This window comes from Lygodium microphyllum, chromosome 13 (genome assembly GCF_053477565.2).
Source record: "Lygodium microphyllum isolate KBCC chromosome 13, Lygodium_microphyllum_v1.1.10, whole genome shotgun sequence".
NCBI lineage: Eukaryota > Viridiplantae > Streptophyta > Polypodiopsida > Schizaeales > Lygodiaceae > Lygodium > Lygodium microphyllum.
Window position 1 is genome coordinate 110,069,328 of NC_141147.1, and position 72,089 is coordinate 110,141,416.

General features: G+C 38.2%; 1 protein-coding gene and 3 pseudogenes across 1 annotated transcript; 3 read left to right on the forward strand and 1 right to left on the reverse strand.

The window, feature by feature from the left end:
• Positions 1-7,819: 7,819 nt before the first annotated feature.
• On the forward strand, positions 7,820-9,045 carry LOC148027035 (uridine 5'-monophosphate synthase pseudogene; annotated as a pseudogene).
• A 5,227-nt stretch (positions 9,046-14,272) lies between these two features.
• Positions 14,273-14,996, forward strand: LOC148027036 (V-type proton ATPase subunit B 2 pseudogene; annotated as a pseudogene).
• A 23,746-nt stretch (positions 14,997-38,742) lies between these two features.
• LOC148027037 (cyanovirin-N homolog) lies at positions 38,743-39,773 on the reverse strand. Its single transcript, XM_087690562.1, has 2 exons — positions 39,609-39,773; positions 38,743-39,288 (listed from the first exon to the last, which is right to left on the reverse strand). Exons 1-2 carry the CDS (start codon positions 39,696-39,698, stop codon positions 38,980-38,982), a joined length of 399 nt encoding a protein of 132 aa, XP_087546688.1. The 5' UTR covers positions 39,699-39,773; the 3' UTR covers positions 38,743-38,979.
• Positions 39,774-63,209: 23,436 nt separating this feature from the next.
• Positions 63,210-63,941, forward strand: LOC148027038 (V-type proton ATPase subunit B 2 pseudogene; annotated as a pseudogene).
• Positions 63,942-72,089: the final 8,148 nt, after the last annotated feature.

Genomic DNA, 72,089 nt, shown 5'->3' on the forward strand with positions numbered 1-72,089 from the left:
TTGTCTGTCTCCTCTGGCATTGATGGTATAGATGGGCCTTGCGAGTGGTCGATTGGCTCCTGCAATCCATCCATCGCACATCCACGAACTCTTCTAATTGGCCGGAAAGGGTGCACTCCCCCTTGGGTCGAGACATCACCCCCCTGGATACAAAATTTGCCAACAAGACCCAATCTTATTGTGTATGGTCTTCAATTAGCTTGAGAGTACAATGCATGAAAAATGCTAACTTCAAATTACCGTTTGCTGAAAATCCGCAATCACCTGATCAATGATCTCAGATTGAAACTCGCCAAATCGTCGTACGTGTTCTATAGACAATCGGCGTTTTCGTCTAATTGCCAACTTGCATTGAGAGCAAGGACATGGGACACGCTGATTAAGATACGTCTCGCGGTCTTGAACAATAAGACCTTCTTCGTTTGCCATGTTATCTACATTACAGCAAATGAAGCTTAAATGGATAGCTTTATGGAGATGTACGTCAAGTTGCAAGTTGACCATAAACCTTGCATTGTATATAGTAGTTGAGAGATTTTCCGATGTTATATCTCGGCCTTGTATCATGCTCAACGATTTGTTTGTCCCGCTAGATAATTATTTGTTATATCTCGGCTTTGAGTATAAGTAATCCATTTTAAAATTAATGCGCACCATCTATGAAATTTTATAACTATAGTAATAAAATTTATTTCAATCAATTCTATTCATAGTCATAAGACCTGAGAGAAATTATCCAATACTCAATTTAAGGGTTTCTTCTTCTATAACAATAATTTTGGGTTCATTTTGATGAAGTACGTGGCCCATGGCAAAGCACATTGCATACCATTATCAATAAGTCTATTATCTTAAATTTCCTTCCCCTCCCTCTCCCTCTCTTTCTCTCCCTCTCCCTCTCTTTCTCTCTTTCTCTCACCCTCTCCCTCTCCCTCTCGTTCTCTTTCTCTCCCTCTCTCATTTCCTTCCCCTCCCTCTCCCTCTCCCTCTCTTTCTCTTTTTCTCCCTCTCCCTCTCCCTCTCTCTTTCTCTCTCATTTCCTAAACAAGCAAAAAATAAAGTGATTTAAACATCCTCCAAGCAAAAGGGAGAGGGAGAGATACAATGCACTCTCCCTCTCTTTCTCTTTCTATCCCTCTCTCATTTCCTTCCCCTTCCTCTCCCTCTCGCTCTCTCTCTCTCATTTCCTCTCCTAAACAAGCAAAAAATAAAGTGATTCAAACATTAAACAAGCAAAAGGGAGAGGGAGAGAGAGAATGCACTCTCCCTCCTTCTCCCTCTCTTTCTCTTTCTCTCTCTCTCTTATTTCCTCCCCCTCCCTCTCCCTCTCCCTCTATTTCTCTTTCTCTTTCTCTTTCTCTTTCTTTCCCTCTCCCTCTCCCTCTCCCTCTCCCTCTCCCTCTCCCTCTCTTTCTCTCTTACTCTCTCGTTTCCTCTCTTCAACAAGCAAAAAAGAAAGTAATTTAAACATTAAACAAGCAAAAGGGAGAGAGAGAGAGAGAATGCACTCTCCCTCTCCCTCTCCCTCTCCCTCTCCCTCTCTTTCTCCCTCTCTTTCTCTCCCTCTGTCTCCCTCTCCATCTCCTTCTCTTTCATTTCCTCTCCTAAACAAGCAAAAGAGAACGATTTAAACCTTCAACAAGCAAAAGAAAGAGAGAGGGTGACTCACCAATGAGATATGGCGAGCGTGGGCGGCTTCTCTTTGCAACGAGGGCTCCTCCTCTCCTTCGCGAACAACGGCGGTGGCGGCGGCGGCGGTGGTAGCAAGTCTCTTCCTCTTCTTCTCTCACAAAGCCTTCGCTCTCTCCCTCGCTCTCGCTCTCAAAAGGCAAAGAAAAGAAAATGAAAATGGCGCTTTGGTTTCGGCCGCGCTTTTTTTCCCTGTGGCATCGCTATTTGCGACGCCAGTTGCGACGCCAATAGCGACGCCGATATCCGCTGTCGCTAATCAGCGTCGCTAATTGCCCAATTCCTTGTAGTGTTTGTTAACAAAAATGTATCCTCCTTAAAGGGGGCCAAATCATTGAGCCAAATAAACAATCAATGTCAGAAATCAGTCCTTGCCCCAATGTTTAGTATTTCGAGATATGGTTATTGATATTCATGTTTTCCATGGGTGGAATACCCTTTAAGGAGGATCTTTCACAAATGGTGAAATACACTTTTTTTTGCAAGGGATTTGTTCATGATTGGTTGGGTTTAGAGAGGACTAGTCTACTATCTTCCTGGGTTAGCACACTTCTCCCCTAAAGCAAGAGGGAGCATGCCCTTACACTGTCATAAGGCTATGCACTTAGTAAGAAGGCTATGCAAAGCATAAACAAGCTTAATGACAAAAAATAAAACTAACTAAACAATGATGGAGATCACATAAGAATTACCCCAAAACAAGCTACCAAGAACACTTGCAAGGAGCTAGAGCCAAGAAGCACTACAAGAGAAAGGCCCTATAGATGCACACTATACACGCGAAAAAGCGGGCGCATGTATCAATGCGTCTATTTACGCTAGTATACAGAACGCGTCTATATATCCGTGTTTATAAACACGCCTATAGATGCGAAAATAAACGCACATATTTTTCATTTCTCATAAAGTCCCTAAATATGACCAAACCTCTTAACAGCTAGTATTTGTTTGAATACATTACCAGCTTTACTTCTTTCTGAGTATTACAAATATACATCCAATCATTCAAAGCTAACTATATATGTGTGATTTTATGCCCTATATACATCCAATCATGCCCTATACAAATGTGATTGGATAGGGCATGATTGGATGTATATACAACATAATTACACCTGGATCATAAGGACATGATATACATGTATAGGATCATAAGGACATGATATACATGTATATACGACATGATATACATGTATAGGCATACATGTATAGGACATGATATACATTACCAACTTTACTTCTTTCTGAGTATTACAAATATACATTCAATCATTCAAAGCTAATTATATATATGTGATTTCATGCCCTATATACATCCAATCATGCCCTATACAAATGTGATTGGATAGGGCATAATGATTGGATGTATATATGACATAATTATCAAAGAATTGATTGATACATGCACATGTTGCATCTATTGTGCACTTAACCTAGCCATGGCGAAAACTTATAGATCAAAGGTTGACTTGTGCATGTGCAATATATATATATATATATATATATAGAGAGAGAGAGAGAGAGAGAGAGAGAGAGAGAGAACTGATCAATACACTCACATGTCTCATTTGTTGTGCACTTAACCTAGCCATGCGTAAACTTATAGATCAAAGCTTAATCACTGATTCAAGGGAGTACCCTCACTTTTCTTGATTCTCATTATTCTCGAGGAATATACATCACAATCAATACAATCAAAGAAAAAGCAAGACATGCATGCCAATTCATAGCATGAGTAGATTGATGTAAATTAGTTGGCTTGTGCATGTGCAAGCTATTCCAATCATGTCAAGGTGCACTTATAGCTCACATAGAATTTTAGATAAGGTGGACCACATGTAGTCAATGTGCACATATCCTGTTTTCATCATCTTTAGCCACTGTGTCCACTTGTTGGTGACTAAAATAGATCACTGTAATGATACTTTGCAATACCAACAAGCCAACTACAAATCTCTTATCTATGAAATATATAAGTAAATTAACTTGGTTAATTTGAGGTCAAGTTTTCCTTCCATGGACAGTGTGGTTGGCTATCTACTTCAAGGTTATGGGAACTTGCAGAAGTCAATGGAGCATCCTAAAAATGACGATACTCTAATTACTATATCAAGTCACTTTATATACATATCTTTGATTGATTTATGGATAATATGCATTTCTCTATCTCTTTCATATACACCTTCATTGCATTATATCTCTCTAGCTAAAAACCATTCGTGCTTTATCCACCTATTGATACTTGTATGCATTTGCAAGTGGGATGGTCTAGTAAGTCACCACATATGTGCCAATTGACTTGCCAATGTGTTATCTCTTATCCTCAAGCTTTGTTATATATGTCACCACATAGGTCAATTGATTTGCTAGTATACCATCTCTTATCTTAAGATTTTCTATATATTTCACGAGTATTCTCAATCAAAAACATCATATCAAGCACATCTTGCATTAATCAAGCAGATTGGCCAACCCAACATAAATGAAATTATATGAATAGCAATGTAGATCAAGATCTTAGCTTAAATCAATGACACATTTTCGCACAATATATACTGTTAGAGTTTAACTACAATATATAATGCCTGCAAATAAGAAAGAGGCTTGATTTGTTGGACCACTATGCACATACAATCTATATATGTCATATTCCCTAAATGCATGTATTGATATTTACAATATGGAGACAAATATTTTGATATTGAAAGACTAGGAAAGTCATGTCATGTTGATCAAAAAACAACCAAAAGCTATAATCTAATCAATTTATATGTTACTGCGCGTCTGTCAATGCGTATAAATATAAGTATTATCTGCGCATATACACGCGCAATTACACACACTTACGGATACGCTACGCAAAAATTAAAAAAATAAAATAAAAGTTGTGGCTTTCTTTTCAAACCTATGCTTTTCTGCGTTTTTTGCGTGTTTTCTGTAGTTCGAGCTCGACATCACTGCTCATGTCTATCTATCACTTCATGAAGACAATGATGGAAGGAAATAAGAGTAAAAAGAGGACAGGAGGAAAGAAGAGCCAAAGAGTAAAGAATAAGAGCCAAACAACAAGGAAAAGAAGAAGATTCAAGCAACTTACCAAGGGAAGGGAGAAGGAGGACAAGGAGATTGCAACCTAGCCACCACCCATCGGAACAAGCAAAGAAGGTGAGTTCTTCTTCTCTCTCTCAATCTTGTTTGCTTTCTCTGTTTGTTTGTCTCTCTCTCTCTCTTTACATGCTATAGACTGTCATCTATGGAGGTTTTTTTGCACGTTTTTTAACCAAGTTTGAAAAAAATGGTCCGACTATGCGCGTTTGTCAGTGCGTCCAGATGACAGTGTAGATGCAGGTATAGACACACACAGAGACGTAGATATAGACGCAGCATGTAATATGTTTTATTAGCATAGGTTAATATGCTTTTTCTTGTATAGATGTGGAATCCTGGATCTTCCAACACTGATTCTGAGTTGGAACGCATGAACAACACCTTAGCGGAGTTTTCTAGAGGTGTTAATAGCTTTTTTGGAGGTTTTCCAAACAAGGAGCAATTCATGGGGGAGATGACCAATTATGTTGGTTGCCCTCCGACTGCAGAGGAGGTTTTCAGTGTGATGTCTGGGACACCTATCACATCTTTGCCTAGCACTGCCGCACAAACACCAAACCTTGGCACACCTCTACTAATAGGTACTCTATGCACTATGCATACACACAGATTAGCTGATGCACAAGGATCAGCTGAAGTACATAGATCGGCCGAAGCACGTGCATCTGTAGAAGCACATGCATCGAGTGAGGTAGAGGGTAGTGCCCGTCGAGGGAGGAGGGAGAGTCGTGCGGGAGGATGAGGAGGTCGAGGGCTTTGTGGGGATTGCCTAGGTGGTGGCTCTCGATCACCCTCATCGGAAAATGAGAGAGGTGAGCCTCCAGAAATGTACTACTCTGTCACTGATGTTGGTGGTATCTTGCATGACTTTGAGGGGAGGGAAGTGATAGCCTACTTCAAGAGTGTCGTGCATGCCATATACAAAGATTGCATGATTCCCTTCAAGCACCAAGAAAATGGTTTGTGGCAAGAGGTGCTGTGGGAGTACATAGAAGGTACTCTAATCCCGAGAATTCACGATTCCCAGATGATTGGGGATGGTCAAAGGTGAGAGACGCACTTCATAACAAGAGGTCTCACCTTATAACACGCGCCCTGGATATGGCCAACCACCCAATTGCCACCACAGGGAGTGGAAAGAGGCCAAGAAGAGAGTAGCAAAGAAAAAGACAATTCACCAGCATACAGAGGCGTGAGGTATCCAGATGGCAACCATGGGATCGTTGCATTATGGATCGGGTGGCAGGGAGTCATGGGAGGCTGAGTTTGTAAGTATTATTTGATTTCTTTTTTAAAATTAAATTTTGTAATTTCTTTCACTTCATTATGTAGTGTGTTCCAATACGTTGTATGTTCAAATGGTTTTGTAGTATCATATCGTTGGTAGGATACCTACTCCTAGAGAGGTAGGCTAACATCGAGGTCATAACCGGGCATCCACTTGGCAGTATTTCTACGAGGAGGGACTCATCACGGAGGAGCAATATAATCATGCCATGAGGATTCCACCACTAGAAGAGGTATGTTTTATTTTTTACATGAAAAGTATAGGTAACTCTAATTTATTGTTTGTAATGATATTAATATACCTTAATCCTTTGTGTAGGTGAACCCTGATGCAGTTGAGGATAGCAAAGGGGGGGACTAGCAGTAGTGGTGGCGGCAACGGCAGTGGCACAGGCAGCGGTGGTGGTAGCGGTGATGATGCCTCTTTTGAGGAGATGTAGAGGAGCCCCATGCATGCATGCCTCCCCTTGGGTTGTAATTTTCATTTTTGATATGTATTACTTTTAGTGTGCTTGCGACCATGACCATGCTTGAGGTCACAAGCACTAGAACTCATCATCTAAAAACGTTCATCTATATATATGAAATTTCGTGTTCTACATACATTGTTTTGTTTTCAGTACAAAAATCTTCGAAATAATCTTTCTCTGTTTTTCCTAAGCATATAATTTGATGTTGATGGGGAAAAAAAAACTAAAGAGCATGTGGCTTTGCAGTGTCTAATAGTGCGTCTAAATTGCAAGATAAATGCACGTCTATTCTCGTCAAAAGCTTGCAGAGTAAACACTTTTTTAGACGCATAGATATACGCGTTTATAGACACACAATATGAATATATCCACTTTTTTATAAATATGATTATATATTTATGTAGCGCGTCAATACGCGTGTCTATATGGGCATGTAATTCTGACTATAAGCACGCTTTTAGATACGAAATTGTAGACGCGGTAATAAACGCGCCCGATATTTTTTATCATAGTTCAAATATTGCGTCTATAAGCACGTCTATGGAGCCTTTTTGTTGTAGTGAAGTGAAGCACCAACTAAGAGTGAGTAAATATCAAGTGCACATAATATGTGTGGTGCTAAAAAGGGTTGCCCTTATATATAGGCTACAACTAGGATGAGTCTTGAGAGGACAAGTCCTAAGAGAAATCCTACAAGAGAGACCCTAATAAAAATTTATAAAGCAATATACAAACGTTTAATACCTCCTCTTGATGCTCAATAAATGTTATGAGTGAACAAATGTTAAAATGATTAAAAGACTTCAACAAAATGATAGATTCATGGTTGTCCCAGTCCTATGCATAGACTAGATGTGCATGAGGGATAGCCCAAAAAAGACTCCTCAAGTCAAAGCATGGGATGAAGAAACAACTCCCCACATATATGGTTGCTTACTAATGTCTAGGGTAGTCCAAGTAAGAGTTTCGCAAAGTCCATGAAGGCATCCTATTCTCATCACTCATACATAACATTTGAAAGAGCACTCAATGTAGAAGAAAAAGCCAATCCCGGCTACTAATCACATTGAGGACTAGACTTAGAAATCACCTCCCAAAATGTAGCAATGGATTCATTGAAGAAAGTGAAACAAAAGTACACCCAATAAGTACCATAGTCCTCAAGGTGAATGGTCTAATATTTCCTAAGAAGGCACTAGTTCCTCCTCTTGAAATACCACTTCATGAATCCTCCCATTGATCAGATAAAGTAGGAAGTTGCCACCATGAGGTTAGAGAAGAAGCTCTTAGGTGGGGGTGGCCACATTGGGCCACCTCACCTTGGATCCAAGGCTTTGTCTTAGTAGCTATAGGCAACCATTCTACATGTTGAGTTTTCTTCTAAGAACAATCTTTAGCGAGATTCCTTCTTGCCATGAACCCAATAGTGGTTCTTATTCTTCTTTCCTTGCTGCACTCAGAAGGCATTAGTGGTTGGTATCCCCTATAGCTTCCCTTGCATTTGCATTGATGAAGTTTTAAAGCACCAACTTTTGGAAATGATAATCAATCTTTACTACCTAGATCACTTTTACCAAGGCACTAAGGCTAATGAGGTTTGGGCCATTTCATCAATTGTGTACGTGAGGAGGTTGTAAAGTTGAGTTTGAAGAGTAAAAGCACAAAAAGATGAGTGAGCTGCCATGGATGAGATCTCTCTGAGCTCGACAAGCTTGCCCTGGCTCTTCATGATGCAGAGGTAGTCAAATTCGAGAGCTTCAAGCTCAGCAGCGGCATCACCTCCCCCATATACATAGACCTCCGTGTCATCGTCTCCTTCCCTGCCCTGCTCACGTAGGTCGCACAGGCCAACTGGCCCACCATCTCCTCCCTCCGCTTTGACATCATCTACGGCATCCCCCACACCGTGCTCCCCATTGCCACCGCCATGTCCCTTGCTTGGGGCGTTCCCATGGTCATGCGCCACAAGGAGGTCAAGGACTATGGCACACGCAAGGCCATCGAGGACATCTTCCACCCTGGCCAGGCAGTCCTGTTTCATCCTTGAGAACCTCGTCGCCACACCAGTATCTTTATCCTCAAGACTATCGCTCTGCTCACTGATGGATTGACAATAGGGGGACCATGCAAACCTACATGAGAACGGCGTGAAGCTTCATGCTGCGCTGGAGCTGACTCATATGGTGGAGGTACTCATGTAGCATGGGAAGATAATGGAAGATGTGGCTGCCTATGTGCGACAGTTTTTAGCAAAGAATCAGACGTCCTTGCCAAGCCCAGCAGAAGGGCAGGTTCCCCATCCTCCTAAGAGCAAGATGTCTTACAGCCAACATACTCTTCTTGCGTAGAATGCAACAGCAAAGAGACTTTTTGAGCTCATGGAGAAGAAGAAGAGCAACTTGTCATTGTAGATGTGAACACAGCCGAAGAGCTGTTGGCTACTGCTGAAAGGGTTTGTATAAGCTTTTTGTTTCAGTTAGAAAAACAGTGAGATCTGATGGTATAACTTAACCAATAACACAAGCAATCGATCAGTGTGAGCTTTTCTATACTTTACATTGATTTCAAGTTACACCATTGGAAAACACAACAGATCAAGGAAAAACAAAATGTATTCCTTTTAATTGTTCCTTAGAACTTAAATACACAAACACTTCAAGTCCAGAGACCTTGTTGATGTAGTAATTTGCTCCACATGAGTACAATCATCTAGCCAAGGAGGAGTATTTCTTCAAGGAGCTATCTGATTGGACTTGAGAGTGTGGTATAATTGAAGTCATCTTTACATGTCTCGGTTGTATATATATCTACCTACTGGATGCTTTCATGTACACGTTATGTGAGTTTATTATTGTTAAGGCCTTGGTTAGGAACAACACCACAATATTTGATCAAGGCGATTGCAGTACGAGTTATGAGAGACTCAGGTATTCACCATCACTTGCCAAATATGTAATCAGTAGGCCCACCTCTTAACTATGGGCACCAAACGACCACAGCTAGGCTGTGTGCAGTTAATTGACAGTGCATCTATGTCTAGTAGGTGCATTTTTTGCATCTAGAAAAGATGACGTTGTTTGATAGGCTCGTCACTTTTCTAGATGCAAAAAATGCACCTACTATAGTGGTTGTACTTTTTGCATCTATGTCTAGTAGGCTACTCATTGGAGTGGTTGCCAAAGTAGCTATTGGAAAAACTCTAGAGTTAAAATCTTATGTCAAAGGGATATTGAAGAATGTGAAATTCTTCATAGTGTTGTTTGGTATTATAGAACACCAAGAAAGCATAGGTTCAAAGGCGTGTTAAAGGGGGAGTCTCAAAGTATTGTGATCATCCATCATTCTTATGTGGATTACTGAACTTGTTTTCCTCTTTATGGTGTCCTAGGCTTGAGGTGTAAACATTGCTTGGCCTATTTCAGCTTGTGCAAGGATAGGATTTTGGCGCAATCTAGACAAACTTGTACTTAGAACTATTATATCCTTAACTTGGATCACAACTCAATTGTTATGTTTCGGGTCTTTTAGATGCTAAATATTTTACCTGCAAAGTCTATTTGGATTCTTGAGCAGAAAGTTCAAAATAATATCAATCTTGTTGTGAGAACATTCGGAGGATCGTAGGACATTCCACCAAGCTTGTTTGTATTAACTCCTTTTTAATGACCTGTGCCTTGCAGGATAGAGAGTCCACCTCTTGAAGGAGGTTTTGTAGTCAGCATTGGAAGAAGGCTATGGAGTAGGAGTTGGATGTTATTGAGTGGAATGGCACTTGGGACCTTGTGTCTAGGCATGTTCATGGGAAGGTGATTGGTGTTAAATGGGACTTTAAGACCAAATACCACAATGGTGGACCTTTGGATAAGCAAAAAGCACGGCTCATTGCAAAGGGCTTTGCATAGCGGCTAGGAGTGGATTTTTATAACATCTTTGCACCTATAGCTAGGATGGATACCATTAGGCTGGTTCGTGCCTTAGCTAGCGATGGCCAATTTATCAACTTGATGTGAAGTTTACCTTTCTTAATGGTGATTTGAAGGAGGAGGTCTATGTTGATCAATCTTTAGGCTTTTCCATCATAAGATGTACAGGTGTATAGGGCGAAGGCCCTTTACGGCCTCAAATGCAATCACAATTTATGAATAGCCATTCAATGATCCTTCAGTAGCTCCTACTATTGGCAAAGTTGTACTAGTAGGGCATGACATATTTGCAAAGAATTCATGGTATTGAATTGGCGTGGCAGGATTGCTGGGTTTCATTCTCGGGGGGGTCACTCATGAATATATGTATATATAACGTGAGTTCAAAATAAGGGGTTTTTAAAGTACCATTTTTATACATTTTTAACATACAGAAGGGTGTCATATAAAGGGGTTACTTACAGATTGAATAGAAAAGGGTTGTGTTTTATTGAAAAAAAATTCACAGATTAGGATATTTATAAATAGGTCATGAACGCACATTATATAGAGAATATATATATAGTAAACCCCCCGAGGTTTCATTGTATTGGTGTTTTACTTTTCTTCTAAACTAGTATGACATAGGCATAAAGAGTGAGTACATATGGAGATTAAAAATTTGAAAAGGTTAATTATCTTGTGTGTAGGGTACATACCTTATTACATCTATGTTTGTATATGTTAGGTGTGTTTATAGGCTGATGTGCAGTGTGTTTTACGGACTATGTGCAGACACAAGGAGCATTTGTAGTTACTAGCTTTTGTTTTATGCATGTGCACAAACATGCATTAGTTTATTCATTCTGTATCCTTATGTTCATGTTGATGGATTATGAAGAAGGTTTTATGTACATATTTGTTTGTTGTGTGGAAACTGTTAGGTACAATATTAATGAAAATGAACCAACAATTTTTTTAAATGTAACTTTGTTTGGATTTTTTTGTATTGTTTGGTTTTTTTATTGTGGGGCCTTTTTGTGGTGAGAGAACTGAGGCCACTCTCATGGTCAACTAGGATCTACCAGTAAAAAAAATGAATATCCCCGTGAGCTAGACTATGAACTAACCTGCACAGAATTGGAAGGAGTGCTCAGTTTGGTAGAAAAGGTATTGCAACACATGTAGAGCTTGTAAGCAGCATGATTGCAGTTTCGCTTTTTACCAGCATGCAGTAGAAGGGCATTTATCTAGACAGGTTTAGCTTCTTGCCCATTCTAAGGGCATGGAGTGCTATTGGAGCTGTGATGTATGGCAAATCAATACATGATATGGTTCTCAAATGTGGACTTGAATCAGATGTTGAGGTTATGAATATTGTCATTGACATGTACAAAAAGTGTGCAAGTCTGGTGGAGGCATGCAAAGTCTTCGACATGTTGTCATGTAGAGATGTAGTGTCATGGAATGCATTGATTGTAGGATATACTACAATTGTGGATAGCTCTTGTGCTCTCAAGCTTGACATGTTTAGCTTCTTGTCCATTCTAAGGGCATGAAATTTTGTTGGAACTATGATGTATGGTAGATCAATACATGATATGTACTCAAATTTGGGCTTAAATTAGATGTTGAGGTTATGAATACTGTCATTGACATGTACACAAAGTGTGCAAGTCTGGTGGATGCATGCAAAGTCTTTGACAAGTTGTCATGTAGAGATGTAGTGTCATGGAATGTATTGATTGCAAGATATGCTATAGTTGGGGATAGCTCTTGTGCTCTCAATCTTGTCAATGAAATGCAAAAAGAGGACAAAAAACCTCATATATTCTTTTTTGCAAGCATTGATAAAGCATGCACAAGCCTAGGAGCTTTGGAAACAAGTAGGTGGATACATGACCAAATTCAAACGAATGCATCAGAGGGATATTGAAAAAGACGAAGCTCTTTTTGTTTCACTTATAAAAGCATGTGAATATAATCAATATACTTGTCCATGTTGAATCACTTCTTGGTTTGTCATTATTCATGGCCAAGTGAACTTTGAAATTTTACTTGTTGCATATTGTCATAGTTCTAGCTTTCTAAACAAAATGTGTAGAAGATATATTGTGATAAGGGTGGTTTCATTTGTATTCTTATTTTTTGTTGATGTCTTCTATGGTATATAGGTTGTGCAATTACAAGAGACAGGGTTTTTTGAATGGTAGCTTGTTTGAATTTGACTAGTCATTGATGAGTGTTGTCCTAGATGGCCAAGATTTGGCTCTATCAATGCATAATCTAGAGCTCCAAACTTCAAGCATGGCTACAAGAGTAGATGGCCTTGGAAGTGAACATACACTTGACTCAAATTCATCAAGTCCTAATTGGTCTAGGTCTTCTGATTCAAGAAGAGGGGCCCTCATCTAGTATTTGTGCATTGAGATGTCGGTTCATCTCAACATGCATATCCTATGTAACAAGTTGGATCCTTCACTCAACGACATTTAACTTTGTTGATGCCATGCATATATGAAACTTTGGAGAACAAAAATTGGGCAACAAGGAAGGCAGCATACTGAAACACTTACTCGCATTGGTTTCAATCTTGGCCTTGCATTAGTGTCTTTCAAGTCAATCACCTTGAGTATCCTTGAATCTTGTCGGTTTGACAAGGGTTGTTCTTTACCATTGTATTATTTTCTTTCGATGCTTTTTGTTGCATTCTTGAAAGACATGCTTTATCTATGAATATATATAATTTCAAATTATTTCCTTGCTTAGGTGAAACAAGTAAGAGACAGTGTGCATGATGCAATGCAACTATGGAAAAATCTTTCAAGGGGGCAGATTGTGAATCTCCTTAGTCACCAAAGAAAGCTGGATTTTTTTTTTTGAAATATATCTAGTTGTCTAGTTGTGCAACCTATTTGGAGGAGGTTGGGACTACAATAAAAAGGCATATCTAGTTGTCTAGTTGTGCTTCTCATGCTTTAAGTGGTGAGAAATTATCATTTCTTTTAGTGAATGAAGCTTCAAATTTGTCTTATTGGTCAAAAAGTGTAGGTTTAGAGGTGTTTAGAGTATTATAGTATGTCTGTTATAATAGCTATAGATAGATTTCTCTCTTGATCCATGGCATTCCCTATAATAGCTATAGATAGATTGCTCCAGCTCCTGTTGCCAATGCCATCCCTTATATCACAAGAAAATTTCAATCATTCCCTACTTAGAAAGAAAAAAGGGAATTCCCTATCAATTTCCTACTTAAGAACATACATAATTAGGGTATGTAAATGATCATAGGAAAAATGGAACATTTCCTAGTTAGAGAAAATTCCTACATAGAGAAAATTCCCTATATAGTTCCCTACATAGGAAAATTTGCCTATGTAGGAAATTTTCCCATAGGGAAATTTCCCTATGTAGAAAATTTACCATGTGATTTCCTAGTTTCTCTAGCTAGGAAATGTTCCATTTTCCCTATCATTTACTTTTCCTACTTATGTGTATGTGAAGTGTTCTAGCCTACAATAGGCACATGAAGAGTTTGATAAGTTGCCAAGTCGAAGCATTGTATCATAGGGCATAATGATCATTGGATATGCCTTGCATGGCCCCTTCAATATGGTCCTCAAACTCTATAATGAAATACTAAAGAAGGGTATTGATCTAGATAGGGTAATTCTTGTAGGTGTGATGAAAGTGTGTGCAACTACAAAAACAATAGGCCAAGAAAGGTTGGTACATGATCAAGCCTATCTTGGATCTCAAAAGCTCCAATTTTGTGAGAACTTCAAAGCACACACAAAAAGGTATTTATGCTCCGCAACAGGTCTACCTCACAATGAAATTATAGCCCAGATCTGCTACCAAGCAGGTCTTGTGAAATGATACGAAAATCTGATGGATGATGTTCAAGAAGATAACTTTGCTATAGTGTTTGTGGCCATGGGAGTAAACATGGAAACTAATCATTTTTTGAAACATGACTTTGAAAAAAATGGCTTGATGGAGACATTCACTTTATTCTTGAATTTGGCAAATGATCCTACCATTGAGTGTATTATTACTCCTAGGATTGCCCTCACAACAGTTGAGTATCTAACATATAATCTTGGCAAGAATGTACTTGTTATTCTCACAAACATGAGTTCTTATGTTGATGCTCTACGAGAGGTCTCTACAATACGAGAGGAAGTTACTGGGTCGTCATGGATAACCTAGTTACATGTACATTGACTTGGTCACAATTTATGAGTGTGTAGGAAGATTCCAAGCGAGAAAGAGATCCATTACAAAAATTTCCATTTTGATCCTGCCAAACAACGATATTACTTATCCAATTCCTAATTTTACTGGGTATATTAATGAGGGTCAAATTTACATTGATTGACAGCTTCATAATCGATAGATTTATCCTCCAATCAATGTTCCTCCATGTCTTTCATGATTGATGAAGAGTGCTATTGGGGAGGGGATGCAAAGAAAAGATCATGCGGATGTTTCAAATCAACTCTATGCCAACTATGCAATTGGCACTATAAGGATATAGGGGCATAGCAATAGGTGTTTGTGACATAGATTAGCAGCATCACTTTTTGCATCACAAATAGCAATGCAAATAGCGATAGTACAATGAGAAAAAAAAAACCAAGCAAAACCCAAGCGCGACATTTTTTCGTAAAGAGTTTGAGAGAGTGTGAAAGAGATCATGGCTTTGAGAGGGAGAGGAAGAGGAAGAGAGAAAGAGAGAGAATGAGAGCTTCTCACCGCCGTCGGTGCTACCATCGCCATTCATGAAGAAGAGGAGAAAGTGCAGGAAGGAAGAAGAGGGGCCGTCGTGAAGAGGAGATGAAGAATCCATCCTTAGGCCTTTGCGGTGAGTACATTTCCTTCTCTTGGTTTGTGCTTGTTCTTTCTTGTTTTCTTTTGTTTGTTTTTTTTTTTTAGAATGAGGTGCATTGAGGGAGAAAGAGAGAGTAAACATGAAAGATAACAAAGAGAGAGAGAGAGGGAGGGAGGGAGAGAGGAGAATGAGTGGAAAAACACGAGGGGGTGGAAAGAAAGAAAGAGAGGGAAAACAAAGAGAGAGAGAGAGAGAGAGAGAGAAACAAAAGGGGGAGAGAACATAAAACGAAAAGCACAAAGAGAGGTGGATAAATTGTGTGAGATTAGTTAGAAAACTAATGCTACTCTTCGAGGGAAGGGAGTCTTTAAATTGCCCAGGATTTTTATACAACAAAGTGGTCTTGGTTAGCCAAGAGAATTCCATTAAAAATCTAAAATGCTAAATTAGGTCAAGTTAGGAAAGAATGATCGAATTTCAACTATCCTAGTGTGTCATCCTAGATCCAAATCAATGTTATTTTAGGGGGCCTGAGTCGACACTATATCTTATTAATAAAGTGGTTGATGCATATTACTCCCCTCATTTCTCACTCTCTTTAAACCAATGCAATATTCTACTTAAGTTTAAGAGATGATAACAAAGTAGTTATTCTAAGCTAATATTAGATAACCATGGTAAGAGACTATAGTCACAATTAAGACTTGCTTTAGGTTGATCCCTGTGGGATTGAGGTAAAACTTTTCCTATGTGATAGACTTAATTTGGATAAAAAGGGATCAATTTGTGCACACCTTAGATTGACTTTATGATCTTTCTACATTATAAAACATGTTGGATATGGAATGGTATGTATTGCTTTATAAATACCGATTATCTTCCCTATATTAGAACCAACACTAAGTAGATATAGTGGATAGAAAATCTAAAAATTATTTAATGTTTATTTTAAAGGAATCTATGGTTAACCACACTATTAATGTGTCTAATTTCCATGTATCTAAAGTTATGTATTGTAAACCAAGATGTTTCAGTTGACATTAATTTTATGGAGTTACAAGAGAAGAAATCCCTTCTCAAACAAATTAAAAAAGAAATAGAGACTGAGAACAAAAAGCAATTGTTTGTCATAAGGTAGAGAAAATGGAAAACGATGATGGTTGTGATGTTCAAGATTGCGAGCATATCTTAATCAGCATGTCTCGTGTCCTTGCTCTCAATGCAAACTAGCAATCAGACGAAAGCGTCACTTGTCTATAGAACACGTACGATGTTTCGACAAGTTCTAATCGAAGATTATTGATCAAGTGATCTCAAACTTTGAGCAAACGGTAAGAAAAATGTGTATCAATTATGCCTTATATTTGCAAACTAATTGAATAACATATACAAAAACATGAAAATGTGGCCGTAAATTTATACAGGGAGGTGATGTCTCATCCCAAGGAGGATTGCACCTATTGTGGCTAGTTAGAAGAGTTCATGGACATACAATGGATGGAGTGTCTGAGCCAATCCACCACTTGGAAAGCACGACCCAATATATACCATGAATACCAGAGGAGATAGACAGCCTTTTCGACTTTCCTAACACAAACTTGGAGCTTGATATGGAGGCAATAATTGATGCATTGATACCCGTGGATGCCGAGACATCTAATCTGCTAAGAGAGGAAGCATCCATACCATTATATGATGGATGCCGAGTATCTCGCCTGAAGAAATTACTTGTACTCCTAAGTGTGCAAGTAAAATACGGGGGGAGCGATATGAGTGTGGTCGAGTTGTTCAAGTACCTTCAACATATGCTTCATTGATTTCTTTTCGGCACCATTATGAAAAATAGTTATGCTTTTACAAGGTGTTAGATGATTTCTTTTCAGTTTGCTAAAGTATCATATATTAACACTTGAAAATATCATGCATGAGTCTTGTAATGATTATTGCATCCATGCATGTGTCAATTATTGCTTGTTGTTTCGAGGGGAGTATAAGACTATGGAGACATGTCCAAAGTGTGGTGCTCATAGGTATGGACAAGACTAGAAAGGGCAAACCATCCCTCAGAAAGTTCTTAGATATTTTTCACTTATCCATTGTATATGCCACATGTTTCATATGTCAAGTATGGCATGGCAAGCTTGACAATGTGGCATGCGTAGAATAAATCCATAGATGAAGTCCAACAAATATCAATGGATTCACGCACATGGAGCCACATTGACTCTACTTTTCCAAGCTTTCTACGACGAGAGTAAAGGAATCTTTGGCTCGTGTCTTGCTCTAGATGGTGTGAACCCATTCGGTCTCCGCTCAACTTCTTATAGTGTGTGACATGTAGTCCTTGTTAACTACATCCCGCCATGGATTTCTATGAAGAAATGGCACATGATCCTTAGATTGCTCGTTCCTGGCCACTACAAAGTCAAGAATATGGACATCTATCTCTGTCCATTCGTCATGAATGAGATTAAGATTTTGAGGGAGAAAGGGGTTGTCGTGGAAGATATGAGTAAGTGCAATGGTCGAAGGTCTACCAATATATGATCCATTCTCATGTAGACCATGCATGACTTTTCAAGATTTGGGGAGTGCTCACAAAAGTAGGCTTCCATTCTCATTGGTCATATCTATCATAGCTCTTTCAAGTTTGTATTCAATAAATAGAGGTATTGGAACAAGTCTAGTTACCTTAGGTTATCATGCATGTCTATTGTGTGGGCCATAGTTAGACTCCCGAATGTCATGAACCATGAATAAGATGGCATATCAAAGACACATCTCTTTCATGTTGGAGAGTCATGAACTAAGGGAAGGTTTTCTTGAATGACCTTCAATATGAATAAATTCCCAAAGCTGGTACGAGTGGAAAATGATCCACATAGAGTCACATCCAAACGGAATGTGACAGTTCTCGACTTTCTATGAGTTGTCGTATTGGACCCGCTTATAGATGAACCACTTGTTGGATCCCATGCATATTTTGAAGAATGTGGGTAGCTTAATATAGGATCACATTATAGGAAAGAGAGACATTGCAAAGGCATGAATGGATTTGAAGGAGGTTGGGAAGATGAAGGTGCTTTGGCCATAGTTGAGTGTGTTGATGGTCGCTTGTAACTATCTCATGCTCCTTGGGTTTTTTACACTAAACAAGAGTGCATTGTGAACAAAATTATCAGGTCTATTCGAACTCGAACAGGTATCATGCATTCTCTCAAATATGTTTTTTCTAAAGGCGACCAACTATCAAGGCTAAAATCCCATGATTGGCATAAGATATGTCAGGTTTGTACTTGCATCCGATTATAAGTGGTCTATATATTTTTCTATTTGGAGTCTAATCGATGGTTGTAATGCTTTTTCATTTGTGATAATTTATACTATCGATTGTGATCGCAAGATGCCTCACTCCAAAAATAGGCGGGACAACTTATAGTTATCAAATTTACTGCTATGGATCTCATAGAAGGAGATCAAGACACCCTCTATTGAATCTGCAAGGTGGGGAGCAGTGGAGATGGTCTGTGTATTTGAGAAGTACCTTCCCACAAGCATGTTCACAATATAAACCCACCTCTTGGTGCATCTTGTAGATGAAGTGGAGATTGCAGGACCTATCTATATGGAATGGATGTTCTTCTTGCAGCACTTCATGAAAACCCTAAAAGGATTTATGTGACAGTGAACTCGCCCAAAATGTAGCATAGCTGAAGATTGGTTAATGTTGGAGGTATTAGTACATATTTCACACTGGCTACCAACAGTGGATTCAGATACAACAATATGCTATGGTCACTCGTTGAAGGACAATGATAGATTACCAGAGATGTGGTGGTTGGAAATGGGGTAGAAAAAAGGATGGATGCTACAATGGAGAAGAAAGTGAATCATTTTTGTATGTTACACCATGAATTCATGGAGACATGGCTTGCTAGATATGAGCAAGCCAAGAAAGATCGAGAAAAAGTGCGATTGGAATTTTTACACAATACAATGAGATTGGAATTTTTACTCAATACATGCCATCGAATGATTTGATATCTTGAGGGCATGGAGGAGATGTTGTGGTTTATGTCTATAGGATGGTCACATGGAGCTTTGATCGCACCCTCTTGCGAAGGGATGGAGGTCTTTACAGAGGAGTGGGAATACTCGAGGGGATGTAGTCCAAAGGTGACCACATATTCTATAAGATGTCATATCTAGATTTTATATGTGACAATTAATCTAAGTGTTTCAATGTATAGTACAAAATATAGAGTGCAATGTAGTCACGTGGGTAACATTTTTGTGTTGAGCGCATCGACAAACTGCACTCCACAACGGATTATGGTGCCGTGGCAAAGTTTGAGTAAGAGAGTCGATGGTAAGCCACAGATCCAAACACCATTATAGATTATGGAGTATTTTATGAACTTGCAAAGTGTTATCTCAATGGATTACCATAGCTTCTCCATGATCATATTCGATGTGCAGTGGTTCAAAATGGTACTAGAAGGAGCCACGGCAATCATTTGACGAGGTCCATTTGGATTTCTCAAAATATATTTCAAAAAAGATAGACGGATTTGCATGACATGTTTGTCTTTCCAATCCATTGTGAACACATGCATAAACTATGTTTTAAAATTTTATCACGGCACAGATATGTCACAAATGTTGAATCTCTCTTGTATGTGATTCTAATGAACATGTAAATTTCTATCCCAACCCTCAATAACCTTGATGGTGATATGTTGTGCCTTCAGCTCCCTGAAGTGTGACAGTGTCTGATGAAAGAAATGTTCCCAGCGTAGATAAGGATAGTATGTAGATGGAGGGGTTGATACTGCAAGGGGTGGATGTCGGCTTGGAGTGTTATCAAGGAAAGACAAGAGGCCAAGAATTCTTTGAGAAAGAGGTGAACTCATCATTTTGTGGTGACATGTCTATCAACCTTCTAGTGTATGGGGAGTTGTGTTAAAAGATTGATATGGGACAATAGGCTACGTTATACTTGCAGCATTTTCCTACTCAATTAATTGATGAATCGCTTATAAGGATACTCTAGAATATACATCTAAAGTAACATCATTTTTTTCAAAGTTATATTACTATGCTTTTCTTGAATATTTATATTGATTATGCTAACATTGATTTTGGTCTGTTTAGGTGACCTTTGATGATACTTGGAGAGCACGATGAGTCAAGGGATGAGTGAAGAAGATTTGGAGGAGATATTCACCCATATGTCTCCAAATCAAGTCACTCAATTTAGAGATATGGCAAACTAGGAGAGATATCTCAAACAACATCATGCTGTTCTATTAGATCTACTTTGGCATGCTCTGTTGCTTTAGTTTTGAGTAGTCGAGGTCGATCTCTAGGCCGGAAAGAGGGAGTGGTTTTGGGGGATGCTATAGAGATGTGGATACACTAAGCCCAAGGTCGAAACAATTACAAGTGCTATTCCTCGCTCTCGTGCAGGTTTGAGAGAGGGTGGCTAAGATGGTTGTTGTGGAGGCATCGATGTAGTGTCTTTGTCTCATTGTTCTTGTGGAGTTGTGTCACCTGTAGGATATGTCTTATCCGTGGGGACATCTACTCTAGTGACTCCAACTTTTGCTCAACTATTCGTACAGGTGGTACCCCTATGGGTGTTACTCGAAGAGATGCCACTCTCGTGGGTACACTAGATGTATAGGGGTCTCCTAGTTATGCCAAGGAGTGTGGTTGTAGGCTCGAAAGGATACATTTTATACATGCCCTAAAGGGGTATGGATACCTTGTAGATGACAAGATAGGAGGCATGATTATGAATGATGAGGGGAGGAGGGTCATGGCTTGTATGACAGAGTTGTGCCAACAAGTTTTTCGGCACAATGTCTTGGCCCATTGGAAGAACATACCCAATGGGAGCAAGGACTACATAGTAGTATCCTTGCATGAGGAGTTTCTAGTACCCACTTTAGCAAATAGGTTTTCTAGATGCTAGATGATGGAGTGCATACATGCATACATGCATACATGTCACACAGATGATTGGATGCACGCAAAGCACTCAACTCGAAGCTTGAGTGACTCGACATTGTCGCAGCATGTAGGGTTGAAGGTCACCATACGGGTTTGGCAAGAGAAGAATGTATGGGGGTTCAAGAGCTTTTACCCTGAAGATGGTAGAGATAAGATAAGGGTTGAAGGTTTCAAGCCAAGTTCTTGAAGATAAGAGATAGCAAGGTGAAGGTAGATTTAGGGAGAGGAGTAGACGGAAGAGAAGGGATTCGAAGAGATTAAAGATGTAGAAGAATACTCCAAAAAAGAATTAGAAAATATACAAGAATACTAGTAGAGATGAAGCTTGTCAATTTCTTTCAGCATTATAAGAAAATATAACTGTAATAGAAAAAAATATGTATAAAATAATACCTTCCTCTATGCTGTTCAGATCGCCAATCTGATCCCCCCATTGGCTACGAAAGGGGGTATTCAAAACCAAGATGCCTGGGTAAAATTCTGCTGGATCACTCATTCTTCATCTCCTACTTTGGAGTGTTGTTCACAGCCTGAAAACAACGATCGCGCATCGCGCGATTTCGTCAATCTCTCTTTTTACATAAAATCCTCTCAAATTGGCTAAAAGCTACATGCTTTCTTTTGCATGTTATCCTAATCTAGAATTTATCTATAGTTTTATGGATTTTTACAAGAGATAATATCTAGAATATCAAAAATTGGCTAAAAACTTATCCAAAAAAATCTAATATTTTGAACCATGGATACTAGTACTAATGTCTAAAGTGGCATTGGCAATCTAAAAGGAAGCCACACTCTAGATTTTTTTACATGATGTGCGTGTAGCGCATGACATCCACCCCCTCCTAACCTGCACATCCTTTGGCATGTGCCAAAGTCTTACGAATTTGAAGTGTCAGAAGAAGTATCTTCTGCCATGTCAATGTCTACATCTTCTGCCTCTTCCTCTTCCTCTATGTCTTCATGCTCTTGAATTATATTCAAGTCTTCTAGCTCATATGTTGAACTTTCTCTTCGTTTGAAGAGCTTGATTATTTTTTTATCTATGGGTATCTTCATGCTTGTTCCATCCAATTCAATCGATGAATATGTGGCATTGTCATGAACAACCTTTACCACATATGGATCAAATCAACGCTTTACCATCTTCCTAGAATCAGTGTATTGATTGTCTAGGCTGTTGACATAGACAAGCACCCAATCATTTTCTTGAATTGCTCTTGGCCAAAGTCAATGTCGCTTATCAAGTCTTCTTTTGTTCTTTAGTCTTGCTGTCTTTAGCTTCTTAATAGTTGCTTGAACATCTTCAGGCCTTCTTTCTAGTTGCCATATGCAAAAAGTCAGCAACTCTTCTCTACTAATGCCTTCCTCCCAAGATAGATGACTCCATGTGAGAATAGATTCTTCAATTGGCATAGTTGGTTGTTGTCGATGCATAAGTTCTGCTGGCATATAGCCACTCACTATATTGTGAATAGTCCAGTCAGTCCATAATGCAAAAGGTAGCATTTTACGCCATTCTTTGATATTTTCTCTACAAGACTTTGCTAGAGCTTTGAGAATATGTTAGTGCCCTCTCTTACTTTTCCCATTGCCTTCAAGGTTGTAGGGTGATGTTAAAGCCAACTTAATACCTAATTGAGCAAAGAAATTGCGTGCGTCATTAGCATCCAACTCTCCTCTATGTGCAGTTACTTTACCGACATAAACATATCTACAAAATGCTTCTTCAAGCAAAAAACAACAAACAACTTGAGTGGATTTGGTTGTTAAGGCTTTGCCCTAAACTTGATTGGTTAGATCCTCTCTTGCAAGCACTAAATATCTCATATCCCATATTCTTATAGGCATGGTGACAAGATTAATAACCCATATATAATGTGTAGACAAGGGATAAGTAGGTTGTAACCCATCTCGATGCTTGACCATAGAATACATCTGATACACATAACATGTTTCAACAAAATGTGTTATGTCCCGATACATGTTTTGCCACCAATATTTTTCTTTGACTTTAATAAAGGTTCCCCATATGCCTCTATGTCCTGTCCACAAGCTTTCATGAAATTCCTTCATTATCTATTGTTGTAACCTTTTGTTATCTACAACTCGGACATGTGCTCCTTTCTTCTTCTTTGCACGCTTCCATAGATGTCATTCTTTAAGAAAAAAACCATAAGCTTTCCTCTTGATATGATTGAACTCCTCATCACTCCAAGTCTCCTTCTTTATCATTGTGCTCAAATATTAGCTAATATTCAGCCAATCTTCCTCATAATCTTCTTCAAGAAAATGAACTAAAACTTGAGCAATGCAATGAGCATGCTGGCTTCTAGTTGACCATTCTGTTGTCTTCAGCTTTGGACCAGTATATGTAGTAACTAAAAAAAATGTATTTTTAGCATAGCCATGGAATGAAATTCAACAAGTATAGATTCTTCAGCTTCATCCTCTTCCATCAACTCTTCTTCATTGTCATATCTTGCACATGATCACATGTGAGCAAATGGATTTACGTTTCCTAAAATATGATTTAATTTGGGGTTGAGAGACTTAATATATGTAATCCATCTTAGCATAGCAATGTCGGGTGTAGAGCGGTTGGCAATCATGCCCAAGAGTGGAAGACAATCAGTTTCTACCACTATGGAAGCACCTATAAAGTATTCATGATCACACATTAATGCTGTTACAACTCCCCACAATTTCCTTTTTACTTGTGCATACCTTTTTTGACGTTCATTGAGAACTTTTGCTCCAAAATGAATTGCATACCTGTTTCCTTCAAGATCCTCTTGGCCAACAGCCCATCCTATTCCAATGGGACTTGTATCCGCAGTAAGGATGATGGGTTGACCATTTGAATAATCAGCCCATTTGAGAGTGGGGGCTGAAATTAATAGCTTCTTTAATTTACACATAGTGGTTGTATGCTCATTACCCCAAGAGAATCTTTGGTCTTTTCTTAATAATTGACAAAGATTTTCGGCTACATGAGCAAAATGTGGTATCCATATGAGATAGAATACACATGCACTAAGAAATCTTCTTACTTTTGAAGCATTAGTGCATTTTTCTTACATTCTGCTGATGGCATCTATCTTAATTGGCGAAGGTTTGCATCCATAGGGACCACATAGATGACCAACCACTAGGACTTCTTCTACTCCAAAAATTCCCTTATCTCTAGAAAGGGTAAGATGTACCTCTTCTAGCCTTGTCAAAATCCTATCACAATCATGAATATGGTTAACTACAAATGTCGTGGAACCATCTTTGTCAAGCTCCTCATTCTTTTCATTGACTTCACATCCCTTGATAGGTACATCATCAAGAAATAGAAGAGTAAGTTGTGGAATAAAGTCCCTTAAGACTTTGTGCATGGCATTCATTATATGGGCTACAGAGTTTGTTGCACCTTGTGGTAGAGTGCACATGCAGACAAATCCAAGAGGTGTCTTCATTGTGGTAATGTCTTGGCTTTCTAATGAAAGCTAAAATTGGTCATATCCTGAATATAGATTGCCCATAGAATAAATTGCTCTACTTGCAAAAGCTTCAACAAATTCGTCAGCAATTGGACCCAAACCAACATTTCAGATTGTGACATGATTAATAGGTTGTAGATCTTGAATTAATCATAAAGATCCATTTTTCTCGGGCACATTAAACCATCGGTTTGAGTAAGATGCTGAAGAAGATTCTAAAATCTTCATTTTGATCTTCTCATTTAGAAGTTCCAATAATTTGGGCAAATGCCCCCTTGGAATAGGAATGGGCTTGAGGTTTCAAGGCACATGTGGGACCGTAAAAATGACCATAGGAGCCACAATATTTGGATCCACACAATCTATTTTACTTAGTTGAAATGCAAAAGCTTTTTTATGTTTCATTAGCATTTACATAAAAGAGTGTTTTTCAACTGGCGAAAAGAAATAATTTTCACCTATTTTGAGCTTTTGTATACTTTCAAATGTGAACTTGTGACCAATGTTGAAAGGATCACGAAGACTTGGTTGATTTGCTGCCCTATCAGCGAGCCCTTCACTTTCAAGAGGCAATGGGACTACCACAGGTTTAACTTTCTTATCCACCATCTTGTATTTTGTCTCCACTTGCGTTTCAACCTTGTTGAGTAAACCAATGTCTTCCTGCTCAACAATTTCTTGAATTGTTTGATAAAAATCCAATATACATATTTCTATGGACTGATTTTCAGCTTGATTTTCTCATTTGAAGATTTTTGGTTGCATTGCCTATGTTCACGTGCCAGATTTTCTCATATTTCTCATTTAAAGATTTTTTGTTGCATTGCCTATGTTCATGTGCCAGATGAGTTGAGATCCAAGTTGGATCCAAAAGCTGAGAAGTGCATCTTTATTGGTTACTCTCTGCAGGCAGAAAGGGTATAGATGCTATAACCCTTCTACTCGTAAGTTTATAGTGAGCAGAGATGTTGTTTTTGATGAGATGAGTAGCTGGTATAAATCAATAAATGTGATTGATGATATAGATGCACAAAATGGTAATGCTGCACAGAATTCACAATAGCAGCCACAAAATATTAGTGGACCTGGAGTGTCCTCTAGCAGTGGTTCACATTCTTCACCATGGACAAGGAGATTGAGATCAGGAGAATCTTCTCTAAGCAATGCAGATAGTGGTATGCAGGTATCATGAAAAGGAAAAGAGAAGGTAGATCAACCCATGTTTGATGTGAATGCAGGTCACTCTTATCTGGATGGTGAATCCAGTGGCTCAGAACAGAGCATTGATAATGAATTGGGTATTCCTTCTATTGTTACACCTGGAGTAAGGAAGACCAAGGATGTTTTGAGAGCACATGAAAGTGAGCCTACTTTGCGCAGGTCTACCAGAGCTAGGTATCCTATGGATAGGCTGAAATATGATGGATTTACAGCCATTCACTATGCATATATGGTCAAGGTGATACAGGAACCAGAACCTAGTTCTTTTGAATAAGCCATGGGAAAATAAAAATGGGAAAAAGCCATGGATGAAGAAATGGATGCCTTGGAAGCAAATGCTACATGGGAATTTGTACCTTTACCTAAAGATAAGAATGCAATTGGTTATAAGTGGGTTTATAAGGTGAAGCACAATGCAGATGGTTCTGTGAACATATACAAGGCAAGATTAGTAGTCAAGGGGTATGCACAAACATATGGCATTGATTATGAAGAAACATTCAGTCCGGTTGCAAGGATGGCAACCGTAAGAGCAGTCATTGCTATGGCTGCATCAAAGGGATGGTCTTTACATCGGATGGATGTAAAGAATGCATTCTTACATGGTGATTTGCAAGAAGAGGTATATATGGAGCAACCACCAGGTTATGTGCATGCTATTCATCCTCAGTTTGTTTGCAGGTTGAAGAAAGCCTTGTATGGCTTGAAGCAAGCACCTAGAGCATGGTCTGACAAGATAGGACGGTATCTTGTCACTATTGGCTTTCAGATTTCCAAGGTAGATTTCTCACTTTATGTGAGAAAAACAGAGAAAGGTATTATGCTACTTGTCATTTATATTGATGATTTGATTATGACAGGTGATAGTGATGAAGATATCCTTCATGTGAAAATGCTATTGAAGCATAAGTTTGAGATGAAGGATTTGGGAGAGCTGCGTTATTTCTTGGGCATTGAGGTGATTAGATCACCAAGTGGGATATGGCTCTTGCAGAGGCAGTATGGATTGGACATGCTGTCCAAATATGGGATGACAGGCTGTAAGCCTATTTTAGTTCCTTTGGAGCAGAATGTGAAGCTGAGCGCAGATGCAGGTGAGCTTTTGGAAGACCCTACTATGTACAGACGCATAGTAGGAAGTTTGATTTATATGACTATTACCATGCCAGATTTGAGCTATGCTGTTGGATTGGTAAGTCAGTTTATGCAGGCTCCAAGGAAACCGCATTTGGATGCGGCTAGACGCATACTCAGGTATGTGAAGTCCACATTGCAGTATGGACTATTTTATGAGACTGGGATTCAGATACAGTTGCATGGATACACTGATGTTGATTGGGCTGGTAGTATTTCTAATAGACGATCTACCAGTGGATATGTGTTCTCTTTTGGGAGTGCTGCAGTCACTTGGAGCAGCAAGAAATAGCCTACAGTTGCCTTGTCAAGCACAGAGGCTGAGTACAGGGGCGCAGGAATGGCTGCATGTGAGGTAGCTTGGTTGCATAAGCTACTTTATGATATGCATCAGCCTCCTACAGATGGTCCAGTTGTCATTTATTGTGACAATATGAGCAATGTACACTTGGCAAATAACCCAGTCTATCATGCTAGAACAAAGCACATTGAGGTGTATTATCACTATGTGCGGGAGAGGGTTTTACTAGGTCTTATTGATCTAGTTTATGTCAGCACAGAGGATAAGGTAGCTGACATATTTACGAAGGCATTGGGCTTAGAGAAGCTACACAAGTTCAGAGACCTGTTTGGTGTGCAGGAATTTGGATTGAGCTCGAGGGGGAGTGTTGAGATATCGAGCTCCACTCGTGATATTCCAGGGTGACCGTTGTGCATTTATGTCACCGACTTATCTGCAGATGCGGTTGGTACACCGCCCATGAATAATAGCTAGATGACAGCTATCCTTATCTACTCTAGTTTGTGGCTCAGTTAGTATGCCACCTTAGTTAGTTGAGTTTGGTTTGAGACCCATATATAGGGTTCTTCTATTTCTATGTACTAGAGTTCTTTTTGGCTTACACAACTAAGAAGAGGAAAACTGTTTTCAGCCTCCACCCTTGTGTGTATTCCCCCATTGTGCAAGCAAGAAAGCTACAAGTGAGACTCCTTCCTTCTCTCCCACAATCTTGACAATGTAGACGCGCTATCAGATGCGCTCAGTCGACTCATTTTAGCCTGACGACCGCCATTGATGATTTACAAAATGCAATACATAATGGAATCAGAAATCCTAAATACATAGACAAAACAGAGAGAGAAATAGAGAAACAAAGAGAGAGAGAGAGAGAGAGAGAGAGAGACTCACCTTGGGTGTTTGGTGTAGTGGGTGGTGACGCTTCTTCCTTCTCCTTCTTCCTCTTCTTGGTAAGTTACCCTCCCTTGATGCTTGCTTGCTTGCTTGCTGCTTCTTCTTGTTCTCCTCTCTCTTGTTCTCTCTTTCTTCCTCTCCTTGGCTTTCCTTTTTCCCTTTTTGTGTGTTTAAAATGAAAGAAGAGGTGAGTCATGAGGAGGTGAGGCATGAAGAGACTGCATGCCGGCTAAACTCAAGCTTCAGAACCGCAAAAAACGTAGGAAAGGAAAGGCGCAGTTCGAAAAGAAATGATTTAAGTATGGTTTGAATTTTGATATGTGCGTCTATTTTTGCGTGTATATGCGCATCTATTGTTCATGTAAACGCGAGTATAGACGCGAACATAGACGCGGAAATAGAGCTAATATAGACGCGTACGTAAACGCGGATCTAAACGCGCATTTAGGCTTTATCATAATTTTTTGTTTTTAAGATAAGTTTTGATAGTGAATTCTTATCATAAGTTTTAATGTATTTATGATGATTTTTGTGTATTTAAAATTGAGATCTTAGAATGATGATTTTTGTGTTTTTATGTAAATATATAAATGACAAATATTTTGATGTTGTCATGAATTAGGTTTAATCATGTCGTCGTCGTCACCTAGTGCGGTGCATGCAGATGAGTCAATGAGCACATCCTCAAGTGAGAATGAAATATTGCGTCTTCATAATCGAGATGCATGGCTACGACGAAAAAATAAATGCATGTGTGATCGTTGTCGAGGGTGTATTTTTCGAGCACGTCAAATTGCAATGTCACACCTCAGCTTGTATGGAGAATGGAACCGAGAAGAATCACCGGTATTCATTGTTTTTTTTTTACCACTAAGATTGCTAGTGTATGTTACGGGAATTATATATCAACATATATGAAACTCCCTTTTGTGGTTGAGCAGGATGCGGTGCCACATCCTCAGATACTCCCTCCCGGGCGTCGAGAGGCTGCAAAACATCGACGCAAGGAGGCAGAGTCTTCAAGAAGAGTAGAGACTGACGACCATGATAGTAGCCCTCATGAAATGCCCCATCAGGTCATAGAGGATGAGATTTTGGACAACATGGTATACCATCTATTTTTGCAACCGGTTCAGGGATAAGGTCACTCTACGAAGCCAGATGATCCACTATATGTAGCATCATCTACTCCATTGTATGAAGGTTATACGTACTCCGTTCTTCGTGCGTCCCTTGAGATACTTAACTTGCAAACAATTTATGGATGGAGTCATGTTAGTTTGGATGCATTATTGAAGTAGGTATCAATTCAGTTTGGCTTATGAATCATAATATTAATTGTTCTATTTTGAAATCAGACAGAAATATATGTTGGTGGTTTTTTAACTCACTTTTAAAAATATATGCATGAGAGTGTCCTGTTTGTGGTGAATCAAGATACGAAGTGGAGATGAAGTCAATGGATATGCCTCGTAAGGTTTTGCGACATTTTCCGATTGTTTCACGTATAAAACTTATGTTCAAGTGTAAGTCTATTGGAAAGCTCATGTCATGGCATGCTAGTCATCGTTCAAGTGATGGAAAATGGAGGATCCCTGCAGACACATCGGCATGGAAACATATAGATAATTTGTGGCCCGTTTTCAAAGAAGAGCCAAGAAATTTGAGATTTGGTTTAGGTACAGATGGAATCAATCCATTTGGCATCAAAAGCACATCATACAGCGTATGGCCAGTGGTATTGGTGAACTATAATATTCCTCCATCCATGGCAATTAAAAAGGGACATGTAATGTTGTCCCTTCTGATTCCTAGAAAGCACAAGGTAAAAAACATAAACATTTACTTATAGCCTTTGATTGAAGAGGTAGAAATGTTATGGGAAGGTATTGAGGTGCAAGATACAAGTGCATCTGCATCCTCTAGAGATTTCACATTGAAGGCCATGTTGTTCTGGACCATGCATGACTTTCCAAGATACGGAGAGTGTTCAGGTACATGTATATAACTCTATATTTTAAATTCAAGACTTGAATCAATTGCATTTTATTAATTCACTTGTTTTTTCAGGTTTAACCACATCAAGATATCATGCATGTCCTATTTGCGGTCCCTCTCTAGTTTCCTCTAGGCCGGCACATTTAAAGAAGGTTATCTACGACAATCATCATCGATTTCTTCCTATTGACCATCCCAAATATGTTCTCCCTACTAATGGAATGACTCCACAATCTCTAACCATTCGAGATTGGAAGGAGAGATGGATTAATGCCGATAGCCACCCTCCACTCGGCATGAGTCGGTAAGAAGTGCATTTCTCTCGATTGACTTTAAAGTATTTAGCATGATGAATTGTTTACATAACATATTGTTTGTTGTTAGATTCTCTATATTTTTTCGTCTTCCGTACTGGACTGAACTCAAGATCAATCAACTGTTGGACCCCATGCACATATTCAAAAATGTTGTATCTACATTATGGGATCACTTGATAGGGGCTCGTGATTCAGTTAATTTAAGGAAGGATTTACGTAACATTGGTCGCATGAGACGAGTCTGGCCACGCATTGGACCCAAAGGAAAGATTGAGCTACCCCATTCACCTTGGATGTTTTCAAAGAGCGAGGAGAAAATAGTGAAGGAACAAATATATAGCTTTCGAACACCCATAGGATGTATGAGATGTCTCAAGGGAGCCTTCATAAAGAAAAAGAAAAGAGGTGTGGAGCAACTATCTGGTTTGAAGTCCCACGATTGGCACAAAATGATTCAAGTAAGGGTATCTCTAACCATGAATATAGTAATTAGTGGAGTAACTATGTGTAAACTTTGGGAAATGATGACTTTTTTCTCAACTAATCATTTGATCTATGAATATTGTTTACATTCAGTTCGTACTTCCTACTAGCATATCCCATTGTGTATCCAAAGATGTATGTGATATCATTGACAAGATGGGAGAGCTTATGAGGTGTGTATACATTGTATTTTTTCAATATATATCTTTGAATTTCTACACATTTTATCTCATTTGGGTGAATGAACTGCAAGTTAAAGAAAAACATATGCATCCTAGGCATAAAGAATTTTCTTGCACATTTTAAAGACTGTTTTGCAAAAGATCTACCTCCTGGTTTACCTCCTTCATGTCCAGAAGACTACAAAATAGATTTGATTTTTGGTACACAACCACCTTGTAAAGCACCATATAGGCATAACCAGATAGAGCAAAAAGAAATTCAAAATCAAGTTCAGGAATTACTAAATAGAGGATTGATTAGACCTAGTAGTTCTCCATTTGGTGCACTTGTTCTGTTGGTAAAGAAGAATAATAATACTTATCGTATATGCATTGACTATCGTGCTTTAAATAAGATCACTGTAAAGAATAGATATCCAATTCCTAGAGTCGATGACCTTATGGATAAACTGCAAGGTTCTGCCATATTTAGTAAAATAGACCTTAAATCTGGTTATCATCAGGTAAGATTAGATAAGTTTGACATATTCAAGACTGCATTTAGAACACAATTTGGTCATTATAAATTTTTAGTGATGTCTTTTGGATTGACTAATGCACCTGCTACATTTAGTAGAATGATGAATCGTATATTTTTGAAATATTAGCATTGTGTTATAATATTCTTTGATGATATCTTGGTATTCAGTAAAAATGAGAAAGAATGTTATAAACATATGTCCTTGGTTTTCAAGTTATTGAAAGATAATCAATTGTATGCTAATCTAGAAAAGAGTGAGTTCTTTTAAACAGAAATTGAATATCTAGGTCATATTGTGTCATCACAAGGTATTAAGGTTGACCCTAAGAAAATAGAAGCAATATTAAACTGGCCTATACCTAAAAATGTGCATGAGTTATGATCTTTCCTAGGTCTTGCTAGTTTCTATAGGAAGTTTGTGCGTAATTTTTCATTACTTGCTTTGCCTTTGACTAAACTTTTGAAAAAATGTATTGTTTATCATTGGTTTGATAATCAACAGAAATCTTTTGACTTACTGAAACATACATTAACCCATGCTCTTGTTTTACAACTACCTGATTTTAATAGACCATTCTTTTTACTAGTCACTGGTGCTAGCAGATTTGGAATAGGAGCCGTACTTATGCAAGACAATCATCCCATAGCCTATTCTAGTTGTAAACTGAAACCCTCCGAACTTAAATATTCCACATATGATAAAGAATTATTAGATGCAGTACAAGCTTTAAGACAATGGAAACACTATTTAATAGATTCTGAATTTATGATTAAGGCTGATCAACAAAGTATTAGACATTTACTTAGCCAACCCCAAATATCTGACCGACATATCAAATGGGTAGCCTGTATTTAGAGTTTTCATCCCATCATTCAATATCAACCAGGTAAAGAAAATGTAGTGGCCGATGCATTAAGTAGAAGACCTACTATTCATAATATTTCTGTTATATCATTTGATTCTTTAACTCTTATGAAAGATATTTATCATCAGGATATTACTTTTTATGCTGATTGGAATAAATTAGTTAGAAATAACTGGATTCCTATTGATTCATTGTCTTATAATGATGGATTCATGTTTTATGAAAAGAGATTATGTGTTACAGTTTCATTCAGATCTTTTGTTTTAAATGAGATTCATTGTCCTCCATATCAAGGTCATAGAGGTATCATATCTACTTTACGTACATTAACTGAAGATTTTTATTGGCCACATATGGACACTGATGTATCTAACTTTGTTTTTGAATGTTTGATTTGTCAATGATTTAAGAGACATCATGGTAAACAGTATGGATTACTTATGCCTTTATCTATTCCATCGAGACCATGGGAACAAATTTCTATGGATTTTATTACTGGTTTACCTAATACTAAAGCTAACCATGATATGATTTGGACTGTAGTAGAAAGGTTTAGTAAACAAGCATATTTCATTCCATGTAAGAAAACTTTAACAGTATCTCAGACAGCACAAATGTTTTTGAAAAGTGTTTTCACTAATCATGGATTACCAAAAGTTATTATTTCTGACCGTGATTCTAGATTTTGTAATAACTTTTGGATTACTTTGTTTGCTAATCTAGGACAAAGATTGATTTCTCATCTGTATTTCTTCCAAAAACTAATGGACAAACAAAAGCCACTAACAGTACTATTTTAGATCTTTTATGTGCTTACACTATTTCTAAACCACAGACATGGGACACACATTTGCATTTACTACAGTTTGCATATAACAATACACCACACACAGCTACAAAGAAAGCACCATTTGAAGTGATTTATGGTTATAGATTGTCTATACCTATTGCATCTTTATCAAATAGAATTCAGAGTGCTGATGATATTGCTAACATGCACGCTACTATTTTTGATGAGGTTAAAGACATGATTGCCAAAGCCCAGCAATCATATACAAAACAAGCCAATAAGAAAAGACAGACCATGAATTTCAAAGTTGACGACTATGTTTGGTTAAGAATAGAAAAACATAAATTACAAAGTGTAGATAAACACCCAGTTGTGAAATTAGCACTTAGATTCTATGGACCAATTAAGATCATTCACAAAATTAATGACAATGCATTCAAGTTAGAACTACCACCACAGTGGAAAATTCACAACATCTTTCACATTAGTTTATTACGATCCTTTAGAGGACAATTACATGTACACCCTATTTATGAAAACACACCTTTGTTAGATGAAGAGACTGAAATCCTTGAGCCTGAAGCTATCATAGATACTGACTTTATGACCACTAGAACTGGCTGTAGATATTCTAGATATTTGGTCAAGTTTAAAAACCATCCTATTGAAGAGGCCCAATGGATGTATGCTAAAGACTTAAATGCTTTCCCCAATCTGTTAGCTCCACATTGAGCTAATAGCAATTGAGGACAATTGCTATCCCACCCCGGGGGTATGATGCCAAGAGGCATATTTCACGGTGGATTCCGTGCCATAGTGGATTCCGTGAGGTTTTACGATGGATTCCGTAAACTCTGTTGACCGGGGCTCATACACAAAGTGGATTCTCTGTGCGAGAAGTTGATGGAGACGCCTATCCTTTTCGGGCGTTTTATTAATTTAGTGTGTACATGGGTAATTCCATAGCGGGTGATTCCGCAAAATACATATTAAATTAATAAATGTTTATGAGTTTAGAGTGCGCACTCGTGATAAATTCAGGTTAGGATTGATTTCTAACCAGTTGATTTATTTATGTAGCTGAAGACTGCTAGGTATTCACTTTTGTCGGTTTAATTGTATTATTTTACTAACGATTGTGAATGCTTCAATTGATGTGTAGAGATAGCAGCAGTGTCGGAGGAAAGCATTGGAGGATAGCGTGTATTCGAGTTATCACTTATATTTTGATGGGCGCATACCTTAGGCATGGCGCCTATATTTTGTCGCGCCTATTTATTAAGGCGTTGGATATTTATTTATTATTTTGTATGCGCATGGGCGCACAATTATGTTATTTGTACTTGGACATTGCATTGGGTACGCCTGACTCTTTGGGCACCGCCCATTAGCTTTATTTCTATTTTGTGCTAAAGCAAACTCAAAAGCCCAAAGCTTGCTATTTTGTAATTGGGGCTATTATTTTAGCTTGAAGATGATTAATACATAAAATATATGCTTTGTGGAGCGCTCACACAAGGCATGGGGGGAGATTGCACCCAATTGGTCTCTTGTTCATGTCGTGCATGCTTTTTACCTTGAGTTTTGTGCAAAAAGTAGAGTTCTTTTGTTCTTGGGGACCTTCCGGCATTCACTACGCGAGCATACAACATCCGATCTGTGCACCAGCCACCATGTTTCTAGGATTAATAGAAGTAGATAATGGCACTCCATGTTTTTTGTATGATACATGCATTGATTTTATGTTGAAATGTAGGCTATATATTTCAAAAATGGTTTGTTTTGGCTATGATGGTGCCTTTGCAATGATAGATTATCATACCAAATTATCTACTAGGTTGAAATGGTTAATACATTCATGACGAATATTCATTGCATTGCCCATAGGACAAGATTAATATAGTAAAATTTTTTGAAATTGCACAAAGCATTGATTTATGCATGGATTCAATTGCTTCTATTTTCTTAAAAAGTGATTGTAGAACTAAAGCATTAGAGAATTTATAAGAAGAGTCCAATTGCACAATTTTACATTCAAGTCGTATTCACAAGGTAAGATGGCTTAATCAACAATTTGTTGTAAAAAAAGTGTGTAATTTGTATGAGGCAATATTAGCATATACTCAATCACAAGGAGCTTTTGAAGATTTCCTATGTAGGAAAACCCATGAAATGTAAGAAATTCTCTAGTATTTCCTAGGTACATCTAAATGCATTCCCTACATATAACTAGGGAATCACATTTCCCACATCTCATAGTAGGAAATCTTAGGCGTGCTTACATAAATTCCCTATATACAACTAGGGAATTCCATTCCCCACATCTTATACTAGGAAATTATAGTTTATATAGCTAGGGAATTCTATTTCCCACATATCATGGTAGGGAATTATATGCCACACAACTAGGGAACTCTATTTCCCACATCTTATACTAGAGAACTATAGATGACCATATCAAGATAGTACATTTTTATTACTTTTTTTTCTAGCACTATCCATGGGGAATGGTTACCATATAAATTAGGCTTTAAAGCAAGTAGTCGCTTAGTTTTATGCTAATTACATGAACCTCTTTAGTTCATTTCATAGGCACTTAATATAACATTACATCTCTGACCTTTTTATGACCTTTTGCAAAAATTTTATTCGTAAATTCTATTGATCAATGATTTAACATTTACCATCATTTGACCTAGCTTGATACCTATATACAATAGAAACCAATTCGAATTCTCTTTTGCACAATGTATAATGTTATAAAAGATGTATACACTTACTAAGTTTATCTTAATGGGATACTTCAACACAACTAGCCTCCAAAGAAAAATGTTAAATGTACTAAAACGTGCGGCATTCCATGTTGCAAAAATCAAACTTTTACATTCATCACTCACATTATCCATAAGTTCTTATTTCTTACCTCAGAACACATATTCCTTGAGAAACTAGCCTATCTGCCTTATGTCTCTGATTTTTCTCACATTTTCTAAAGGGATACCTTGATATCCCAAAAGACTTAGCTTGAATCAAACTTGATCGTAGGTGAAGTGAGCAATATGTCCTTAGAAATTGACATGATTTGGGTTAATCAATCCATTTCCTATGACATCAAGGAGTACAAGCATTTAATTAGATGTAAAGGTACCCTATTAGTTCCTTGTGTTTCCGTGGGCTCTTCTAACATTTGATTCCCTTTCAAGGGATATGTTATGATAGTTTAGGGTTTTTGTTAACAAAAATGCATCCTCCTTAAAGGGGGCCAAATCATTGAGCCAAATAAACAATCAATGTCAGAAATCAGTCCTTGCCCCAATGTTTAGTATTTCAAGATATGGTTATTGATATTCATGTTTTCCATGGGTGGAATACCCTTTAAGGAGGATCTTTCACAAATGGTGAAATACACTTTTTTTTGCAAGGGATTTGTTCATGATTGGTTGGGTTTAGAGGGGACTAGTCTACTATCTTCATGGGTTAGCACGCTTCTCCCCTAAAACAAGAGGGAGCATGCCCTCACACTGTCATAAGGCTATGCACTTAGTAAGAAGGCTATGCAAAGCATAAACAAGCTTAATGACAAAAAATAAAAACTAACTAAACAATGATGGAGATCACATAAGAATTACCCAAAACAAGCTACCAAGAACACTTGCAAGGAGCTAGAGCCAAGAAGCACTACAAGAGAAAGGCCCTATAGATGCGCACTATACATGCGAAAAAGCGGGCGTATGTATCAATGCGTCTATTTACGCTAGTATATAGAACGCGTCTATATATCCGCATTTATAAACACGCCCATAGATGCGAAATTAAATGCACATATTTTTTATTTCTCATAAAGTCCCTAAATATGACCAAACCTCTTAACAGCTAGTATTTGTTTGAATACATTACCAACTTTACTTCTTTCCGAGTATTACAAATATACATCCAATCATTCAAAGCTAACTATATATGTGTGATTTTATGCCCTATATACATCCAATCATGCCCTATACAAATGTGATTGGATAGGGCATGATTCGATGTATATACGACATAATTACACCTGGATCATAAGGACATGATATACATGTATATACGACATGATATACATATATAGGCATACATGTATAGGACATGATATACATTACCAACTTTACTTCTTTCTGAGTATTACAAATATACATTCAATCATTCAAAGCTAGTTATATATATGTGATTTCATGCCCTATATACATCCAATCATGCCCTATACAAATGTGATTGGATAGGGCATGATGATTGGATGTATATATGACATAATTATCAGAGAAGTGATTGATACATGCACATGTTGCATCTATTGTGCACTTAACCTAGCCATGGCTAAAACTTATAGATCAAAGGTTGACTTGTGCATGTGTAATATATATATATATATATATATATATAGAGAGAGAGAGAGAGAGAGAACTGATCAATACACTCACATGTCTCATTTGTTGTGCACTTAACCCAGGCATGTGTAAACTTATAGATCAAAGCTTAATCACTGATTCAAGGGAGTACCCTCACTTTTTAGGGTAGTCCCTTGATTCTCATTATTCTCGAGGAATATACATCACAATCAATACAATCAAAGAAAAAGAAAGACATGCATGATTCTCCAAGTAGTAGTTTCAAAGCCTACCTCGTGTAGACACACAACTAGCGTGTGGAACCTATAAAATTAATTCAAAACATGTAGGTGATAATAAGATGATGAAGAGCCTTTTATCCACAATAGCTGTAATGTGAAATCCTAAAGAAGAATGGCTAGCAAAGAAAATTCCATTTACGTAGACAAATAGATATTAACACATACCATCTATTTAAGCTGAGCTAAGAATCATGATAAATTGAATGAAGGATAGTGAGCTGCTATGGAAATTGTCAAATTGTAGATCTACATCAGACCTTGCATAATCTATTGTAAGCCTTGTACTAGATCTTACTCCATGGTTGTACGATAGTGCACAACATTGCTTATGTAGTATATATTGAATGGGCAAAACAAGGGAGAACGCTTAGTTATATGTAACTTTCTACAAACTTGGGTGACCTTGTTAATGATAATATATATGGAACTGTCATCCTGGCATGTTAATAGAATGTTCAGACAAGTCTGATCATTCTAAACACTTAATCCTTTCATAAGTAGCATAGAAACGAAGTAAAAGATGCAACGCCTTTTCTGGCTACTGTCTCGTGTTGTCGACAATGAGAACTCTTCACTCAATAACTCATGACAAACAATTTTCCAAGCATGATCAGAGCTTATTTAATTACCGATGATCGGAGGCAATGTTTACAAATATCATGGCATCCTTCTCCTCAAAAAACATGCACGCATGAGATCATGCTCACCATGTTACAGTAGTTACAGCATCGCAACTCACCAGATGATATTGGCAGGCATGCCAAGTAGACACATGCGTCACCGATACATGCATCCATATGTACCGTCGTTGTAATGCAATTTAAACACAAAATTGGAGGTTTCCGTTATTGTTGGAAATGCAGTTGTTGAGGTCCAGGCTTGTTTGGATGAGGCTACCGCTGGTGGATCTGCAGTTGGCGGTCAGAGTGTTTTCGCCGTTTAGGCCTATATTGGAGCAACTTGCTGCAAAGTCGGCGCCAGGGCATACAAGTTGGCCATTATTATTGCTTATTTTAGCGTTCAGATCGATTGATGTGCTCACATCGTTCCCATTCACGGCTACACAAATGGCGCTGAGTATGGTCCCTGACACGCCTTCATTGGAGCAGGATGCAGCGTAGTCACATGACTGTAAAAGACCGAAAGGAGTCAATAAAAAATTTGCCTGACGTTCCCAGTAACCAACTATGCTTCAAGATGATTATAAGCTATCAAATTCTGCCTGTACATGCTTTGTCTTCCAGTCAGCAAACTCCGCTAACGAAGACTATAAATGCACATTAGACATGTTACACGACTTGTTCGTAGTTTTAAGCTCGAAGCAATCATAATGATATTAATAGAAGTAGCAGTGCTGCTACAGTGCACAATCTTGGTGGTAGAGTGTCAAGCAGCCAAGCTAATTAGGTGTTCACAGTGCTTTTAACTAGCAGAAGGAATTAGACTCACGGCATACGCGCCTGCGGCGAGGCCGCAGAGGATCACAAGCAGGACGAGCTGGCCGACGTTAGCTGCATGAGCAATGCTGAAGGCAGCCATTGGGAGCAGGTGAGGTTACAAGAACGACAACAAGGCAATGTAGGTAATGTACGAATACATCGAACATCGAAAGGAATACCCTTGCTTTTATAACGGATCTCGGCAATGTGTGGGCTCTCTTTTTCAAAGTGATTTCACAAGTTCAGCCTCGGATATATCCGACCCAGCCCACGCAAAATCAGAAAACGACTCCTCCGACCCAGCCTACGCAAAACCAGAAAACGACTCCTCGACATACACGAGTCTAGGCGCTGATCAGAGATCAGAGTCACGCACGCACATTGAATATCGTCCAATATATACATGAAAATGATTATATATATATATATATATATATATATCACTAATGGCCATTTGGGAAGTTCAACCTGGGATATATCCCAAACCACGCAAAATCAGTACACGACTCCTCGATATACACGAGTCTAGGCGCTGATGAGAGATCAGAGTCATTTACGCACATGGAGCCATACATTACTGAATATCGTCCAATACATATGCACGGCGGCAAGTCTGCTCATAATTATAAAAGCGGAGGTGGATGACTTTTTATGTTTTGGCAATATATGGCACGTTGCATTTCCACCGCCTCTCATCACGATAGGATAGGATATACATATCAAGGTGCTCTGAAATGTATAGAGTATATATAATATATTATTCAAATTTTTATCCCATTTGGAAATTGATATTTTTGGATTATTCGTAGATGGGTGACTTAATGTTCACGAAAAATCGTTTTCTAATGTATTTTGTAAATGAGAAAAAAAGGAAGTGGATTTTTATTGGTCCTTTTATTTAAATGATAAATCTTGATACCTAGTCTTTTTTTGAAGGGTTTATCAAAATCTATGCTTTTTTTAAAGATTCTCTTGTCATTAAACCTTGATTTTCAATGCATGCATAGGAAAGGGTCCTTTAAATTTTGAATATAAATTTATCAAGACTCAAGAGTCAAGATTTATAAATATGACTTAATGTACTTATTAATACACCTATGGCATGGAAGAGAATTTAATATGTAATGTTCAAGGCTCCAACTCTTCTAGAAGTTAGTTCCTTAAGTTCTAAAGTTTAATTAACTTCTAAATCATTATCTTCAAAAATACAAAACTTTCAAGCTTCTTGGGTGCAACTCAATTGAACCATATTCATTCAACTACCTTCAAGATTTTTAGACTCACACAAGCACTCTTAGAGATTGAATTAAGCTTTTGGAACTCACAATTCCAGGCATGTCATAATTTTTCTACCCATTCTTCCTTATTGAAACTACTCAAGTGCTTTGTGTTGCTGCATATGCTATGCTATGTAATTATATTGTTGTTGAGAGAGAGAGAGAGAGAGAGAGAGAGATGGAGTCCTAGATAGACAATTAGCTGAGAGAGAGAGAGAGAGAGAGGGCTCGATCGAGCACAGAGATAATAGACGTAGAGACAGATGACGGGCGTACAAATAAACATATATATTTAATGGGTGTAGAGAGAGAGAGGAAAGAGAGGAGGGGAGGGTAAAAAAGAATAGAGAGAGATTTAAACATATATAAAATACATATTGAAGTCTAAAAATTTATATATAAGATAATATTCGTGATGTCTAGTATATTGATTAATTGTTTCTGACCAATGACTCTTTAAAATTTAAATTTCTTATAACTGATTGTATTACACATTTCATAAATTTACTTTAGGCTTTTGAAATTAGTTTTTGTGTTATTGGAAAATATAATTCACTATGTCAAACCTTATGCAATCTTCATTGCCTAGTATGTGTGATTTTATTAAAGTGCAATCAAATGAAAATAAGGTATCAGGGTCTAAGCATAGAAAGGTAAACAAGAACCTTGTATCTAATGTTTATAATAATGAAACAGTTGATTTATTAAATGATGAATTCAAAGAAAAAGATAAGCTTGTAGGAGATGTGGAAATGTTAAGACATCAAACGCTAGGGCAAATTGGAATGAAGCATGGACTAGAACTTTCAATTGGGCATACTTTGATCGCGAATTTGCTAGAATATTTTGCACATTTTGTAAACACGATCCAAAATGAAAGAGTGAATTTGGTAAATGTATCTCAATAAATATCTAAATTAGTATGTTAATTGATCACGCAAAACCTAAGTCTCATAAGCTAGCCACGTATCACTGTGATGTCAAAATTTTTTAATAACTCATACATTAGAGGAAGGAAAAGATAATATTGATCGTGCATGTAAAGCTCTATTTGCTGGTATATATCAAGTAACAAAGCATGTCTTACCTTTTGTACTTACGAACATAGTTTAGAATTACTTTAGGTCCTTGATTGTGAATGTGCTCCTATTGAGATGTATAGAAATTAGAAGGCATGTGCCATGTTTATAGTCTATTAGTGAACCGATATTGAAGGCTCAAATTGCTCAGATTTAATTGTCTCATTTTTTTGGTTTACTATTAGATAAGTCTACAAATGTAGGAAATAGGTAAAATATGATTGTCTATGTTTTCTTTTCGGATAATTATGAACCTACCACTGATGCGAGGAGGCATATTTCACAGTGGATTCCGTGCCACGATGGATTCCGTGAGGTTTTACGGTGGATTCCGTAAACTCTGTTGACCGGGGCTCATACACAAAGTGGATTCTTTGTGTGAGAAGTTGATGGCGACGCCTATCCTTTTTGGGCGTTTCATTAATTTAGTGTATACATGGATAATTCCATAGCGGATGATTCTGCAAAATACATATTAAATTAATAAACATTTATGAGTTTAGAGTGCGCACTCGTGATAAATTAAGGTTAGGATTGATTTCTAACCAGTTGATTTATTTATGTAGCTGAAGGCTGCAAAGTATTCACTTTTGTTGGTTTAATTGCATTATTTTAGTAACCATTGTGAATGCTTGAGTTGATGTGTAGAGATAGCAGCAGTGGCGGAGGAAAGCATTGGAGGATAGCGTGTATTCGAGTTATCACTTATATTTTGATGGGCGCATACCTTAGGCATGGCGCCTATATTTTGTCGCGCCTATTTATTAAGGCGTTGGATATTTATTTATTATTTTGTATGCGCATGGGCGCACGATTATGTTATTTGTACTTGGACATTGCATTGGGTACGCCTGACTCTTTGGGACACCGCCCATTAGCTTTATTTCTATTTTGTGCTAAAGCAAACTCAAAAGCCCAAAGCTTGCTATTTTGTAATTTGGGCTATTATTTGAGCTTGAAGATGATTAATACATAAAATACATGCTTTGTGGAGTGCTCACACAAGGCATGGGGGGAGATTGCACCCAATTGGTCTCTTGTTCATGTCGTGCATGCTTTTTACCTTGAGTTTTGTGCAAAAAGTAGAGTTCTTTTGTTCTTGGGGACCTTCCGGCATTCACTACGCGAGCATACAGCATCCGATCTGCCCACCAGTGGTATCAGAGCAAAGCTGAGATCAAGAGCTTCCAATCGCTACCCATCTTGTGCAAAGGCGGAGCTCCTCGAACGGTCGAGCTCTACGGACAATCTCATCGCGAACGATCGATACGGTTGGATTCCTATCGGTCAAGAACCTCTATTTCTATCCTTAGATCGCGAAGGACCAGCCTACAATGACGGAGGACCACTCCTACATCCTCTCATACAAGTCATGGAGTTACAGAGATAAGTCTTCAAAATTTCATAATCTTCAAAGCTTAATACAAAGCTTATAAAGCTTAAAGAAGCTTTAAAGCTTCACAATTTCAAATCGGTGCATTAGAGGAGGTCCGCGAGATTTTTGACGGCTGAAAAAAATGGCCCCCCCCTAAAATTGGCCATTTTGATTTAGATAAGCTACAAGTTAAATCACCCAAGCTTTCAATTACACAAGCCTCATAAGTTCTGCAAGTCCTCAAAGTTTAAATTCTGCAAGTCTGCTAAATCACTCAAGTTCTGCAAGTACTGGTACTCTACAAGTCACATAAGTCTGCAACTCTACAAGTCAAACAAGTCACTTGAAGTCAAAACTGACTTGTGCTCAAAACTCCTAGAAGGACTGTTCCTGCGCAGAAACTCCGAACTGCAAAGTTGTTCATTTGGAAGATACTGTTTGCATACGCAGGTTTGCTAAACCAGTTTTAGCACACGCAAAAGGATAAAACACAGATTTTTCAAAGATTACAAATCCTGCAATAGCCAAAGATGAAGATTGTGAAAGCCGCACACAAAAATATATAAGCCTTGTATACCCGATCTTGAGCTATGCTCATCCCGCTAATTGGATTTTGAGAGTGTGAGGTCTTTTGAAGTTTTACAGGATGACGGAACCATATATGGATGATTTAATGGCTGAAGGCGATCTACCTGAACCTATGATAGAGCAAGAATTGGATTTAATTATGATGCACTTGGATGAAGAACGAAGAACCCGGCAAGCCTTGCACGTTCAGTTGGCCAATTTACAACGATTGACTATCGACAAACATGGACCACAACCCGAAGATCTTATCCGATGAACCATTGATGCGACTCTCGAAGCTCAATCCATCCACAAAGAAACAAAGATAAGTAAAAGAAATTTCAAATTCTGTACTTTCAATGGAACTCGAGATGGAAAGACTGTTCTTGCATTCATCAGTCAGTTTGATGATTACTTTCATGAAGAAACATATGTAGAAAAAGATAAAATCAAGTGTGTCACTAATCATTTAGTGGATAGAGCATCTCTTTGGTGGACCATGGTTCGTAAGAGTATACATTGTCCCACTACCTGGGAGAATTTCAAGAAGAAGTTTATGCAGAATTTCCTTCCTCCACAATTTCATGAAAAAGCCATAAAGCAATGGGACCTTCTTCAGCAAAGAGATCGTGAGCCTATTCCTCAGTACACCGAATGCTTTTGGAATGCATTACTCCAGTTACGCATGCTTGAAGACGTACCTGAAGCGACACACAAGCGCAAGTATATGTCTGGATTACTTGGGCATTACTACGCTGAAGTTAATATGTTCAAGCCTGCAACTCTTGAAGACGCAATTTCTTTAGCTCATGATACTGAAGACAAACTTTGAGGAAGAGACAAGCATCCACAACAATTTCAAACCAATGGTAACTATGGATCTAAGCAATTCAACTCAAATTTTAGAAGATTTAATCAAGGACGTTTTCCTTCATCATCTTTTCGTAAGTCTTGGGCAAAACCACCTGCTTTACCATCCAATACCAATCACAACCCTAAGCCAATTTCATAGCCATATCCTAATACTCCTAGACTTCCTACCATTGCCAATAATGTATCTAAAGCCAAACCTATAGTGTGTTACAAATGCCATCAACCTGGACATCTAGCAGCCAATTGGCAATCGAAGAAGCCACATGTCCATATCAACGATCTTGGAGCAATGGAAGATGAAGAACATGAAGAAATGCCTGACTTTACGGAAGATGAGGACGACATTGTTACTCCTTCGGATACTTTACCAAGTATGTCAACTCCATATTCTTTATTGACAATGAAATGTTTAGTGCATGGAAAAGAAAAGATTATTTTGCATGATGATGGTAGTACTCATGATTTTATTTCTGCAAAGTTAGTGAACGAATTGAAGTTACAGACTGTTCCTACCCATTATCGCATTATAGCAGCATTCTTAGATACAAGGTATAATGAAACACAAGAGGTGCATGATTTAGAAATTCAAATTGGTGAATACACTGAAAGAAGGAATTTTCTAGTTGTACCATTACAATCCAGTGATATTATTTTAGGTATGGCTTGGCGTCATCAGCATAACCCTAATATAGATTATTCCACGCATTTAATTAATATTCAATTTCAAGGAAAACATATTACATTGTATGGTATGTATGCATCTATAGCTAAACGTGCATTACGCAAAAGTAGTAAATTTTATCTCATTTGGGTGAATGAATTGCAAGTTAAAGAAAAACATATATACCCTAGGCATAAAGAATTTCTTACACATTTTAAAGACTATTTTGTAGAGGATCTACCACCTGGTTTACCTCCTTCATGTCCAGAAGACCACAAAATAGATTTGATTTCTGGTACACAACCACCTTGTAAAGCACCATATAGGCATAACCAAATAGAGCAAAAAGAAATTCAAAATCAAGTTGAGGAATTACTAAATAGAGGATTGATTAGACCTAGTAGTTCTCCATTTGGTGCACATGTTCTGTTGGTAAAGAAGAATAATAATACTTATCGTATGTGCATTGACTATCGTGCTTTAAATAAGATCACTGTAAAGAATAGATATCCAATTCCTAGAGTCGATGACCTTATGGATAAACTGCAAGGTTCTGTCATATTTAGTAAAATAGACCTTAAATCTGGTTATCATCAGGTAAGATTAGATAAGTCTGACATATTCAAGACTGCGTTTAGAACACAATTTGGTCATTATGAATTTTTAGTGATGCCTTTTGGATTGACTAATGCACCTGCTACATTTAGTAGAATGATGAATCATATATTTTTGAAATATTAGCATTGTGTTATAGTATTCTTTGATGATATCTTGGTATTCAGTAAAAATGAGAAAGAACATTATAAACATATGTCCTTGGTTTTCAAGTTATTGAAAGATAATCAATTGTATGCTAATCCAAGAAAGAGTGAGTTCTTTTAAACAGAAACTGAATATCTAGGTCATATTATGTCATCACAAGGTATTAAGGTTGACCCTAGGAAAATAGAAGCAATATTAAACTGGCCTATACCTAAAAATGTGTATGAGTTACGATATTTCCTAGGTCTTGCTAGTTTCTATAGGAAGTTTGTGCATAATTTTTCATTACTTGCTTTACCTTTGACTAAACTTTTAAAGAAATGTATTGTTTATCATTGGTCTGATAATCAACAGAAATCTTTTGACTTACTGAAACATGCATTAACCCGTGCTCCTGTTTTACAACTACCTGATTTTAATAGACCATTCTTTTTAGTAGTCACTGATGCTAGCGGATCTGGAATAGGAGCCGTACTTATGCAAGACAATCATCCCATAGCCTATTCTAGTTGTAAACTGAAACCCTCCGAACTTAAATATTCCACGTATGATAAAGAATTATTACATGTAGTACAAGCTTTAAGACAATGGAAACATTATTTAATGGGTTCTGAATTTATGATTAAGACTAACCAACAAAGTATTAGACATTTACTTAGCCAACCCCAAATATCTCACCGGCATATTAAATGGGCAGCCTTTATTCAGAGTTTTCATCCCATCATTCAATATCAACCAGGTAAAGAAAATGTAGTGGCCGATGCATTAAGTAGAAGACCTGCCATTCATAATATTTCTGTTATATCATTTGATTCTTTAACTCCTATGAAAGATATTTATCATCAGGACATTACTTTTCATGCTGATTGGAATAAATTAGTTAGAAATAACTGAATTCCTATTTATTCACTGTCTTATAATGATGGATTCATGTTTTATAAAAAGAGATTATATGTTACAGTTCCATTCAGATCTTTTGTTTTAAATGAGATTCATTGTCCTCCATATCAAGGTCATAGAGGTATCATATCTACTTTACGTACATTAATTGAAGATTTTTATTGGCCACATATGAACACTGATGTATCTAACTTTGTTTCTCAATGTTTGATTTGTCAAAGAGTTAAGAGACATCATGGTAAACAGTATGGATTACTTATGCATTTATCTATTCCATCGAGACCATGGGAGCAAATTTCTATGGATTTTATTACTGGTTTACCTAATACTAAAGCTAACCATGATATGATTTGGACTGTAGTAGACAAGTTTAGTAAACAAGCATATTTCATTCCATGTAAGAAAACTTTAACAACATCTCAGACAGCACAATTTTTTTTAAAAATTGTTTTCACTAATCATGGATTACCAAAAGTTATTATTTCTGATCGTGATTCTAGATTTTGTAATAACTTTTGGATTACTTTGTTTGCTAACCTAGGAACAAAGATTGATTTCTCATCTGCATTTCATCCAGAAACTAATGGACAAACATAAGCCACTAACAGTACTATTTTAGATCTTTTACGTGCTTACACTATTTCTAAACCACATACATGGGACACACATTTGCATTTATTGCAGTTTGCATATAACAATACACCACACACAGCTACAAAGAAAGCACCATTTGAAGTGATTTATGGTTATAAATTGTCTATACCTATTGCATCTTTATCAAATAGAATTCAGAGTGCTGATGATATTGCTAACATGCACGCTACTATTTTTTATGAGGTTAAAGACATGATTGCCAAAGCCCATCAATCATATACAAGACAAGCCAATAAGAAAAGACAGACCATGAATTTCAAAGTTGATGACTATGTTTGGTTAAGAATAGAAAAACGTAGATTATAAAGTGTAGATAAACATCTAGTTGTGAAATTAGCATCTAGATTCTATGGACCATTTAAGATCATTCACAAAATCAATAACAATGCATTCAAGTTAGAACTACCACCACACTGGAAAATTCACAACACCTTTCACATTAGTTTATTATGACCCTTTAGAGGACAATTACCTGTACACCCTTTTTATGAAAACCCACCTTTGTTAGATGAAGAGACTGAAATCCTTGAGCTTGAAGCTATCATAGACACTGACTTTATGACCACTAGAACTGGCCGTAGATATTCTAGATATTTGGTCAAGTTTAAAAACCATCCTATTGAAGAGGCCCAATGGATGTATGCTAGAGACTTAAATGCTTTCCCCACTCTATTAGCTCCACATTGAGCTAATAGCAATTGAGGACAATTGCTATCCTACCCCGAGGGTATGATGCTAGGAGATATATTTCACGGTGGATTCCGTAAACTTTGTTGACCGGGGCTCATACACAAAGTGGATTCTTTGTGCGAGAAGTTGTTGGGGATGCCTATCCTTTTCAGGCGTTTCATTAATTTAGTGTGTACATGGGTAATTCTATAGCGGGTGATTCCACAAAATACATATTAAATTAATAAACATTTATGAATTTAGAGTATGCACTTGTGATAAATTAAGGTTAGGATTGATTTCTAACTAGTTGATTTATTTATGTAGCTGAAGACTGCTAGGTATTCACTTTTGTCGGTTTAATTGTATTATTTTACTAACGATTGTGAATGCTTCAGTTGATGTGTAGATATAGCAGCAGTGGGAGGAAAGCATTAGAGGATAGCGTGTATTCGATTTATTACTTATATTTTGATGGGCGCATACCTTAGGCATGGTGCCTATATTTTGTCGCGCCCATTTATTAAGGCGTTGGATATTTATTTATTATTTTGTATGCGCATGGGCGCACAATTATGTTATTTGTACTTGGACATTGCATTGGGTACGCCTGACTCTTTGGGCACCACCCATTAGCTTTATTTCTATTTTGTGCTAAAGCAAACTCAAAAGCCAAAAGCTTGCTATTTTGTAATTTGGGCTGTTATTTGAGCTTGAAGCTGATTAATACATAAGATACATGCTTTGTGGAGCGCTTACACAAGGCATGGGGGGAGATTGCACCCAATTGGTCTCTTGTTCATGTTGTGCATGCTTTTTACCTTGAGTTTTGTGCAAAAAGTAGAGTTCTTTTGTTCTTGGGGACCTTCCGGCATTCACTACGCGAGCATACAGCATCCGATCTGCGCACCAGCCACCATGTTTCTAGGATTAATAGAAGTAGATAATGGCACTCCATGTTTTTTGTATGATACATGCATTGATTTTATGTTGAAATGTAGGCTATATATTTCAAAAATGGTTTGTTTTGGCTATGATGGTGCCTTTGCAATGATAGATTATCATACCAAATTATCTACTAGGTTGAAATGGTTAATACATTCATGACAAATATTCATTGCATTGCCCATAGGACAAGATTAATATACTAATTTTTTTTGAAATTGCACAAAGCATTTATTTATGCATGGATTCAATTGCTTCTATTTTCTTAAAAAGTACTTGTAGAACTAAAGCATTAGAGAATTTATAAGAAAAGTTCAATTGCACAATTTTACATTCAAGTCGTATTCACAAGGTAAGATGGCTTAATCAACAAATTGTTGTAAAAAAAGTGTGTAATTTGTATGAGGCAATATTAGCATATACTCAATCACAAGGAGCTTTTGAAGATTTCCTATGTAGGAAAACCCATGAAATGTAAGAAATTCTCTAGTATTTCCTAGGTACATCTAAATGCATTCCCTACATATAACTAGGGAATCACATTCCCCACATCTCATAGTAGGAAATCTTAGGTGCGCTTACATAAATTCCCTACATACAACTAGGGAATTCCATTCCCCACATCTTATACTAGGAAATTATAGTTTATATAGCTAGGGAATTCTATTTCCCACATATCATGGTAGGGAATTATAAACCACACAACTAGGGAACTCTATTTCCCACATCTTATACTAGAGAACTATAGATGACCATATCAAGATAGTACATTTTTATTACTTTTTTTTCTAGCACTATCCATGGGAAATGGTTACCATATAAATTAGGCTTTAAAGCAAGTAGTCGCTTAGTTTTATGCTAATTACATGAGCCTCTTTAGTTCATTTCATAGGCACTTAATATAACATTACATCTCCAATCTTTTCACGACCTTTTGCAAAAAATTTATTCGTAAATTCTATTGATCAATGATTTAACATTTACCATCATTTGACCTAGCTTGATACCTATATACAATAGAAACCAATTCGAATTCTCTTTTGCACAATGTATAATGTTATAAAAGATGTATACACTTACTAAGTTTATCTCAATGGGATACTTCAACACAACTAGCCTCCAAAGAAAAATGTTAAATGTACTAAAACGTGCGGCATTACATGTTGCAAAAATCAAACTTTTACATTCATCACTCAATGATCCATAAGTTCTTATTTCTTACCTCAGAACACATATTCCTTGAGAAACTAGCCTATCTGCCTTATGTCTCTGATTTTTCTCACATTTTCTAAAGGGATACCTTGATATCCCAAAATACTTAGCCTGAATCAAACTTGATCGTAGGTGAAGTGAGCAATATGTCCTTAGAAATTGACATGATTTGGGTTAATCAATCCATTTCCTATGACATCAAGGAGTACAAGCATTTAATTAGATGTAAAGGTACCCTATTAGTTGCTTGTGTTTCCGTGGGCTCTTCTAACATTTGATTCCCTTTCAAGGGATATGTTATGATAGTTTAGGGTTTTTCACTACAAGATATAGACCTTATAGCGACGTTTAAAGAGACGAAAATACAAACAACAAATTTGCCCCCGTTGTCGCAAAAAGCGTCGTTATTGACGACGCCATAGAATCGTCACTATATGCGTCGCAAATGCGACGCATATAGCGACGGTTGCAGAGTATTTGCGACGCTCATAGCGACGCCAATAGCGACGCGTGTAGTAAATTTGCGACGCAAATAGCAACGGTAACAAAGAAAAAAAAAATTGTTGCTACCCTGCTACATATAGCAATGTGAGCTGTATGAGAGCCATACAAAATAGTTTCTGCACTGCTGCATACAAAGCGTTTGCAAACAAAAAGAATGTACACTGAAATCATAAAACTGATTTATGAAATAAATACATGATATCGCATAAAATGCGATTGGTACAATCATGAAACGATATCACTAATACATAGAAAATGTCTATATAGATCAGGCGACTAAAAACTAAAGGTGTGTGAGCTCTAAGGATCCAAGGGCGAGCTACAAATCCTCGTCCCCTGAAAGCTCATCCCGCTGCAAAGGAGCATCAAACGGATTCTGCAGAAAAAGAAACAACATATCAATCCACCATACAATAATGCATTCAAATATCTCATGGTAACTATGGACAAGAAAGATGAGTGACTTACAGGGCCGCCGCGTCTATACAATCGGTCGATCAATGACCTGAAACCGTGCCTCTCTGCATATCGAGTCTCAAGGCCTTGCGGATCGCGATTTGTAACGAAGTGCTGCAAAGAAAACAAAATGCTAACTGTTAGAAACATGATTGTCAGTACAAAGAATATCTCAAAAAAACAAATAAGCAAAACAAAAGAGAAACTTACAAAGTCCTCCAAATATGTCCTGTGGCCACCACTCCCAAGATGATGTACCGATCCGGCCTCGATTCGTGCCCTCGCCATCTCCCGCTGTGCTAACTCCAACGTCCTGGTGAATTTGTAGCCTCCTCCCTCAGTCGGTGCCAGTCATCTGCATCTAACCACTCGGGCTTTGGAGCCCCACTCTTGATTGCCTTGCGTGCGTCGGATCGTCTATGTGACATGTATGCACGCATGCAATCCATCATCCAACCCGTAGAGAATCTATCCACTGCGGCTGGCACCGGGAACTCCTCGTGCAAGGATGCTACTATGTAGTCCTTGCTCCCCTCCGGTATGTTCCTCCAATGATCCAGGACGTTGTGCTGAAAAACTTGTTGGCACAACTCCCTCATGCGAGCCATCACCCTCCTCCCCTCATCATTCATGATGATAGCTCCTGACCTGCTATCCACTAGGTATCCATAACCCCTAGGAGTATGCCTAAGATGGGCCCTCTCCCATCTCCGTCCACGCTCCTGGGCATATCCAGGAGACCCCTGTACATCCGGTGTACCGACAGGGGTACCCTCTCCCGGAGTGCCACTCAAAGGGGTGCCACTAAAGGGGGTGCCACCAAAAGGAGTGCCACCAAAAGGCGTGCCATCTGCCGACGGCTGCGCAAAAGCCGGAGTAACTGGAGTGGACGTCCCCACAGGTGTGACAAATCCTGGAGGTGACGCAGCTCCAGCTGAACGACGAGACGGAGACACCACGTCCGTGTCTCCATAGCAGCACCCCCCTGATCCTCCTGTAGTCGCAGTCCCTCTCTCTGGCCCAAGTCGCGAGTGTTGAGATCGTCTGCTCGAAGCTGAAGCATCTGATCGCGCTGAAGCTGATCTAGCAGAGCGCCCTGACGAAGAACGAGACAGCTCCTGATCTGCCATCTCTCTGAATCTCGCGAGCTGATCTGGAGACATGCATGCCATCATGTCTTGAAACTCCTCATCGATCATCCCTCAACTCATCCTAAAAATGTCGATACCTGCACAGATAAAAAATGATGTTAGAATAATCAATTTAAACTATACAAAGCACATTAATATAAATCATTTTTGAAAAATCCCTCTTAAAATGCGTATCTTATCTACCTTTATGGAAGATCTAAACAACGAATTGAGTAATACAATTCTTCAAGAATGAAGTATTCTATGGTCCCATGTTAATCTCTTGACACAACTCTGCATACACTGGAAGGTCGATAGACATGTCACCACAAAAGAACGAGTCTGTCTCGTTCTCAAAAAATTCTACGACTTCTGTATTTCCATCATTGTTAGCCGATGCGGGCTCCAAGCTTGCGGTGGCCTCCACCCCTTGTAATATCGATCCCTCTATTTGCATATTTTCTTCATCTATGCCTGGAACATCGCTTTGATCATATACTCTCACACCTCGAGGAGTTGAAGGTATAACATACCACTATCGAGGTTGTCGAGGGTTTGGATAGAAGATTATCTGTTCACAAACACTTACAAAGCGACTTCAAACCATTGTGACATAAACCATGTCGTATTACAATTAGCAAGCAAATGACTATTTGTACCTGTTCACAATAGGCCGGCAACACAAAGGTGTCGTGCAAATCCATTCATTTTTTTTCGGAATCTATTTCGAGATATCCAGATGGACCTCGTCGAACTGTTGCTCTAGCTCCTCCAAGTACCACTTTGAACCACTGCACATCGAATAGTATCATGGAGAAGCTACGGTAATCCACCGTAATAATACTTTGCAAGTTCCCAAAATACTCCATCTCATCCACAACCGTGTTCGGATCCGTTGCTCGTTGCCGGCTCTCTTGCTCAAACCTTGCCGGACATGGGACATGCTGATTAAGATACGTCTCGCGGTCTTGAACAATAAGACCTTCTTCGTTTGCCATCTTATCTACATTACAGCAAACGAGGCTTAAATGGATAGCTTTATGGAGATGTAGGTCAAGTTGCAAGTTGACCATAAACCTTGCATTGTATATAGTAGTTGAGAGATTTTCCGATGTTATATCTCGGCCTTGTATCATGCTCAACGATTTGTTTGTCCCGGTAGATAATTATTTGTTATATCTCGGCTTTGAGTATAAGTAATCCATTTTAAAATTAATACGCGCCATCTATGAAATTTTATAACTATAGTAATAAAATTTATTTCAATCAATTCTACTCATAGTCATAAGACCTGAGAGAAATTATCATATACTCAATTTAAGGGTTTCTTCTTCTATAACAATAATTTTAGGTTCATTTTGATGAAGTACGTGGCCCATGACAAAGCACATTGCATACCATTATCAATAAGTCTATTATCTTAAATTTCCTTCCCCTCCCCCTCCCTCTCCCTCTCTTTCTCTCCCTCTCCCTCTCTTTCTCTCTTTCTCTCACCCTCTCCCTCTCCCTCTCGTTCTCTTTCTCTCCCTCTCTCGTTTCCTTCCCCTCCCTCTCCCTCTCCCTCTCCCTCTCTTTCTCTTTTTCTCCCTCTCCCTCTCTATCTCTCTTTCTCTTTTATTTCCTAAACAAGCAAAAAATAAAGTGATTTAAACATCCTCCAAGCAAAAGGGAGAGGGAGAGATACAATGCACTCTCCCTCTCTTTCTCTTTCTATCCCTCTCTCATTTCCTTCCCTTTCCTCTCCCTCTCGCTCTCTTTCTCTCTCATTTCCTCTCCTAAACAAGCAAAAAATAAAGTGATTCAAACATTAAACAAGCAAAAGGGAGAGGGAGAGAGAGAATGCACTCTCCCTCCTTCTCCCTCTCTTTCTCTTTCTCTCCCTGTCTTATTTCCTCCCCCTCCCTCTCCCTCTCCCTCTCCCTCTCCCTCTCCCTCTCCCTCTCCCTCTCCCTCTCCCTCTCTTTCTCTCTTACTCTCTCATTTCCTCTCTTCAACAAGCAAAAAAGAAAGTAATTTAAACATTAAACAAGGAAAAGGGAGAGAGAGAGAGAGAATGCACTCTCCCTCTCCCTCTCCCTCTCCCTCTCTTTCTCCCTCTCTTTCTCTCCCTCTCTCTCCCTCTCCCTCTCCTTCTCTTTCATTTCCTCTCCTAAACAAGCAAAAGAGAACGATTTAAACCTTCAACAAGCAAAAGAAAGAGAGAGGGAGACTCACCAATGAGATATGGCGAGCGTGGGCGGCTTCTCTTTGCAACGAGGGCTCCTCCTCTCCTTCGCGAACAACGGCGGTGGCGGCAGCGGTGGTGGCAGCAAGTCTCTTCCTCTTCTTCTCTCACAAAGCCTTCGCTCTCTCCCTCGCTCTCGCGCTCAAAAGGCGAAGAAAAGAAAATAAAAACGGCGCTCTGGTTTCTGCCGCGCTTCTTTTCCCTGCGGCGACGCAAATAGCGACGCCAGTTGCGACGCCAATAGCGACGCCCATAGTAACGCCGATATCCGCCGTCGCTAATCGGCGTCGCTAATTGCCCAATTCCTTGTAGTGTTTGTTAACAAAAATGTATCCTCCTTAAAGGGGGCCAAATCATTGAGCCAAATAAACAATCAATGTCAGAAATCAGTGCTTGCCCCAATGTTTAGTATTTCAAGATATGGTTATTGATATTCATGTTTTCCATGGGTGGAATACCCTTTAAGGAGGATCTTTCACAAATGGTGAAATACACTTTTTTTTGCAAGGGATTTGTTCATGATTGGTTGGGTTTAGAGGGGACTGGTCTACTATCTTCCTGGGTTAGCACACTTCTCCCCTAAAGCAAGAGGGAGCATGCCCTTACACTGTCATAAGGCTATGCACTTAGTAAGAAGGCTATGCAAAGCATAAACAAGCTTAATGACAAAAAATAAAAACTAACTAAACAATGATGGAGATCACATAAGAATTACCCAAAACAAGCTACCAAGAACACTTGCAAGGAGCTAGAGCCAAGAAGCACTACAAGAGAAAGACCCTATAGATGCGCACTATACACGCGAAAAAGCGGGTGCATGTATCAAGGCGTCTATTTACGCTAGTATATAGAACGCGTCTATATATCCGCATTTATAAACACGCCCATAGATGCGAAATTAAACGCACATATTTTTCATTTCTCATAAAGTCCCTAAATATGACCAAACCTCTTAACAGCTAGTATTTGTTTGAATACATTACCAGCTTTACTTCTTTCTGAGTATTACAAATATACATCCAATCATTCAAAGCTAACTATATATGTGTGATTTTATGCCCTATATACATCCAATCATGCCCTATACAAATGTGATTGGATAGGGCATGATTGGATGTATATACAACATAATTACATCTGGATCATAAGGACATGATATACATGTATAGGATCATAAGGACATGATATACATGTATATACGACATGATATACATGTATAGGCATACATGTATAGGACATGATATACATTACCAACTTTACTTCTTTCTGAGTATTACAAATATACATTCAATCATTCAAAGCTAATTATATATATGTGATTTCATGCCCTATATACATCCAATCATGCCCTATACAAATGTGATTGGATAGGGTATGATGATTGGATGTATATATGACATAATTATTAGAGAAGTGATTGATACATGCACACATGTTGCATCTATTGTGCACTTAACCTAGCCATGGCTAAAACTTATAGATCAAAGGTTGACTTGTGCATGTGCAATCTATATATATATATATATAGAGAGAGAGAGAGACAAAGAGAGAGAGAGAGACAGAGAGAGAACTGATCAATACACTCACATGTCTCATTTGTTGTGCACTTAACCCAGGCATACGTAAACTTATAGATCAAAGCTTAATCATTGATTCAAGGGAGTACCCTCACTTTTTAGGGTAGTCCCTTGATTCTCATTATTCTCGAGGAATATACATCACAATCAATACAATCAAAGAAAAAGAAAGACATACATGCCTATTCATAGCATGAGTAGATTGATGTAAATCAGTTGGCTTGTGCATGTGCAAGCTATTCCAATCATGTCAAGGTGCACTTATAGCTCACATAGAAGTTTAGATAAGGTGGACCACATGTAGTCAATGTGCACATATCCTGTTTTCATAATCTTTAGCCACTGTGTCCACTTGTTGGTGACTAAAATAGATCACTGTTATGATACTTTGCAATACCAACAAGCCAACTACAAATCTCTTATCTATGAAATATATAAGTAAATTAACTTGGTTAATTTGAGGTCAAGTTTTCCTTCCATGGACAGTGTGGTTGGCTATCTATTTCAAGGTTATGGGAACTTGCAGAAGTCAATGGAGCATCCTAAAAATGACAATACTCTAATTACTATATCAAGTCACTTCATGTACATATCTTTGATTGATTTATGGATAATATGCATTTCTCTATCTCTTTCATATACACCTTCATTGCATTATATCTCTCTAGCTAAAAACCATTCGTGCTTTATCCACCTATTGATACTTGCATGCAATTGCAAGTGGGATGGTCTAGTAAGTCACCACAGATGTGCCAATTGACTTGCCAATGTGTTATCTCTTATCCTCAAGCTTTGTTATATATGTCACCACATAGGTCAATTGATTTGCTAGTATACCATCTCTTATCTTAAGATTTTCTATATATTTCACGAGTATTCTCAATCAAAAACATCATATCAAGCACATCTTGCATTAATCAAGCAGATTGGCCAACCCAACATAAATGAAATTATATGAATAGCAATGTAGATCAAGATCTTAGCTTAAATCAATGACACATTTTTGCACAATATATACTGTTAGAGTTTAACTACAATATATAATGCCTGCAAATAAGAAAGAGGCTTGATTTGTTGGACCACTATGCACATACAATCTATATATGTCATATTCCCTAAATGCATGTATTGATACTTACAATATGGAGGCAAATATTTTGATATTGAAAGACTAGGAAAGTCATGTCATGTTGATCCAAAAACAACCAAAGGCTACCATCTAATCAGTTTATATGTTACTGCGCGTTTGTCAATGCGTGTAAATATAGGTATTATCTGCGCATATACACACGCAATTACACACACTTCCAGACAAGCTATGCAGAAATTAAAAAAATAAAATAAAAGTTGTGGCTTTCTTTTCAAACCTATGCTTTCCTGCGTTTTTTGCGTATTTTCTGTAGTTCGAGCTCGACATCACTGCTCATGTCTATCTATCACTTCATGAAGACAATGATGGAAGGAAATAAGAGTAAAAAGAGAAGAGGAGGAAAGAAGAGCCAAAGAGTAAAGAATAAGAGCCAAACAATAAGGAAAAGAAGAAGATTCAAGCAACTTACCAAGGGAAGGGAGAAGGAGGACAAGGAGATTACAACCTAGCCACCACCCATCGGAACAAGCAAAGAAGGTGAGTTCTTCTTCTCTCTCTCAATCTTGTTTGCTTTCTCTGTCTGTTTGTCTCTCTCTCTCTCTTTACATGCTATAGACTGTCATCTATGGAGGTTTTTTTGCACGTTTTTTAACCAAGTTTGAAAAAAATGTTCCGACTGTGCACATCTGTCAGCGCGTCCAGATGACAGTGTAGATGCAGGTATAGACGCACACAAAGACGTAGATATAGACGTAGCATGTAATATGTTTTATTAGCACAGGTTAATATGATTTTTCTTGTGTAGATGTGGAATCCTGGATCTTCCAGTACTGATTCTGAGTTGGAACGCATGAACAACACCTTAGCGGAGTTTTCTAGAGGTGTTAGTAGCGTTTTTGGAGGTTTTCCAAACAAGGAGTAATTCATGGGGGAGATGACCAATTATGTTGGTCGCCCTCCCACTGCAGAGAAGGTTTTCAGTATGATGTCTGGGACACCTATCACATCTTTGCCTAGCACTGCCGCACAAACACCAAACCTTGGCACACCTCTACTAACAGGTACTCCATGCACTATGCATACACACAGATTAGCTTATGCACAAGGATTAGCTGAAGTACATAGATCGGCCGAAACACGTGCATCTGTAGAAGCACGTGCATCGAGTGAGGTAGAGGGTAGTGCCCGTCGAGGAAGGAGGGAGAGTCGTGCGGGAGGACGAGGGCTTTGTGGGGGTTGCCTAGGTGGTGGCTCTCGATCACCCTCATCGAAAAATGAGAGAGGTGAGCCTCCACAAATGTACTACTCTGTCACTGATGTTGGTGGTATCTTGCATGACTTTTAGGGGAGGGAAGTGATAGCCTACTTGAGGAGTGTCGTGCATGCCATATACAAAGATTGCATGATTCCCTTTAAGCACGAAAAAAATGGTTTGTGGCAAGAGGTGCTGTGGAAGTACATAGAAGGTACTCTAATCCTGAGAATTCACGATTCCCAGATGATTGGGGATGGTCAAAGATGAGAGGCGCACTTAATAACAAGAGGTCTCACCTTATAACACGCGCCAAGGAGTCACTACGGAGACAAGAGTAGGGGCGCCCTGGATATGGCCAACCACCCAATTGCCACCACAGGGAGTGGAAAGAGGCCAAGAAGAGAGCAGCAAAGAAAATGACAATTCGCCAGCATACAGAGGCGTGACGTATCCAGATGGCAACCATGGGATTGTCGCATTATGGATCGGGTGGCAGGGAGTCATGGGAGACTGAGTTTGTAAGTATTATTTGATTTCTTTTTTAAATTAAATTTTGTAATTTCTTTCACTTTATTATGTAGTGTGTTCCAATACGTTGTATGTTCAAATGGTTTTGTAGTATCATATTGTTGGTAGGATACCTACTCCTAGAGAGATAGGCTACCATTGAGGTCATAACTGGGCATCCATTTGGCAGCATTTCTATGAGGAGGGACTCATCAGGGATGAGCAATATAATCATGCCATGAGGATTCCACCACTAGAAGAGGTATGTTTTATTTTTTACATGAAAAGTATATGTAACTCTAATTTATTGTTTGTAATGATATTTATATACCTTAATCCTTTGTGTAGGTGAACCCTAATGTAGTTGAGGATAGCAAAGGGGGGACTAGCAATAGCGGTGGCGGCAACGGTAGCGGCACAGGCAGCGGTGGTGGTAGCGGTGATGATGCCTCTTTTGAGGAGATGTAGAGGAGCCCCATGCATGCATGCCTCCCCTTGGGTTGTAATTTTCATTTTTGATATGTATTACTTTTAGCGTGCTTGTGACCATGACCATGCTTGAGGTCACAAGCACTAGAACTCATCATCAAAAAACGTTCATCTATATATATGAAATTTCGTGTTCTACATACATTGTTTTGTTTTCAGTACAAAAATCTTCGAAATAATATTTCTTTGTTTTTCCTAAGCATACAATTTGATGTTGATGGGGAAAAAAAAACCAAAGAGCATGTGGCTTTGCAGTGTCTATTAGTGCATCTAAAAAGCAAGATAAATGCACGTCTATTCTCGTCAAAAGCTTGTAGAGTAAACGCTTTTTTAGACGCATAGATATACGCGTTTATAGACACACAATATGAATATATCCACTTTTTTATAAATATGATTATATATTTATGTAGCGCGTCAATACGCGTGTCTATATGCGCGTCTATATGGGCATGTAATTCTGACTATAAGTGCGCTTTTAGACACGAAATTGTAGACGCGGTAATAAATGCACCCGATATTTTTTATCATAGTTCAAATATTGCATCTACAAGCACGTCTATGGAGCCTTTTTGTTGTAGTGAAGTGAAGCACCAACCAAGAGTGAGTAAATATTGTGGGGCCTTTTTGTGGTGGGAGAACTGAGGCCACTCTCATGGTCAACTAGGATCTACCAGTAAAAAAAATGAATATCCCCGTGAGCTAGACTATGAACTAACCTGCACAGAATTGGAAGGAGTGCTCAGTTTGGTAGAAAAGGTATTGCAACACATGTAGAGCTTGTAAGCAGCATGATTGCAGTTTCGCTTTTTACCAGCATGCAGTAGAAGGGCATTCATCTAGACAGGTTTAGCTTCTTGCCCATTCTAAGGGCATGGAGTGCTATTGGAGCTGTGATGTATGGCAAATCAATACATGATATGGTTCTCAAATGTGGACTTGAATAAGATGTTGAGGTTATGAATATTGTCATTGACATGTACACAAAGTGTGCAAGTCTGGTGGAGGCATGCAAAGTCTTCGACATGTTGTCATGTAGAGATGTAGTGTCATGGAATGCATTGATTGCAGGATATACTACAATTGTGGATAGCTCTTGTGCTCTCAAGCTTGACATGTTTAGCTTCTTGTCCATTCTAAGGGCATGAAATTTTGTTGGAGCTATGATGTATGGTAGATCAATACATGATATGTACTCAAATTTGGGCTTAAATTAGATGTTGAGGTTATGAATACTGTCATTGACATGTACACAAAGTGTGCAAGTCAGGTGGATGCATGCAAAGTCTTTGACAAGTTGTCATGTAGAGATGTAGTGTCATGGAATGTATTGATTGCAAGATATGCTATAGTTGGGGATAGCTCTTGTGCTCTCAATCTTGTCAATGAAATGCAAAAAGAGGACAAAAAACCTCATATATTCTTTTTTGCAAGCATTGATAAAGCATGCACAAGCCTAGGAGCTTTGGAAACAAGTAGGTGGATACATGACCAAATTCAAACGAATGCATCAGAGGGATATTGAAAAAGACAAAGCTCTTTTTGTTTCACTTATAAAAGCATGTGAATATAATCAATATACTTGTCCATGTTGAATCACTTCTTGGTTTGTCATTATTCATGGCCAAGTGAACTTTGAAATTTTACTTGTTGCATATTGTCATAGTTCTAGCTTTCTAAACAGAATGTGTAGAAGATATATTGTGATAAGGGTGGTTTCATTTGTATTCTTATTTTTTGTTGATGTCTTCTATGGTATATAGGTTGTGCAATTACAAGAGAGAGGGTTTTTTGAATGGTAGCTTGTTTGAATTTGACTAGTCATTGATGAGTGTTGTCCTAGATGGCCAAGATTTGGCTCTATCAATGCATAATCTAGAGCTCCAAACTTCAAGCATGGCTACAAGAGTAGATGGCCTTGGAAGTGAACATACACTTGACTCAAATTCATCAAGTCCTAATTGGTCTAGGTCTTCTGCTTCAAGAACAGGGGCCCTCCTCTAGTATTTGTGCATTGAGATGTCGGTTCATCTCAACATGCATATCCTATGTAACAAGTTGGATCCTTCACTCAACCACATTTAACTTTGTTGATGCCATGTATATATGAAACTTTGGAGAACAAAAATTGGGCAACAAGGAAGGCAGCATACTGAAACACTTACTCGCATTGGTTTCAATCTTGGCCTTGCATTAGTGTCTTTCAAGTCAATCACCTTGAGTATCCTTGAATCTTGTCGGTTTGACAAGGGTTGTTCTTTACCATTGTATTATTTTCTTTCGATGCTTTTTTTTGCATTCTTGAAAGACATGCTTTATCTATGAATATATATAATTTCAAATTATTTCCTTGCTCAGGTGAAACAAGTAAGAGACAATGTGCATGATGCAATGCAACTATGGAAAAATCTTTCAAGGGGGCAGATTGTGAATCTCCTTAATCACCAAAGAAAGCTGGATTTTTTTTTCTGAAATATATCTAGTTGTCTAGTTGTGCAGCCTATTTGGAGGAGGTTGGGACTACAATAAAAAGGCATATCTAGTTGTCTAGTTGTGCTTCTCATGCTTTAAGTGGTGAGAAATTATCATTTCTTTTAGTGAATGAAGCTTCAAATTTGTATTATTGGTCAAAAAGTGTAGGTTTAGAGGTGTTTAGAGTATTATAGTATGTCTGTTATAATAGCTATAGATAGATTTCTCTCTTGATCCATGGCATTCCCTATAATAGCTATAGATAGATTGCTCCAGCTCCTGTTGCCAATGCCATCCCTTATATCACAAGAAACTTTCAATCATTCCCTACTTAGAAAGAAAAAAGGGAATTCCCTATCAATTTCCTACTTAAGAACATACATAATTAGGGAATGTAAATGATCATAGGAAAAATGGAACATTTCTTAGTTAGAGAAAATTCCTACATAGAGAAAATTCCCTATATAGTTCCCTACATAGGAAAATTTGCCTATGTAGGAAATTTTCCCATAGGGAAATTTCCCTATGTAGAAAATTTACCATGTGATTTCCTAGTTTCTCTAACTAGGAAATGTTCCATTTTCCCTATCATTTACTTTTCCTACTTATGTGTATGTGAAGTGTTCTAGCCTACAATAGGCACATGAAGAGTTTGATAAGTTGCCAAGTCGAAGCATTGTATCATAGGGCATAATGATCATTGGATATGCCTTGCATGGCCCCTTCAATATGGTCCTCAAACTCTATAATGAAATACTAAAGAAGGGTATTGATCTAGATAGGGTAATTCTTGTAGGTGTGATGAAAGTGTGTGCAACTACAAAAACAATAGGCCAAGGAAGGTTGGTACATGATCAAGCCTATCTTGGATCTCAAAAGCTCCAATTTTGTGTGAACTTCAAAGCACACACAAAAAGGTATTTGTGCTCCGCAACAGGTCTACCTCACAATGAAATTACAGCCCAGATCTGCTACCAAGCAGGTCTTGTGAAATGACACGAAAATCTGATGGATGATGTTCAAGAAGATAACTTTGCTATAGTGTTTGTGGCCATGGGAGTAAACATGAAAACTAATCATTTTTTGAAACATGACTTTGAAAAAAATGGCTTGATGGAGACATTCACTTTATTCTTGAATTTGGCAAATGATCCTACCATTGAGTGTATTATTACTCCTAGGATTGCCCTCACAACAGTTGAGTATCTAACATATAATCTTGGCAAGAATGTACTTGTTATTCTCACAAACATGAGTTCTTATGTTAATGCTCTACGAGAGGTCTCTACAATACGAGAGGAAGTTACTGGGTCGTCATGGATAACCTGGTTACATGTACATTGACTTGGTCACAATTTATGAGTGTGTAGGAAGATTCCAAGCGAGAAAGAGATCCATTACAAAAATTTCCATTTTGATCCTGCCAAACAACGATATTACTTATCCAATTCCTAATTTTACTGGGTATATTAATGAGGGTCAAATTTACATTGATTGACAGCTTCATAATCGATAGATTTATCCTCCAATCAATGTTCCTCCATGTCTTTCACGATTGATGAAGAGTGCTATTGGGGAGGGGATGCAAAGAAAAGATCATGCGGATGTTTCAAATCAACTCTATGCCAACTATGCAATTGGCACTATAAGGATATAGGGGCATAGCAATAGGTGTTTGTGACATAGATTAGCAGCATCACTTTTTGCATCACAAATAGCAATGCAAATAGCGATAGTACTATGAGAAAAAAAAAACCAAGCAAAACCCAAGCGCGACATTTTTTCGTATGAGTTTGAGAGAGTGTGAAAGAGATCATGGCTTTGAGAGGGAGAGGAAGAGGAAGAGAGAAAGAGAGAGAATGAGAGCTTCTCACCGCTGTCAGTGATACCATCGCCATTCATGAAGAAGAGGAGAAAGTGCAGGAAGGAAGAAGAGGGGCCGTCGCGAAGAGGAGATGAAGAATCCATCCTTAGGCCTTTGCGGTGAGTACATTTCCTTCTCTTGGTTTGTGCTTGTTCTTTCTTGTTTTCTTTTGTTTTTTTGTTTTTTAAAAGAATGAGGTGCATTGAGGGAGAAAGAGAGAATAAACATGAAAGATAACAAAGAGAGAGAGAGAGGGAGGGAGGGAGAGAGGAGAATGAGTGGAAAAACACGAGGGGGTGGAGAGAAACAAAGAGAGGGAAAACAAAGAGAGAGAGAGAGAGAGAAACAAAAGGGGGAGAGAACATAAAACGAAAAGCACAAAGAGAGGTGGATAAATTGTGTTAGATTAGTTAGAAAACTAATGCTACTCTTCGAGGGCAAGGAGTCTTTAAATTGCCCAGGATTTTTATACAACAAAGTGGTCTTGGTTAGCCAAGAGAATTCCATTAAAAATCTAAAATGCTAAATTAGGTCAAGTTAGGAAAGAATGATCGAATTTCAACTATCCTAGTGTGTCATCCTAGATCCAAATCAATGTTATTTTAGGGGGCCTGAGTCGACACTATATCTTATTAATAAAGTGGTTGATGCATATTACTCCCCTCATTTCTCACTCTCTTTAAACCAATGCAATATTCTACTTAAGTTTAAGAGATGATAGCAAAGTAGTTATTCTAAGCTAATATTAGATAACCATGGTAAGAGACTATAGTCGCAATTAAGACTTGCTTTAGGTTGATCCCTGTGGGATTGAGGTAAAACTTTTCCTATGTGATAGACTTAATTTGGATAAAAAGGGATCAATTTGTGCACACCTTAGATTGACTTTATGATCTTTCTACATTATAAAACATGTTGGATATGGAATGGTATGTATTGCTTTATAAATACCGATTATCTTCCCTATATTAGAACCAACACTAAGTAGATATAGTGGATAGAAAATCTAAAAATTATTTAATGTTTATTTTAAAGGAATCTATGGTTAACCACACTATTAATGTGTCTAATTTCCATGTATCTAAAGTTATGTATTGTAAACCAAGACGTTTCAGTTGACATTAATTTTATGGAGTTACAAGAGAAGAAATCCCTTCTCAAACAAATTAAAAAAGAAATAGAGACTGAGAACAAAAAGCAATTGTTTGTCGTAAGGTAGAGAAAATGGAAAACGATGATGGTTGTGATGTTCAAGATTGCGAGCATATCTTAATCAGTATGTCTCGTGTCCTTGCTCTCAATGCAAACTAGCAATCAGACAAAAGCGTCACTTGTCTATAGAACACGTACGATGTTTCGACAAGTTCTAATCGAAGATTATTGATCAAGTGATCTTAAACTTTGAGCAAACGGTAAGAAAAATGTGTATCAATTATGCATTATATTTGCAAACTAATTGAATAACATATACAAAAACATGAAAATGTGGCCGTAAATTTATACAGGGAGGTGATGTCTCATCCCAAGGAGGATTGCACCTATTGTGGCTAGTTAGAAGAGTTCATGGACATACAATGGATGGAGTGTCTGAGCCAATCCACCACTTGGAAAGCACGACCCAATCTATACCATGAATACCAGAGGAGATAGACAGCCTTTTCGACTTTCCTAACACAAACTTGGAGCTTGATATGGAGGCAATGATTGATGCATTGATACCCGTGGATGCTGAGACATCTAATCTACTAAGAGAGGAAGCATCCATACCATTATATGATGGATGCCGAGTATCTCGCCTGAAGAAATTGCTTGTACTCCTAAGTGTGCAAGTAAAATACGGGGGGAGCGATATGAGTGTGGCCGAGTTGTTCAAGTACCTTCAACATATGCTTCATTGATTTCTTTTCGGCACCATTATGAAAAATAGTTATGCTTTTACAAGGTGTTAGATGATTTCTTTTCAGTTTGCTAAAGTATCATATATTAACACTTGAAAATATCATGCATGAGTCTTGTAATGATTATTGCATCCATGCATGTGTCAATTATTGCTTGCTATTTCGAGGAGAGTATAAGACTATGGAGACATGTCCAAAGTGTGGTGCTCACAAGTATCGACAAGACTAGAAATGGCAAACCATCCCTCAGAAAGTTCTTAGATATTTTTCACTTATCCATTGTATATGCCACATGTTTCATATGTCAAGTATGGCATGGCAAGCTTGACAATGTGGCATGCGTAGAATAAATCCACAGATGAAGTCCAACAAATATCAATGGATTCACGCACATGGAGCCACATTGACTCTACTTTTCCAAGCTTTCTACGACGAGAGTAAAGGAATCTTTGGCTCGTGTCTTGCTCTAGATGGTGTGAACCCATTCGGTCTCCGCTCAACTTCTTATAGTGTGTGACATGTAGTCCTTGTTAACTACATCCCGCCATGGATTTCTATGAAGAAATGACACATGATCCTTAGATTGCTCGTTCCTGGCCACTACAAAGTCAAGAATATGGACATCTATCTCTGTCCATTCGTCATGAATGAGATTAAGATTTTGAGGGAGAAAGGGGTTGTCGTGGAAGATATGAGTAAGTGCAATGGTCGAAGGTCTACCAATATATGATCCATTCTCATGTAGACCATGCATGACTTTTCAAGATTTGGGGAGTGCTCACATAAGTAGGCTTCCATTCTCATTGGTCATATCTATCATAGCTCTTTCAAGTTTGTATTCAATAAATAGAGGTATTGGAACAAGTCTAGTTACCTTAGGTTATCATGCATGTCTATTGTGTGGGCCATAGTTAGACTCCCGAATGTCATGAACCATGAATAAGATGGCATATCAAAGACACACCTCTTTCATGTTGGAGAGTCATGAACTAAGGGAAGGTTTTCTTGAATGACCTGCAATATGAATAAATGCCCAAAGCTGGTACGAGTGGAAAATGATCCACATAGAGTCACATCCAAACGGAATGTGACAGTTCTCGGCTTTCTATGAGTTGTCATATTCGACCCGCTTATAGATGAACCACTTGTTGGATCCCATGCATATTTTGAAGAATGTGGATAGCTTAATATAGGATCACATTATAGGAAAGAGAGACATTGCAAAGGCATGAATGGATTTGAAGGAGGTTGGGAAGATGAAGGTGCTTTGGCCATAGTTGAGTGTATTGATGATCGCTTGTAACTATCTCGTGCTCCTTGGGTTTTTTACACTAAACAAGAGTGCATTGTGAACAAAATTATCAGGTCTATTCGAACTCGAACAGGTATCATACATTCTCTCAAATATGTTTTTTCTAAAGGCGACCAACTATCAAGGCTAAAATCCCATGATTGGCATAAGATATGTCAGGTTTGTACTTGCATCCGATTATAAGTGGTCTATATATTTTTCTATTTGGAGTCTAATCGATGGTTGTAATGCTTTTTCATTTGTGATAATTTATACTATCGATTGTGATCGCAAGATGCCTCACTCCAGAAATACGCGGGACAACTTATAGTTGTCAAATTTACTGCTATGGATCTCATAGAAGGAGATCAAGACACCCTCTATTGAATCTGCAAGGTGGGGAGCAGTGGAGATGGTCTGTGTATTTGAGAAGTACCTTCCCACAAGCATGTTCACAATATAAACCCACCTCTTGGTGCATCTTTTAGATGAAGTGGAGATTGCAGGACCTATCTATATGGAATGGATGTTCTTCTTGCAGCACTTCATGAAAACCCTAAAAGGATTTATGTGACAGTGAACTCACCCAAAATGTAGCATAGCTGAAGATTGGTTAATGTTGGAGGTATTAGTACATATTTCACACTGGCTACCAACAGTGGATTCAGATACAACAATATGCTATGGTCACTCGTTGAAGGTCAATGATAGATTACCAGAGATGTGGTGGTTGGAAATGGGGTAGAAAAAAGGATGGATGCTACAATGGAGAAGAAAGTGAATCATTTTTGTATGTTACACCATGCATTCATGGAGACATGGCTTGCTAGATATGAGCAAGCCAAGAAAGATCGAGAAAAAGTGCGATTGGAATTTTTACACAATACAATGAGATTGTAATTTTTACACAATACATGCCATCGAATGATTTGATATCTTGAGGGCATGGAGGAGATGTTGTGGTTTATGTCTATAGGATGGTCATATGGAGCTTTGATCGCACCCTCTTGCGAAGGGATGGAGGTCTTTACTGAGGAGTGGGAATACTCGAGGGGATGTAGTCCAAAGGTAACCACATATTCTATAAGATGTCATATCTAGATTTTATATGTGACAATTAATCTAAGTGTTTCAATGTATAGTACAAAATATAGAGTGCAATGTAGTCACGTGGGTAATATTTTTGTGTTGAGCGCATCGACAAACTGCACTCCACAACGGATTATGGTGCCGTGGCAAAGTTTGAGTAAGAGAGTCGATGGTAAGCCACAGATCCAAATACCATTATAGATTATGGAGTATTTTATGAACTTGCATAGTGTTATCTCAGTGGATTACCATAGCTTCTCCATGATCATATTCGATGTGCAGTGGTTCAAAATGGTACTAGAAGGAGCCAGGGCAATCATTTGACGAGGTCCATTTGGATTTCTCAAAATATATTTCAAAAAAGATAGACGGATTTGCATGACATGTTTGTCTTTCCAATCCATTGTAAACACATGCATAAACTATGTTTTAAAATTTTATCACGGCACAGATATGTCACAAATGTTGAATCTCTCTTGTATGTGATTCTAATGAACATGTAAATTTCTATCCCAACCCTCAATAACCTTGATGGTGATATGTTGTGCCTTCAGCTCCCTGAAGTGTGCTAGTGTCTGATGAAAGAAATGTTCCTAGCGTAGATAAGGATAGTATGTAGATGGAGGGGTTGATACTGCAAGGGGTGGATGTCGGCTTGGAGTGTGATGAAGGAAAGACAAGAGGCCAAGAATTCTTTGAGAAAGAGGTGAACTCATCATTTTGTGGTGACATGTCTATCAACCTTCTAGTGTATGGGGAGTTGTGTTAAAAGATTGATATGGGACAATAGGCTACGTTATACTTGCAGCATTTTCCTACTCAATTAATTGATGAATCGCTTATAAGGATACTCTAGAATATACATCTAAAGTAACATCATTTTTTTCAAAGTTATATTACTATGCTTTTCTTGAATATTTATATTGATTATGATAACATTGATTTTTGTCTGTGTAGGTGACCTTTGATGATACTTGGAGAGCACGATGAGTCAAGGGATGAGTGAAGAAGATTTGGAGGAGATATTCACCCATATGTCTCCAAATCAAGTTACTCAATTTAGAGATATGGCAAACTAGGAGAGATATCTCAAACAACATCACGCTGTTCTATGAGATCTACTTTGGCATGCTCTGTTGCTTTAGTTTTGAGTAGTCGAGGTCGATCTCTAGGCCGGAAAGAGGGAGTGGTTTTGGGGGATGCTATAGAGATGTGGATACACTAAGCCCAAGGTCGAAACAATTACAAGTGCTATTCCTCGCTCTCGTGCAGGTTTGAGAGAGGGTGGCTAAGGTGGTTGTTGTGGAGGCATCGATATACTGTCTTTGTCTCATTGTTCTTGTGGAGTTGTATCACCTGTAGGATATGTCATACCTGTGGGGACATCTACTCTAGTGACTTCAGCTTTTGCTCAACTTTTCGTACAGGTGGTATCCCTATGGGTGTTACTCGAAGAGATGCCACTCTCGTGGGTACACTAGATGTATAGGGGTCTCCTAGTTATGCCGAGAAGTGTGGTTGTAGGCTCGAAAGGATACATTTTATACATGCCCTAAAGGGGTATGGATACCTTGTAGATGACAAGATAGGAGGCATGATTATGAATGATGAGGGGAGGAGGGTCATGGCTTGTATGACAGAGTTGTGCCAACAAGTTTTTCGGCACAATGTCTTGGCCCATTGGAAGAACATACCCAATGGGAGCAAGGACTACATAGTAGTATCCTTGCATGAGGAGTTTCTAGTACCCACTTTAGCAAATAGGTTTTCTAGATGCTAGATGATGGAGTGCATACATGCATACATGCATACATATCACACAGATGATTGGATGCACGCAAAGCACTCAACTCGAAGCTTGAGTGGCTCGACATTGTCACAGCACGTAGGGTTGAAGGTCACCATACGGGTTTGGCAAGAGAAGAATGTATGGGGGTTCAAGAGCTTTTACCCTAAAGATGGTAGAGATAAGATAAGGATTGAAGGTTTCAAGCCAAGTTCTTGAAGATAAGAGACAGCAAGGTAGATTTAGGGAGAGGAGTAGACGGAAGAGAAGGGATTCGAAGAGATTAAAGATGTAGAAGAATACTCCCAAAAAGAATTAGAAAATATACAAGAATACTAGTAGAGATGAAGCCTGTCAATTTCTTTCAGCATTATAAGAAAATATAACTGTAATAGAAAAAAATATGTATAAAATAATACCTTTCTCTATGCTGTTCAGATCACCAATCTGATCTCCCCATTGGCTACGAAAGGGGGTATTCAAAACCAAGATGCCTAGCCAAAATTCTGCCGGATCACTCCTTCTTCATCTCCTACTTTGGAGTGTTGTTCACAGCCTGAAAACAACGATCGCGCATCGCGCAATTTCGTCAATCTCTCTTTTTACATAAAATCCTCTCAAATTGGCTAAAAGCTACATGATTTCTTTTGCATGTCATCCTAATCTAGAATTTAGCTATAGTTTTATGGATTTTTACAAGAGATAATATCTAGAATATCAAAAATTGGCTAAAAACTTATCCAAAAAAATCTAACATTTTGAACCATGGATACTAGTACTAATGTCTAAAGTGGCATTGGCAATCTAAAAGGAAGCCACACTCTAGATTTTTTTACATGATGTGCGTGTAGCGGCATGACATCCACCCCCTCCTAACCTGCACATCCTTTGGCATGTGCCAAAGTCTTACGAATTTGCAGTGTCAGAAGAAGTATCTTCTGCCATGTCAATGTCTTCATCTTCTGCCTCTTCCTCTTCCTCCATGTCTTCATGCTCTTGAATTATATTCAAGTCTTCTAGCTCATATGTTGAACTTTCTCTTCGTTTGAAGAGCTTGATTATTTTTTGATCTATGGGTATCTTCATGCTTGTTCCATCCAATTCAATCGATGAATATGTGGCATTGTCATGAACAGCCTTTACCACATATAGATCAAATCAAAGCTTTACCATCTTCCTAGAATCAGTGTATTGATTGTCTAGGCTGTTGTCATAGACAAGCACCCAATCATTTTCTTGAATTGCTCTTGGCCAAAGTCAATGTCGCTTATCAAGTCTTCTTTTGTTCTTTAGTCTTGCTGTCTTTAGCTTCTTAATAGTTGCTTGAACATCTTCAGGCCTTGTTTCTAGTTGCCATATGCAAAAAGTCAGCAACTCTTCTCTACTAATGCCTTCCTCCCAAGATAGATGACTCCATGTGAGAATAGATTCTTCAATTGGCATAATTGGTTGTTGTCCATGAATAAGTTCTACTGGCATATAGCCACTCACTATATTGTGAATAGTCCAGTCAGTCCATAATGCAAAAGGTAGCATTTTACGCTATTCTTTGATATTTTCTCTACAAGACTTTGCTAGAGCTTTGAGAATATGTTGGTGCCCTCTCTTACTTTTCCCATTGCCTTCAGGGTTGTAGGGTGATGTTAAAGCCAACTTAATACCTAATTGAGCAAAGAAATTGCGTGCGTCATTAGCATCCAACTCTCCTCTATGTGCAGTTACTTTACCCACACAAACATATCTACAAAACACTTCTTCAAGTAAAAAACAACAAATAACTTGAGTGGATTTGGTTGTTAAGGCTTTGCCCTAAACTTGATTGGTTAGATCCTCTCTTTGCAAGCACTAAATATCTCATATCCCATATTCTTATAGGCATGGTGAC

What these genes read in the sequence shown, in the direction of transcription:
- LOC148027037 (XM_087690562.1), bottom strand. Translation starts at nt 39,698, where the DNA reads ATGGCTGCCTTCAGCATTGCTCATGCAGCTAACGTCGGCCAGCTCGTC. An exon ending in TCGCCGCAGGCGCGTATGCC is followed by an intron (nt 39,289 to 39,608) that starts GTGAGTCTAATT and finishes GGTCTTTTACAG; the next exon opens with TCATGTGACTACGCTGCATC.